The sequence below is a fragment of the Vigna unguiculata genome, chromosome 5, assembly GCF_037176805.1.
Source record: "Vigna unguiculata cultivar grain cowpea cultivar isolate G323 ecotype 2 chromosome 5, ASM3717680v1, whole genome shotgun sequence".
Classification (NCBI taxonomy): Eukaryota; Viridiplantae; Streptophyta; class Magnoliopsida; order Fabales; family Fabaceae; genus Vigna; species Vigna unguiculata.
The window spans coordinates 26212140-26284228 of record NC_140796.1 but is presented as its reverse complement, the minus strand read 5'-3'; the positions used below and the strand labels follow the sequence as shown (position 1 = coordinate 26284228).

The following is a 72089-nucleotide window of genomic DNA, read 5'->3' as shown; positions in this document are numbered from 1 at the left end:
TATATATATATATATATATATATATATATATCAACATTTCGAAAAATAAAAACAGTCCACAACATTTAATACCCATGAAATCTATTCAATTCTAAAAATAATAACAAATCAGCAACATTAAATAAACAAAAAAAAAATTATTCTGATACCAATCGAAATTTTTTGGTTAAATCATGTATTAGTTTTATCTCCTTCAAATATTTGAAGAACTCATCCATATAACTACAGTATAATTATATTAATACTGTGTCAACACTTGACTCATAGAACCATAAAACTATCACAAATGTTACAATTCCATGTCAACCTCTGAAAAATAACACCTCATTCGTATCACATGTTGAACCCATACCACTGGTCATTACCACCCCATGAGTATAGGGCCTCATCTCATATCAATACCATGTCCCATTAATTCTAACTCACTCATTAATTTCACATGCCAAGCTTCCACGATATCCATCATTCCATTCATGAATTATGTCACACAATACATGGCAATCCATTATATATATATATATATATATATATATATATATATATATATATATATATATATATATATATATATATATATATATATATATATATATATATATATATATCTCAACATATCAAGCATACCCAAACAATTACAAATCATCCAAGGACAACCAAGCAACCAAACCACACACTGTCTCGCCCAATCCCTCGCTCAGGCGAGCCCCCTTTGCTAGGTGAGGGCTCGAATAGAAAACAGGAACCAACGCGGGATCTCGCTTAGGCGAGACCCCTCTCGCCTAGGCGAGTGGTTCACTCGCTCAAAATAATGAGTTGGTCGCCTGGGCGACCTTTCGCGAAAAAGGATTTGGATGAGCCTCCGCCGGACTCGCTTAGGCGAGTCCTACTCGCCTGGGCAAGATTATCAGTTCTCACCCTGGTCTCACCTGCAGCAGATGTATCTTTCAACCCCAGCCAATCACGCAAAGCATTTCACGTCCCAAGAACAATGATTAACCCATACAAACAATTCGCAAGCTCAAGAACAGGCATAAAAACACAACTTAAACTCGAACCCTAACTACCCGTACTTGGAAACGTTAGCTAAGGCTTTGATACTCGAACAATGAGGGATAATAGCTCACGGGACAGTTTCGCAAGCTGAAAAACAGTGGGACAAGTTCCAAAAACGAGCTCATTAGAAAGCTCTAACTGAGAACATACGGAAGAATCAAAATAAACATAGAGCTTGAGTTGGGAGGGACTTACGTGGAACATAAGAATGAGGCTGAGCTTGCTAAGCTATTACGACTCCAAACCCTATCAGAGGATGACGGCAACTGCTCTAAGAGATGTGTGGGATCTGTTTTACGAAGAGTAGTTACAAGTTAGGGTTTTGGGGTATCTTAGGTCAGAAATTGAATTGGGCCAACCCCATTTAGGCCCAAAAGATTGGGCAGCCTCTACAATAAGATGGGTAGAAATAATTGGGCCTTACATTCCCTCCAACAACAAAATTTTTTTGTGTAAAAAATGAAAGTTTACCAGGCAAAAAGATCTGGGTGTGATTTCCTTATATCCTCCTCCAACTCCCAAGTCGAGTCACCCATTCTCTGATCCCAGATGACTGTAACCAGGTGGACTTCCTTTCCTCGGTGCTCCTCAACTTTGTTATCCTCTTGAGTGACGGGTGGTACTTCCACTGTTAGGTCTTCCCTGATCTGTATATCCTCGGCTTCCAACACATGCGCTGGGTCAAACACGTACTTCCTCAACTATGAGACATGAAACACTAGATGAAGGTTCGCCAACTGCGGGGGTAAGGCTATCTGGTAAGCCACCGGCCCAATCCTCCTCGTGATCTGATAGAGGCCAAGGAACTTGGGCGAAAGCTTGGTCTCTGTCAGAAACTATGCTCGAAGGTACTCCATGCAACCTCACAATCTCCTTAATGTACAGCTGGGCTAACTTTGCCATAGACATCCTCAAGTTCATCGCCAAAAAGTGGGCACTCTTGGTCAACCGGTCTACTATCACCCAGATGGTGTCATGTCTTCTAAAAGTCCGTGGCAAATGGGTTACAAAATCCATGAACATGTTGTCCCATTTCCACAGTGGTATTTCTAAGGGCTGTAGGTTCCCACCGGGCCTCTGGTGCTCCACCTTCGCCTTTTGACAAGTTAAACATGCTGATACGAACTGAGCCACATCCCTCTTCATCCCTTGCCACCAGAAAGTCTCCTTAAGATATTGGTACATCTTAGTCATGCCAGGATGCAAACTAAGACGACTCTTATGTCCTTCCTCAAGAATTAACTTCTTTACCTCAACATCATTGGGTACACAGATCATGCCCTAGAACCTCAAGATACCATCATTACCCAAAGTGAAATCTCTAGTCTCATCTGACCCAAGTTGTTCTCTGACTCTGTTCAGGCTGGCATCTAATAATTGCCTCTCTCTCACTCAGCTCAAGAAGTCACTAGATATAGTAAGGGTACTACACCTAATGGACTTAGACCCCAACTCCACCTATAGCCTCATGTCCCTAAAATTCTCCAGCAATTCTACCTCTTTTATCATGAGATATGTCGTATGTACAGTCTTCCTACTCAGAGCATCTGCCACCAAATTTGCCTTCCCCGGATGATATAGGAGCTCGAAGTCATAATCTTTCAAGAACTCCATCCACCTCCTCTACCTCATGTTCAGCTCCTTCTGGTCAAACAAGTACTTTAAACCTTTGTGGTCGCTGAACACACGAAACTGAGCACCATAAAGATAATGCCTCCAAATCTTCAAGGCAAAGACTATCGCCGCCAACTCCAAGTCATGAGTGGGGTAGTTCCTCTCATGCACCTTGAGTTGTCTTGGGCATATCCCACAACCTTCTTCTCCTGCATCAAAACGCAACCAAGTCTGAGGTGGGAGGTGTCACAGTAGACCTCGAACGGCTTCCCGACATCTGGGATCACTAGTATCGTAGCGCTAGTCAATCTTCTCTTCAACTCCTGGAAACTTTCCTCGCACTTATCTATCCAAGTGAAGGGTTGGTCCTTCCGAGTAAGCAGTGTCAAGGGTGCCACTATTTTGGAGAATCCCTCCATGAACCTCCTATAGTAGCCCGCTAACCCCACAAAGCTCTTGATCTCTATGGCCGAGTTAGGACTTTCCCACTTTACCATTACCTCAACCTTCGCTGGGTCCACTGCAATCCCCTTGGCGGATATCACATGCCCCAAAAACTGAACCTCATCCATCCAGAATTCGCACTTGGACAACTTGGCTTACAACTGTTTCTCTCTCAGAACACCAAGCACCAACCTCAGGTGTTCTGCATGCCCCTCTTGAGTCTTAGAATAGATAAGGATGTCGTCTATGAAGACTACAACAAACTTATCTAAGAAGGGTCTGAAAATCCGGTTCATGTAGTCCATGAACAATGTTGGAGCATTGGTCACACCAAAAGGCATAACCATGTACTCATAATGTCCATACCGGGATCGGAAGGCCGTCTTCTGCACATCATCAGCCTTTACCAAAATCTGATGGTATCCCGACCGCTGGTCTGTCTTCGAGAATGCTGACGACACATGCAGCTGATCCATCAAGTCATCAATTCTCGGGAGCGGATACTTATTCTTGATCATCATCTTGTTCAGTTGCTTGTAGTCCACACACAGGCGTGAACTCCCATCCTTCTTCTTTACCAGCAACACTGGTGCTCCCCACGGCGAAGTGCTGGGTCATATAAACTGCTTCGCCATCAGCTCCTCTATCTGTTTCTTAAGTTCCACCAACTCTGCCGGAGCCGTGCGGTATGGAGCCATCGATACCGAACCTGTCCCCAATACTAGGTCAATAGAGAACTCCACCTCCCTACTGGGAGGTAACCTAGGTACTTCATCCAGAAACATGTCCTCAAATTCATGCACCACAGGTATAATTGATGGTCCCTCTATCTCTTCCACTTCCATACGGGCGAAGATTATGTTTGTCGTAGTCTACGCCTGTCGCTGCATCGCTGCCTCATGCTACTGCATCATCGTTGTGCTTTGCTGCGTCATGTAGCCACCATCGCCTCTATTGCCCTGGCGATATCGGGCAAGTCACCCTGGGACGATTGCAAAGTCCTACGAGGAGGTGCCATAGTTCACTGGCACACAGAACATCACTTGGTTAGGCTCGAATAAGGCAAGAATTTAACTAAGAACACTCAGAAGGCAAAGAGAAAGCTAAGCAGACATCCAAGTCCACAGACCTAAGGAATGACCGCTCAGATACCATAAATGTAACGTCCCATTTAATTATTAAGCGAAATTAAAAGACACGTCACACAAAATAGTAATGTAGAGTAGTCCTGGGGTCCTTAACACAACCCCTACAAATTGGGCAGACCACGATGCCAACGGAAACTAGATAAAAGTCTAAAGAAATACATGGGTCGTAGGCCTAAAGAAAACATGGGTCATAGGCCTAAAGAAAACCCATGAAGAAAAGAAACATAAAGTCCAGCCCAGATGGCTAAGCAACGGAATCTCCATTCCCTTGCTGACCGCGGGAACCTCGGCCATCTGCTCCCATCAATTAAATTGATGATCATTGCAAGAAACAAGAGCCACATACAAGACAACCATACAACAAACAGGGTAAGCTAGAGCCAACAACATTTTCATCATACAGTCAAATATACTTTCACCATCCAATATCCATACAACAACCAAGCATGTTATGACTTTTTAATCGATACACTATGACTCGACTCGACTCATCTGGATACGTATAACCTGGTCGGATTCAGCGGATGCTTGCACTTGTGGTGGATACCTCTGCTGACCCCCGAGCTGCTCACCCCCGAGCTATGTGTTACAAGTGTTACGATGGATCAATTTTCCCTCACCACAAGGTTAGTCCTTAGTGAATTTCAGGCCTCCTGTTACTCTCACCACAGGAGTCAGTCCGCTCTAGGTGAGACTAATTGACTCCTTAGAGTGTCAGGATGCAACCTTACCTTGAATCCTTACCTAGTTATACAGGTGGGGCACCACCATGGACACCCACTAATAAGGGCCATGGAATTACGTCCCGACCACTGAAGCGTAACCCCAGAGGCCTCACCTAGAGACTCAAAGGAATTACATACCGTCTCGCCCAATCCCTCGCTTCAGAATTACACATCTGGATACGTATATATCTCAACACATCAAGCATACCCAAAAAATTACAAATCATCCAAGGATAACCAAGCAACCAAACCACGCACTGTCTCGCCCAATCCCTCGCTGAGGATGAAGGGTTTCGCTCAGGTGAGACAGTCTCGCTCAGGCGAGACAGTCTCGCTCAGGCGAGCCCCCTTCGCCTAGGTGGGGGCTCGAAAAGGAAACAGGAACCAACGTGGGATCTCGCTTAGGCGAGACCCCTATCGCCTGGGCGAGTGCTTCGCTCGCTCAAAATAATGAGTTGGTCGCCTGGGCGACCTTTCGCGAAAAAGGATTTGGGCGAGCCTCCGCCAGACTCGCTTAGGCGAGTCCGACTCGCCTGGGCGAGATTATCAGTTCTCGCCCTGGTCTCACCTGCAGCAGATGTATCTTTCATCCCCAGTCAATCACACAAAGCATTTCACGTCCCAAGAACAATGATTAACTCATACAAACAATTCGCAAGCTCAAGAACAGGCATAAAAACACAACTTAAACTCGAACCCTAACTTCCCGTACCTGGAAACGTTAGCTAAGGCTTTGATACTCGAACAGTGAGGGACAATAGCTCATGGGACAGTTTCGCGGGCTGAAAAACTGTGGGACAAGTTCGAAAAACGAGCTCATTAGAAAGCTCTAACTGAGAACATACGGAAGAATCAAAATGAACATAGAGCTTGAGTTGGGAGGGACTTACATGGAACGGAAGAATGAGGCTGAGCTTGCTAAGCTATGACGACTCCAAACCCAAGCAGAGGATGACGGCAGCTGTTCTTAGAGATGTGTGGGATCTATTTTACGAAGAGTAGTTACAAGTTAGGGTTTTGGGGTATCTTAGGTCAGAAATTGAATTGGGCCAACCCCATTTAGGCCCAAAAGATTGGACGACCTCTACAATAAGATGGGCATAAATAATTGCGCCTTACACCAGAGGTGTGCATTTATGTTGCCTTTCTAATAACAAGTATCATATACATATTTTCCTACCTTTTTTTTTATTTCTTAGGAAATCTTTTTAAATCTCATGTATATAACCATATTCACCCACGTAACAATATATCTTTTCAATAAATCCATTTAACAAATAATCATCATTTATATCTCATTTATAGTGCAATAATTACTTTATATATCCTTCAAAATAATCTCTTATCTTTCATATTCTAAAACATCATTTAAATAAAATAAATCTTTTAAAATAATAAACCATTATGTTTCTTATAATAACTTTCTAAATAAATACTTTTTAAATAATTAATGGTCACTTAAAAATATTTATCGTCTTTTAACAATATCTCATAATATTTAACGACTTATATCTAATATATTTTTAATTAAAAAAATTTTAAACCATTTTGTCTTTTACTTTAAATATTTATTTAATCTCATTTATTTATTTTTATAATTATTTATTTTCGTCCTAAAAAATGAAATTTCTAGAATGTATTTTATACAAAATACAAAATATTTTAAAACCGTACAAAATTAAATTAATATTTTAAAACATGAATTTGATCGTATAAAATCATATTCTTAGTATATATATAAATATTTATCCAATTGTATAATTAGTTATTAAATTAAATAATTAAGTTCAGGCAAACTATTTTTTAGTTGAAAAATAGAGCAATTGATTCAAAATCAGTGTAATTCGATTCAAAAATAGTGCAATTCAGTTAAAAATTAGTGCAATTCAGTTCAAAATCAGTGTAATTTGTTTCAAAAACCGTTCAAAAACAATGTAGTTAAGTTCAAAAGTAGTGCAGTTCAGTTAAAAAATAGTGTAGTTCAGTTTAAAAATAGTGCAGCTCAGCTCAAAAGTAGTGCAGTTCATAAAACAATTCAGTTTATAACAGTTCAGTTCATATTATAGCGCAGTTCAGTTCAATTCAGTTTATTAGAACAAAAAAATAGTGCAGTTTAGTTCGCCTGAACTGAGGGAGCAATTTGAATTTGTGTTTTTTCAAGCAGTCTAGTCAGAGAGGTTGGATATATACAATTTTTAGGTTTAAATACGCTTTTGGATTGTCCACACTTTTTAGGCTAGTTTATATATGTTAGTTTTGGATATATATTACTTTATATTTTAATAAAATTAAATTGTAGAAGCTAAATATGTACTAAATTATAACAATAAAAACTTTATAAATTGAAACCTTACTACTAACAAGTATTTATAAAAAAACATGTGTTATTTAAGCTCAAAATATTAACAAATTCAACTTAAGTTAGCCTAAGAAAACCCGTCTTAAATTTTTTGTTACATTATAGTAATTATATTTTCTTATAAAAAAAATCGAGCATATTAAAATTCATTATTTTAGTATATCAAATTAAAAGATGAGGATATAAAAAATTTGTTTTAGAATACTAAAACAAATTTTATTAGGAAATCTTTCTTTTTCTATTTCTTAAGAAAACCCCTCCTAAATTTTTTGTTACAACATAGTTTTTTTATAATATATTTAAGTAATTATATTTTCTTATAAAAAAATCTAGGCATCTTAAAATTCGTTATTTTAGTATATCAAATTAAAAGATGAGGATATAAAAAATTTGTTTTAGAATACTAAAACAAATTTTATTGAATATCAAATTTAATATGTTGATTATCTAATTTTACCTTCTAGAATTTGATAACAATATACAACAAACTCCTTCACCCTCTTCTCTATTTGCTCGCTCCAAAGCCTCTTCAAATCTTTTCCCTTCTTCTCTCCGTTTTCTACTACTTTTGACGTGGATTATTGTTCTCATCTCTTTCTCTCTTGTGAAGGTAGAGAACACAAAATGGTGATGAAGAGCAAGAGTAAGAAAACTCAATCCCTGTTCTTTGATATCAGTAGTGTGCAATGATTTCAATTGTTTATTTTTTTATTATTGTTGTGAACTTTTTTAGTTGCAAAGAGTAAGAGTAAGAGGGTTTCGTTGAAGAAGAAGGACAAGGTGATACGGAAGGTGAAAGAGCACAACAGAAAAAAAGCGAAGGAAGCGAAGAAGCTTAGGCTGAGTGGGAAAAATAAGGTTAAGAAGGATCCTGGTATTCCTAACAATTGGCCTTTTAAGGAACAGGAACTCAAAGCCCTTGAAGCTCGAAGGACGAAGGCCATTGAGGAATTGGAGCAAAAGAAAGCCGAACGCAAGGAGAGGGTAATTGTTTAATCATTATTCAACTCCCATTTCATGAATTATTTCTATCGTTGGTTGATTATGTTTATTATGATTTGTTATGTTACATGATCAGCTAAATGAATGAATAAATAAAAAATGTCGGTAGAAGTTTTATGTAAACCTTGTTCCTGTAGAAAGTTCTTCATGGACAAGAAGAAAGATATATGATAGAAGATAATGAGGGTGCTTGACTATTGGTATATTAAAATGTTTTTGTATTATTGTATTAGTGAAGATTGACTCTTGCTACGAAGAAAACAGTCTTTTGTGATTTCTATTTTCCTTGCAGTTAGGAACTTACTATTCATTACTTGTTTCAGGCTCGTAGAAGAAAATTGGGCTTGCTAGAGGAGGAATATGACTCTAAGTTGCTAGAGGATTCTAATAAAAATACTAATGATTTTGGTAATGCTGCAAAGACTAGAGGTGTGCATTTGTGTTGTCTTTCAAATAACTCTAAAATATCATGTACATATTTTCCTACATTTCTTTTTCTATTTCTTAGGAAATCTTTTTAAATCTCATGTCTATAACCATATTCACCCACGTAGGAAATCGTATATCTTTTTAATAAATCCATTTAACAAATAATCATCATATATAACTCATTTATAGTGCAATAATTACTTTATATATCCTTCAAAATAATCTCTTATCTTTCATATTCTAAAACATCATTTAAATAAAATAAATCTTTTAAAATAATTAACCATTACGTTTCTTATAATAACTTTCTAAATAAATACTTTTTAAATAATTAATGGTCACTTAAAAATATTTAACATCTTTTAACAATATCTCATAATATTTAATGACATATATCTACTATATTTTTAATTAAATAATTTTTCAACCATCACTACAAGAAATCAAGTGATTAGAGTCCCAATAAAACCTTCCAAAATCCAAAAACGGACGCTATCCAAAATTTGTGTGCGAGTAAGAGCAGACTCAAAAAAGAGACGGCCTATCCCATTGAAAATTGACTCTTTCATTTTTTTGACACATTTACCAATGTTGCCAGTAGCGTGGGTCTGACTCTCACTTCCAATTTAATATTTAAATGTTTGTGTTGTCAATCACGTGAGTTCTAACCTTAGGTTGGACCCTCTCTTATTAAATTTATAATCATTCTAAATACAAATTAATAATAATAGAATCTCAAGTCATTTTAAACATAAATTAATATCCAACCAAATTATATTTTCATTTATAATTAAGATATATATTTAGGAAGTGCAATTCCAAGTTATAAACTAAAATATACTAGCAAGATACAAACCAAAAATAGAGCAATTGATTCAAAATCAGTGTAATTTGGTTCAAAAATAGTGCAATTCAGTTCAAAATTAGTGCAATTCAGTTCAAAATCAGTGCAATTTGGTTCAAAAACAATGTAGTTAAGTTCAAAAGTAGTGAAATTCAGTTAAAAAATAGTGTAGTTCAGTTCAAAAATAGTGCAGCTCAGCTCACATGTAGTGCAGTTCATAAAACAGTTCAGTTTATAACAGTTCAGTTCATATTATAATGCAGTTAAGTTCAATTCAGGTTATTACAAAAAAAAACAGTGCAGTTCAGTTCGCCTTAAGTGAGGGAGCAATTTGAAATTTGTGTTTTTTCAAGTAGTATAGTCAGAGAGTTTGGATATATACAATTTTTAGGTTTAAATACGCTTTTGGATTGTCCACACTTTTTAGGCTAGTTTAGATATTTTAGGTTTAGATATATATTACCTTATATTTTAATAAAATTAAATTGTAGATGCTAAATATGTACTAAACTATAAAAATAAAAACTTTATAAATTGAAACCTTACTACTAACTAGTATTTATCAAAAAACACGTGTTATTTAATCTCAAAATAATAACAAATTTAGCTTAAGTTAGCCTAAGAAAACCCCTCCTAAATTTTTTGTTACAACATAGTTTTTTTATAATATATTTAAGTAATTATATTTTCTTATAAAAAAATCTAGGCATATTAAAATTCGTTATTTTAGTATATCAAATTAAAAGATGAGGATATAAAAAAATTGTTTTAGAATACTAAAACAAATTTTATTGAATATCAAATTTAATATGTTGATTATCTAATTTTACCTTCTAAAATTTGATAACAATATACAACAAACTCCTTCACCCTCTTCTCTATTTGCTCGCTCCGAAGCCTCTTCAAATCTTTTCCCTTCTTCTCTTCGTTTTCTACTACTTTTGACGTGGATTATCGTTCTCATCTCTTTTTCTCTTGTGAAGGTAGAGAACACAAAATGGTGATGAAGAGCAAGAGTAAGAAAACTAAATCCCTGTTCTTTGATATCAGTAGTGTGCAATGATTTCAATTGTTTATTTTTTTATTATTGTTGTGAACTTTTTTGGTTGCAGAGAGTAAGAGTAAGAGGGTTTCGTTGAAGAAGAAGTACAAGGTGATACGGAAGGTGAAAGAGCACAACAGAAAAAAAAGCGAAGGAAGCGAAGAAGCTTAGGCTGTGTGGGAAAAATAAGGTTAAGAAGGATCCTGGTATTCCTAACAATTGGCCTTTTAAGGAACAGGAATTCAAAGCCCTTGAAGCTCGAAGGACGAAGGCCATTGAGGAATTGGAGCAAAAGAAAGCCGAACGCAAGGAGAGGGTAATTGTTTAATCATTATTCAACTCCCATTTCATGAATTATTTCTATCGTTGGTTGATTATGTTTATTATGATTTGTTATGTTACATGATCAGCTAAATGAATGAATAAATAAAAAATGTCGGTAGAAGTTTTATGTAAACCTTGTTCCTGTAGAAAGTTCTTCATGGACAGGAAGAAAGATATATGATAGAAGATAATGAGGGTGCTTGACTATTGGTATATTAAAATGTTTTTGTATTATTGTATTAGTGAAGATTGACTCTTGCTACGAAGAAAACAGTCTTTTGTGATTTCTGTTTTCCTTGCAGTTAGGAACTTACTATTCATTACTTGTTTCAGGCTCGTAGAAGAAAATTGGGCTTGCTAGAGGAGGAATAAGACTCTAAGTTGCTAGAGGATTCTAATAAAAATACTAATGATTTTGGTAATGTTGCAAACACTAGCGGTGTGCATTTGTGTTGTCTTTCAAATAACTCTAAAATATCATGTACATATTTTCCTACCTTTCTTTTTCTATTTCTTAGGAAATCTTTTTAAATCTCATGTATATAACCATATTCACCCACGTAAGAAATCGTATATCTTTTCAATAAATCCATTTAACAAATAATCATCATATATAACTCATTTATAGTGCAATAATTACTTTATATATCCTTCACAATAATCTCTTATCTTTCATATTCTAAAACATCATTTAAATAAAATAAATCTTTTAAAATAATAAACCATTACTTTTCTTATAATAACTTTCTAAATAAATACTTTTTAAATAATTAATGGTCACTTAAAAATATTTAACATCTTTTAACAATATCTCATAATATTTAATGACATATATCTACTATATTTTTAATTAAATAATTTTTCAACCATCACTACAAGAAATCAAGTGATTAGAGTCCCAATAAAACCTTCCAAAATCCAAAAACGGACGCTATCCAAAATTTGTGTGCGAGTAAGAGCGGACTCAAAAAAGAGACGGTCTATCCCATTGAAAAGTGACTCTTTCATTTTTTTGACACATTTACATATGTTGCCAGTAGCGTGGGTCTGGCCCTCACTTCCAATTTAATATTTAAATGTTTGTGTTGTCAATCGCGTGAGTTCTAACCTGAGGTTGGACCCTCTCTTATTAAATTTATAATCATTCTAAATACAAATTAATAATAATAGAATCTCAAGTCATTTTAAACATAAATTAATATCCAACCAAATTATATTTTCATTTATAATTAAGATATATATTTAGGAAGTGCAATTCCAAGTTATAAACTAAAATATACCAGCAATATAGGAACCAAAATAACAGCAACATCGGACTTCAAAAGTGTATAAAAACCTAACCAAAAGGATAGAACAACATATAAGAACAAGTGCCATTACAAATCTCAAAATGACAGAAAAGTGCATGAAACCTAACCAAAAGTGTTAATAAATATTACATGAAAAAAGAGAAAAAAACAACATATTTTAAAAGTAGATTCTCTTGGACAGAACAACACAGGAAGATAGAATTATATTACCTGCAAAAACAATAGAAATAATTAGAATAAATACAATGCACAAAGTGTTCTTTGTATAATAATAAGTCCTCATAATAGGTATATATTCTTTGTATAATTCATATCAAGGCTAGTGATTTCTTAATATACCTGAAGCGAATTATTTTGAGATCAATTCTCCCATTAGTAAGAGACACAAAGGTAATATGCACTCCTAGTTCCACCCATCCACTCCTTGGTTTCATTCTCTTCCTCAACAACTACATCACATGCTGGTGCTGACTCAGGCCTTATAGAGGTTCTATCACCATAACCCCCCGCCCCCAATAAATCTTTGATCAGATTTACCACCAAGGGAAATAGGAGCTTGGGAAGTTCCAAGCAGAGGTTGAATTTGAGCTTGCTCCTCCAATATAAGGGGTATAAAACCCCTTTTGAAATGGTGTCAAAGTCAGGATATGGCGTTTGTCCTTTCTTTGTAGGTACTGGAGCCTGTGCAAGGTCTGCTCTACTTGTAAGAACCTGAAAACATTAGTACCATATCCTTTAATTGCGAATGTAGAAAAGAAAAAAAAATAGATTAACATCAATGCTTTAAACATTCTAATTCCCACTTGTCAAATTTACGTATGTTGATGGATGTTTATAGTTCTAAATGTGAACTAATCAGAAATGCAAGGAGCCATTTACAAAATTACAATGAAATAACTTCGTTACTTTCTTAAAGTACTAAGACTCAAAATGATAGAATCACTTAACAATAGGAATCAAAACAATGACAGGGTATAGTTATATATCCTCAGAATTGGAAATAATCCAATTCTTTTGATGATAATGAAATGTAAACTACACAAACAAGGGAAGGAAAACTAACTACATAAACCATAAATTTAAAGGGCATACTTCTTTTTAAAAGGGTAGAGAAATCTAGGACCAATCTACAAAATCTAAAACTGCCAAGCCAGAAAAAGGCAGGATATAGTAAATGTTTAGAATGGGTTCAGTGAACGACGACGACATACCTCTCAGAACAATGGTATCAGGCTCCTATGAGTCCTTCTTCATTATGTTAAAATCGTCAAAACCAGAAACAAAAATGACACGTTTGGGTCAGAGAGCGAGAGACATGGAAGGGGAAAGTAATAAAAGCACATGACTTGCTTAACTTTAGAGATGTTGCTTACCACACCTCCGCTTTGAGAGTCAGTGATGACAAAGGAAGCTAAAATTAGGGCTTTACATTGGGAGTCATCGTTATGGCAAAGGAAATTGAAATCAGGGTTGGAAAGAAAGGGGAAATGGGAAATAGAAAAAGGGTTGGAGAAAAAAAGGGAAAAAAAAGAAGCGGAGCAGAGCGAAACCTGCCTTTTTGAATGAACAGAGTTACTAGCTCCCAACCTTCAATGTCCCGGGCACATTAGGGATTTTTATTGGTAGCACATCAGGGGCCAACACCAAATTTTAGAGGTTGATTCATGAAGCTATTTAGCTTCAGTCGAATTCTGGCACTGAACGAAATGGGTTAGGGGTAGTAATTGGACGGTGTGAAATGGCTAAGACAATGAAACCTCCTTGTAACCTCAAGTTTTACAAATATACTATTTTTTTAATGAATATTTTCATTTTCCTTAAATATTAAATATTAAAATATATAATGGAGTCCCTAAAACCGACGCTTTAGATGTAGAAAGTTAAACGCCGCATCATATATTAGTTGTTTCCCACTCATTGTAACATTTTTATTCAATAAAATAAAACTCATATAACATGTGTCGGTTAAGCCAACTAAAAAGCTTTTTAACCGACTCTAATGATGTTCACCTCTAATCCGACGCAGCTCAACGGAAGCTAAATTCTGTGATTCTTGTAGTGCATTTTGTTTTTTACTTTAAATATTTATTTAATATTATTTATTTATTTTTCTAATTATTATATTTTTTTGGATTTCATATTCTCTTAACAAATAAATTTTTCGTCCTAAAAAATAAATTTAAGAATGAATTTTATACAAAATATTTTAAAACATGAATTTGACCATATAAAATCATATTATTAGTATTTATATATAAATATTTATACAATTGTATAATCAGTTATTAAATTAAATAATTAATTATTGTAATATATATATATATATAATTTATACACAATTTTATTTATTAATTTAATCACTATTAGTAATCATATTATTAATAATAATATTATGAATGAAAAAATAAAAATAACCGAAACTTCCTAAAATTTCCAAATAATATTATAATATTATTTGATAGTTATGTTTGACGGATTTCACTCTCAGTCATTTCAGTATATATAATTATCATCCCTAACATTAAATATATGCTATAAAACATAATAGAAACATATTCGTATATATTTATATATTTGTTATGTACATATAATGGATCATGCTTCCACTAATATATGCCGAAATAGAAGATACATAAATCTGAAACTTTTCCGATTCACAACTTAGAATATATATATCAACATTTCGAAAAATAAAAACAGTCGACAACATTTAATACCTATTAAATCTATTCAATCCTAAAAATAATAACAAATCAGCAATACTAAATAAATAAAAAAAAATATTATTCTGATACCAATCGAAATTTTTTGATTAAATCATGTATTAATTTTATCTCCTTCAAATATTTGAAGAACTCATTTATATAACTACAGTATAATACTATTAATATTGTGTCAACACTTGACTCATAGAACCCTAAAACTATCACAAATGTATAACCTAAACAAAGAAGAACTTAAAGGAAGAGAGGGAGCAATTTGAAATTTGTGTTTTTTCAAGCAATGTAGTCAGAGAGGTTGGATATATACAATTTTTAGGTTTAAATACGCTTTTGGATTGCCCACACTTTTTAGGCTAGTTTAGATATCTTAGTTTTGAATATATATTACTTTAAATTTTAATAAAATTAAATTGTAGAAGCTAAATATGTACTAAATTATAACAATAAAAACTTTATAAATTGAAACCTTACTACTAACTAGTATTTATCAAAAAACACATTTTATTTAAGCTCAAAATATTAACAAATTCAGCTTAAGTTAGCCTAAGAAAACCCCTCTTAAATGTTTTTTGTTACATTATAGTTTTTTTATAATATATTTAAGTAATTATATTTTCTTATAAAAAAAATCTGGCATATTAAAATTCATTATTTTAGTATATCAAATTAAAAGATGAGGATATAAAAAATTTGTTTCAGAATACTGAAACAAATTTTATTGAATATCAAATTTAATATGTTGATTATCTAATTTTACCTTCTAAAATTTGATAACAATATACAACAAACTCCTTCACCCTCTTCTCTATTTGCTCTCTCTAGGGCCTCTTCAAATCTTTTCCTTTCTTCTCTCCGTTTTCTACTACTTTTGACGTGGATTATCGTTCTCATCTCTTTTTTTCTTGTGAAGGTAGAGAACACAAAATGGTGATGAAGAGCAGGAGTAAGAAAACCCAGTCCCTGTTCTTTGATATCAGTAGTGTGCAATGATTTTAATTGTTTATTTTTTTTATTATTGTTGTGAATTTTTGGGGTTATAGAGAGTAAGAGTAAGAGGGTTTCGTTGAAGAAGAAGTACAAGGTGATACGGAAGGTGAAAGAGCACAACAGAAAAAAAAGCGAAGGAAGCGAAGAAGCTTAGGCTGAGTGGGAAAAATAAGGTTGAGAATAATCCTGGTATTCCCAACAATTGGCCTTTTAAGGAACAGGAACTCAAAGCCCTTGAGGCTCGAAGAACGAAGGCCATTGAGGAATTGGAGCAAAAGAAAGTCGAACGCAAGGAGAGGGTACTTGTTTTATCATTATTCAACTCCCATTTCATGAATTATTTATATCGTTGGTTGATTATGTTCATTTTGATTTGTTATGTTACATGATCAACTAAATGAATGAATAAATAAAAAATGTCGGTAGAAGTTTTATGTAAACCTTGTTCCTGTAGAAAGTTCTTCATGGACAGGAAGAATAATATATGATAGAAGATAATTAGGGTGCTTGACCGTTGGTATATTAAAATTTTTTTGTATTATTGTATCAGTGAAGATTGACTGTTGCTACGAAGAAAAATAGTCCTTTGTGATTTCTGTTTTCCTTGCAGTTAGGAACTTACTATTCATTACTTTTCAGGCTTGTAAAATGAAATTGGGGTTGCTAGAGGAGGAAGATGACTCTAAGTTGCTAGAGGATTCTAATAAAAATACTAATGATATTGGTAATGCTATTGTCGCAACCTAAATTGCGACGGGATGACCAACTAAAAAGGAAAGGATTTGGAAAAAGAGATTAGAAGTCGCCACCATAATTTATTCTGGAAAACTATGGAAAACCATAAGAATAAAATAAAGTCTACGAAAACCAAATTAGGGTCCGAGAGTCGGTTGCGCATAGGAAAGGTATTAGCACCCTACATCGCCCACCCAAAGGCGGTATCTTTAATTAAATTTGCAAAAGAGATGTGTTTATCTAAATATTTATTTTTCCCATAAATAAGAAAATATTGAACAAAATCATTTTTTGAGTGAAAGGGACCCCCGACAAGGGTTAAAACCTTGGTCCTACATATTCTCGTTAAAAATGAGAAATCAGGGCTATGTAATTCTTTATAAAACTATTTGAAAATGATTTGGAAAACCTTTTTATTTTTGGAAAGTGAACCCGACAAGGACTTGCACCGCTCCTACGTATCTCCATTCACAATGGAGAATCAAGGATCACGTAGTTCTTCATTAAACTTGATTAAAATATTTAATTCCTAAAGTTGTCTTTTGACATTTTTGAAAATAAGTGTCATGCGACGCGTGCGGCCAGGTTGACACCAAAATATTTCTATGATTTTTATATTTTGAAAAGGAGTGTCGTGCGACTCGAGCAGTCGAGTAGACACCAAAATCATTTTAATAATTTTGTATTTGAAAAAGGAGTGTCGTGCGCAAGCGGTCGATTAGACACCAAAATCATTTTAATAATTTTGTATTTTAAAATGGAGTGTCGTGCGACGCGGGCAGTCGATAAACACCAAAATTATTTTTTTATAATTGTTGTATTTTAAAAAGAAGTATCGTGCGACGCGAGCGGTCGATTAGACACTAAAACTATTTTTATAATTCTTGTTTTTGAAAAGAAGTATCGTACGACGCGAACGGTCGATTAGACACTAAAAGAGAAAATAAATAAAATAATTTTAAATTTTATTTATTCTTATTTTTATTTATTTTGAAAATTATTTTAATTTTTATTTCAATTTAAAATATTTTTTATTATTTTTGAAAATGATATGATTGAGATGTGATATTTAATAAAATAAAAAGGTAAAATTGGAAATAGAAAATGAAAGTGCATAAGTAAATATGTGGGTGCAATGAGAAAAACTCCACACATAGGAATGAGGTGCACATAGAAGAAATACATGGTGCATAAAGTAAACACATCCTAGCCTAAAAAAGGAAATTAAAGAGTGGGGTGTGTGCTTAGTGAAAACGCGGGTACATAAGGTGAAATAAAACTAAATGTACCGGGTGTGTGGTTATTACATTTTGGAGTGCATGAAGTAAAGAAAATAAAAACAAATGGTCCAATTATAAAACATATTTGCATAGGTGTGTGAATTAAGTTATGGGGGTGCACGAAGAATTAAAGAATCTGCCCAATACCCTAAACCTAAATCAAATTATTCTTCCGGAAAGCACATCACCTAAAACTCTTCTTGCCCAACTTCATCTTCTGCCTCACGCTGCACCAACCATAGACGCTACTCACTGCCAAGTCGCCGGCGACGCGGCCAACAACGGCGTCGGCCTCCATCATCGTTCTTCCAGTAACGGCAGCTTCGCCTCTCTCAAATGCGCGGAGCACCACAGCATGGCCTCCATGTTTGCGTCTCTCCTCCGTCTGGTCAACATCGTGCTACACCGATGTTATCAAGCCATTGCCGTAGACATCCACCATCAGAACGTGCCGCCAAAGACCATCAACTCCACAACACCACACATCACCGTGATCCCTTTTCACTCTATTCAAACCCCTTCCTTTCCGGTCCAATTTCAGTTTTGATTGTGGTTTCTTAACTTCAAAGTTGGAGATGAAAATAATATTACCAAAATAAACGAAACTGAGCAAACATTGTGTAACCTGCTATGCGCAAATCTTTTTCGTTCCAGTGTGTTTGTTCTTTAATTATCGTTGCCGCTGAATTGTCTGATATACAACTTTGAATCTTTTTTCTGGGTTATGGCTCTCAATTGAATTGAAATGGAGATGAGTAAATTAATGTTGAAATGAGGATGAATTTTTTTCGACGAAAATTGTGAGAAGATCATATTACAGTGAATCTTCTCCTTTTCTCCCCTCAAAATGGCATTTCCTCCCTCTATATTAACGTGTTCTTTAAAAACTGATGGAAGTTACTACTATCAAAACATCAACTGTTCCCTCCCATTAATCAAAACCTTTTTTCCCTTTTTTTTCATTTTTAAATTTCAATTAATTAAATAAAGAAAATGTAAAATAAAATGAATTTATTTTAATTCAATCTTTAATTTGAAATAAAAATCTCTTTTATTTTATTATTTAAAAATTAAATAATAAAATCATAAAATCATAAAATAAAATAAAAATTTAAAGAAAAACTTTTTAATCAATTTTATTATTTTTTAAGACAATTTATTACCACTTATTTTTTTTGGATATTTTGGAAATAATTGTTTAATAACTTGGACAAATTTAGGTAGTGACAGCTGCAAAGACCAGAGGTGTGCATTTTTTGTTGTCTTTCTAATAATGTTAAAATATCATATACATATTTTCCTACCTTTCTTTTTCTATTTCTTAGGAAATCTTTTTAAATCTCATGTATAAAACCATATTCCGATATTCACCCACGTAACAATATATCTTTTCAATAAATCCATTTAACAAATAATCATCATTTATAACTCATTTATAGTGCAATAATTACTTTATATATCCTTCAAAATAATCTCTTATCTTTATATTCTAAAACATCATTTAAATAAAATAAATCTTTTAAAATAATAAACCATTACGTTTCTTATAATAACTTTCTAAATAAATACTTTTTAAATAATTAATGGTCACTTAAAAATATTTAACATCTTTTAACAATATCTCATAATATTTAATGACATATATCTAATATCTTTTTAATTAAATAATTTTTAAACCATCACTACAAGAAATCAAGTAATTAGAGTTCCAATAAAACCCTTCCAAAAGCTAAATAATCATCATTTATAATTCACTTATAGTGCAATAATTACTTTATATATCCTTCAAAATAATCTCTTATCTTTCATATTTTAAAACATCATTTAAATAAAATAAATCTTTTAAAATAATAAACCATTACATTTCTTATAATAACTTTCTAAATAAATACTTTTTAAATAATTTATGGTCACTTAAAAATATTTAACATATTTTAACAGTATCTCATAATATTTAACGACATACTTCTAATATATTTTTAATTAAATAAATTTTAAACCATTTTGTCTTTTACTTTAAATATTTATTTAATCTCATTTATTTATTTTTATAATTATTATAATTTTTTGGATCTCATATTCTCTTAACAAATAAATTTTTCGTACTAAAAAATGAAATTTCTAGAATGCATTTTATACAAAATACAAAATATTTTAAAACTATACAAAATGAAATTAATATTTTAAAACATGAATTTGATCGTATAAAATCATATTATCAGTATCTATATATAAATATTTATACAATTGTATAATTAGTTATTAAATTAAATAATTAGTTATTGTAATATATATATATATATATATATAATTTATACATAATTTTATTTATTAATTTAATCACCATTAGTAATCGTATTATTAATAATAATATTATGAATGAAAAAATAAAAATAATCGAAACTTCCTAAAATTTCCAAATAATATTATAATATTATTTGGTAGTTACATTTGACGGATTTCACTCCCAGTCATTTCAGTATATATAGTTATCATCCCTAACATAAAATATAAGCTATAAAACATAACAAAAACATATTCGTATATATTTATATATTTATTATGTACATATAATGGATCATGCTTCTACTAATATACGCCAAAATAGAAGATACGTAAATCTGAAACTTTTTCGATTCACTGCTTAGAATATATATATATATATATATATATATATATATATATATATATATATATATATATATATAGATATATATCAACATTTCGAAAAATAAAAACAGTCCACATCATTTAATACCCATTATATCTATTCAATTCTAAAAATAATAACAAATCAGCAACATTAAATAAACAAAAAAAAATATTATTCTGATACCAATCGAAATTTTTTGGTTAAATCATGTATTAGTTTTATCTCCTTCAAATATTTGAAGAACTCAATCATATAACTACAGTATAATAATATTAATATTGTGTCAACACTTGACTCATAGAACCCTAAAACTACAATTCCATGTCAACCTCTGAAAAATAACACCTCATTCGTATCACATGTTGAACCCATACCACTGGGTATTACCACCCCATGAGTATAGGGCCTCATCTCATATCAATACCATGTCCCATTAATTCCAACTCACTCATTAATTTCACATGCCAAACTTCCACGATATCCATCATTCCATTCATGAATAATGTCACACATACATGGCAATCCATTATATATATATATATATATATATATATATATATATATATATATATATATATATATATATATATATATATATATATATATATCAACATATCAAGCATACCCGAACAATTACAAATCATCCAAGGACAACCAAGCAACCAAACCATGCACTGTCTCGCCCAATCCCTCGCTCAGGCTGAAGGGTCTCGCTCAGGCGAGCCCCCTTCGCCTAGGCGAAAGCTCGAAAAGGAAACAGGAACGAATGCGGGATCTCGCTTAGGCGAGACCCCTCTCGCCTGGGCGAGTGGTTCGCTCGCTCAAAATAATGAGCTGGTTGCCTGGGCAACCTTTAGCAAAAAAGGATTTGGGCGAGCCTCCACCAGACTCGCTTAGGCGAGTCCAACTCGCCTGGGCGAGATTATCAGTTATCGCCCTGGTCTCACCTACAATAGATGTATCTTTCAACCCAGCCAATCACACAAAGCATTTCATGTCCCAAGAACAATGAATAACCCATACAAACAATTCGCAAGCTCAAGAACAGGCATAACAACACAACTTAAACTCGAACCCTAACTTCCCGTACCTGGAAACGTTAGCTAAGGCTTTGATACTCGAACAGTGAGGGACAATAGCTCACGGGACAGTTTCGCAAGCTGAAAAATAGTGGGACAAGTTCCAAAAATGAGCTCATTAGAAAGCTCTAACTGAGAACATACGGAAGAATCAAAATGGACATAGAGCCTGAGTTGGAAGAGACTTACGCGGAACGAAAGAATGAGGCTGAGCTTGCTAAGCTATGACGACTCCAAACCCTAGCAAAGGATGACGGCAGTTGCTCTAAGAGATGTGTGGGATCTGTTTTACGAAGAGTAGTTACAAGTTAGGGTTTTGGGGTATCTTACATCAGAAATTGAATTGGGCCAACCCCATTTAGGCCCAAAAGATTGGGGAGCCTCCACAATAAGATGGATAGAAATAATTAGGCCTTACCTTCCCTCCAACAACAAATATTTTCGACCTCGAAAATGAAAGCTTACCAGGCAAAAAGATGTGGGTGTGATTTCCTCATATCCTCCTCCAACTCCTAAGTCGAGTCACCCGTTCTCTAATCCCAGATGACTGTAACTAGGCGGACTTCCTTTCCTCGACGCTCCTCAACTTTGCTATCCTCTATAGCAACGGGTGGTACTTCCACTGTGAGGTCTTCCCTGATCTGTATATCCTCGGCTTCCAACACATGCGCTGGGTGAAACACGTACTTCCTCAACTGTGAGACATGAAACACTGGATGAAGGTTCGCCAACTACGGGGGTAAGGCTATCTCGTAAGCCACCGGCCCAATCCTCCTCGTGATTTGATAAGGGCCAAGGAACTTGGGCGAAAGCTTCCTTGAGCGGAGAGCCCTTCCCACGCCCATGGTTCAGGTCACTCTCAAGAATACATTTTCACCAGCTGCGAACTCCAGAGGTCTCCTCCTACGGTTTGCATAGGCCTTTTGCCTATTCTGAGAAGCCTGCATCTTGTTTCTCACCGTTCTCACTTTCTCAGTGGTTTGCTCCAACAATTCTGGTCCAACCAACACTGCTTCCCCATCCTGATACCAACAAAGAGGAGTCCTACACCTCCTGCCATAAAGAGCCTCGTATGGCGCCATGCCGATGCTCGCATGGAAACTGTTGTTGTAGGTGAACTCTATCAAAGGTAATACCTCATCCCAAGCACCCAAATGATCCAATATGCAAGTCCTCAACAAATCGTCTAATGACTGAATCGTCTTCTCAAACTGGCCATCAGTTTGAGGGTGATAAGCTAAGCTCATAGTCAGCTTGGTCCCCAAAGCTTCCTGTAAGGTTTTCCAGAACCGGGATGTAAACCGTGGGTCTTTGTCAAAAACTATGCTCGAAGGTACTCCATGCAACCTCACGATCTCCTTAATGTATAGCTGGGCTAACTTGGCCATAGACATCTTCAAGTTCATCGCCAAAAAGTGGGCACTCTTGGTCAATCGATCCACTATCACCCAAATGGTGTCATGTCCTCTAAAAGTCCGTTGCAAATGGGTTACAAAATCCATGGAGATGTTGTCCCATTTCCACACTGGTATTTCTAAGGGTTGTAGGTTCCCACCGGGCCTCTGGTGCTCCACCTTCACTTTCTGACAAGTTAAACATCCTTATACAAACTGAGCCACATCCCTCTTCATCCCTTGCCACCAGAAAGTCTCCTTAAGATCTTGGTACATCTTAGGCATGCTAGGATGCAAACTAAGACGACTCTTATGTCCTTCCTCAAGAATTAACTTCTTTACCTCAACATCATTGGGTACACAGATCCTGCCCTGGAACCTCAAGATATCATCATTACCCAAAGTGAAATCTCTAGTCTCATCTGACCCAAGATGTTCTCTGACTCTGTTCAGGCTGGCATCTAATAACTGCCTCTCTCTCACTGAGCTCAAGAAGTCACCCGATATAGTAAGGGTACTACACCTAATGGACTCGGACCCCAACTCCACCTGTAGCCTCATTGATGAGTGCGTATTTTTGCCCTCATTCAGTATTTAACTCTGGGTATTTAATTGAATTTGTGTGCTTAAAGAGTGAGTTAATGGATAATTATGATAATTATGTTGTTTGAGCTTGTGCGATAAAAATGTCTTAAAAAGTGAATTTTAGCTGCATAAATTATTTTTGGATTTTTTAACGTTTGTTGATGCAGCTGAAGTTAAGATTAATCTTATTTAAAGGTGAGAAAATAAATAGATTGAAATTACAAAACACCTTTAAATAAAGCTAAAATTAGTTGGAAGAATCACTTCTGCACCCCAGTTTTTACTCATACACTCCCCTCTTTCTAAATGGGTCTCACCAAAACCTATTCTGCACCCCCTAATATGTCTATTTGCACCCCTCCTATCACTTAAACCTAATTCACTCAGATCATGCCATGTGGCAATCCTCCACTAATTAAATTAACCAATAATATAATGCCACGTGTCATGATCTAGCAACTCAAAATTCAGCCAATAGCATGTTGCCACGTCATCACCTTCAACCTCCCAAACCCTAGCCTCCATCTCCATGTCGGCAACCACCTCTCTGCCGTCCTCTTCGCCGGAAAATGCGCGCCACACACACAGATCCATGGCAGCGGAAAACCACAGAGACGCGCAGTTCATCCCTGCACCAGCTTCACGGCCACCGCGAGTTTTTCTTCCCGCACCGTCAGCCATGGATCTCGCCGGAGTAGCACCCATTCGGAAGTAGATCTGCGTCAGCCACCACAGTTTCCTCATCATCTCCACGCAGATCGTGTCCTCTTCTTCACGCATCTGTTGCCTCTCTGTTTCGCATCTGCACATCACAGCAACATCGCGCACCACCGTGGCCACCGCAGACCTGCAATCAAAGTGTGCAACCATGGCCACCGCGAACCTGCACCACCACCTGTAACCAGAACGCACCAGTGGCAGTTCGAACCTTCGAACAGATTGGGAACGCAGCAAAACGCGAGCCAGAATCCACGAACCAGCGCGCATCTGAACCAGCAGCCGTTCATCGCTTCCACCACCGCGCCTTCGTCGTCGGAAAACAGCAGCCGCAACCATCATCAGGTAGTAGCTTTGTTGGAGAAGAGTAAGAGAGTGAAACCCTAATTCTGGAGAGAGAAGGAGCTGCCACGTGTCAGTCTGCTATTGCACGGTCAAATGGTCAAATCTGGTCAAGCATTCAAAAGCTGGTCAAACAGTCAACTCTGGTCAAAGACTGGTCAAAGGAGAGGGGTTTAACTGCAAATATTGATATTTTTGGATGCCTTTGCAAAATTGGACTACAAAATTGAAAATAGGCTATTTAGAAAATTAATACAAATATTATTTGGTGATAATTTATTAGATATCTTTAAATAATTTATTTATTTAATTATATCATAAATTATTAACCAACTATATTTATTAAATAGTCTATATCTCTCCAAATATCTTTGAATATTTATCTTTATCTTTATTTTAAAAGATATTTGAGAGATTTTAGCAACAGAAAAGCCCAGTCCAATTCCTATATAAAGAGACCAAGGGAGAAGTAGAAAACAAGCTCGGCACTTCGGAATTTAGGAACCCTTAGGGGGACCTAATTTCTTTCTCTCTCTTTTCTTCTCTCTATTCTTCTTTTATGCTTATTTTGTATTCCATGGATTGCTAAACTTCTTGGGTTGATTCCATTGTAATTTCATTATGGATTTTGAGGTTAGAATGAATTAATTTTTTTGTTCTTTTTATTATTGTTGAGGTTTTAATTCATCTATGTCTTTTATCTTTGAATCTCGTAAAAAGTAATGATTTTAAATCTATATGCATGTTGATCATATGAGTTCAAGGGTTTTTAAATTTAATTGAGACTTTACTTTGATTTTATTTAGAAACTTTCATGTGATTAAATGAGTTTTTACCAATAATTGAGACTTTACTTTGGTTAAAGGTATTTACTCTAATGAAAATTAATCGAGACTTTACTTTGATTAATTAAGCTTTTTATTTGGTGAGGAGATAAAAGAATAGACATGATTAGGCATAGTAAATTTGATTGAGACTGTACTTTGGTTGAATTTACTGTGGATAATCTAAAAGTTCTCACTTTTAATTGAGACTGTACTTTGGTTAAAAGTGAGAACGCCAACAAATTAATTGAGACTTTACATTGATTAATTTGTAAATCTACAATAATAATTAATCGAGCAATAATCTTTAGATAACCGATGATGAATCTATTTTGAAAAAGCAATGGAATCAATCTATTTTCTTTACTATTGTTTTTATTTCTTTTTATCTTTTAAATTTTATTTCTATCTGTGTTTATCTTAATCCCCATATTTTTATTATTTTATTTGACTAACTCTTTTGTATAGAATTTATAAGAACTAATTTGTTAAAAATCAATTCCGTGTTCGTTGGGAGACGACTTTGGGTTACCTTACCCTTTCTATTTTGTTGACTACTTTCTTAATAATACTGAAGTTGTTATAGATAAGTAGTATTAATTTGATCGCGTCAACGACAGCGTTATCACTCATGTCCCTGAACTTCTCCAGCAATTCTACCTCTTTTATCATGAGATGTGCCGTATGTACAGTCTTCCTACTCAGAGCATCTGCCACCACATTTGCCTTCCCCGGATGATATAGGAGCTCGAAGTCATAATCTTTCAAGAACTCCACCCACCTCCTCTACCTCATGTTCAGCTCCTTCTGTTCAAACAAGTACTTTAAACTTTTATGGTCGCTGAACACACGAAACTGAGCACCATGAAGATAATGCCTCCAAATCTTCAAGGCAAAGACTATCGCCGCCAACTCCAAGTCATGAGTGGGGCAGTTCCTCTCATGCACCTTGAGTTGTCTCGAGGCATATGCCACAACCTTCTTCTCCTGCATCAAAACGCAACCAAGTCCGTGGTGGGAGCCGTCACAGTAGACCTCAAATGGCTTCCCGACATCTGGGATCACTAGTATTGGAGCGCTAGTCAATCTTCTCTTCAACTCCTGGAAACTTTCCTCGCACTTATTTGTCCAAGTGAAGGGTTGGTCCTTCCGAGTAAGCAGTGTCAGGGGTGCCACTATTTTGGAGAATCCCTCTATGAACCTCCTATAGTAGCTCGCTAACTCCACAAAGCTCCTGATCTCTGTGGCCGACTTAGAACTTTTCCACTTTACCGCTGCCTTAACCTTCGCTGCGTTCACTGCAATCCCCTTGGCGGATATCACATGCCCCAAAAACTGAACCTCATCCATCCAGAATTCGCACTTGGACAACTTGGCATACAACTATTTCTCTCTCAGAACACCAAGCACCAACCTCAGGTGTTCTGCATGCTCCTCCTGAGTCTTAGAATAGATAAGGATGTCGTCTATGAAGACTACGACAAACTTATCTAAGAAGGGTCTGAAAATCCGGTTCATGTAGTTCATGAACACTACTGGAGCATTGGTCACACCAAAAAGCATAACCATGTACTCATAGTGTCCATACCGGGATCGGAAGGCCGTCTTCTGCACATCATCAGCCTTTACCAAAATCTGACAGTATCCCGACCGCAGGTCTATCTTCGAGAATAGTGACGACCCATGCAGCTGATCTATCAAGTCATCAATTCTCGGGAGCGGATACTTATTCTTGATCGTCATCTTGTTCAGTTGCCTGTAGTCTACATACAGGCGTGAACTCCCATCCTTCTTCTTTACCAACAACACTGGTGCTCCCCACGGCGAAGTGCTGGGTCGGATAAACTGCTTCACCATCAGTTCCGCTATCTGTTTCTTAAGTTCCACCAACTCTGCCAAAGCCATGCGGTATGGAGCCATCGATACCGGACCTGTCCCTGATACTAGGTCAATAGAGAACTCCACCTCCCTATTGGGAGGTAACCCAGGTACTTCATCCGTAAACACGTCCTCAAACTGATGCACCACAGGTATAATTGATGGTCCCTCTCTTTCCTCCACTTCCATACGGGCGAAGATTATGAAGCATTGCGCGCCAGACTGAATCTCCCTCACCACCCCCTGAGGAGACACCAACTCGAGCTCCTCTGAATCGGGAAACAACAACCTCTTCTCTCGGCAGTCTATAAGGATGCGGTTTGTAGAGAGTCAATCCATCCCTAGGATCACTTCCAACGTCTTGGAGAGGCAGACATATTAGATTCACCCTATATCTGCGTCCTTCCACCTCGACAGGACACCTAGCACACAAGGACGATGTCCTGACCAAACTCGATGCCGGAGTAGATACCACAAGTTCACACTACAACTCATACACCGATAGACCCAAAGGAGTGTGTCGCTCCAGAATCATATAACAAGCAGCATCTCATCCTAGAAATTACACAATAACCCATAACGAGGTTACCTGAACCTGCTGCCTCTGCTCTGGTCATGGCGTAGACTATGCCCGTCGCCTGAGGCCTGTTGCCTTTATCTCTCCGCTGGTGCTGGTGAGGAGTCTGAACTGGAGGGCGTGTCGCTGCCCTAACAAGAGTGGGACAATCCTTCCCAAAGTGGCCATCTTTGCCACAGTTGTTGCATCTACGGTAACCCTCTATGCATGGGAAGCGCTCCTCAGGTGTGGGCCCCCACATATGTAACACTACACTTGACCCTGCTGGGGAGGAAGACCCCTAGACCCCTGAGGCTGATGGGGAGGTCTGTCATATGGTCTCCTCCGCTCGTCGTATCTAGGCTTGGACCCAGATGGTCAACCAATCCTCTGAGGGTGCTGGGGCCGCTAACCCTCTACCTCATTCTTCATCTTCTCCATCACCTTGGCCTTTTCCACTAGAGCGGCAAAATCCTGAATGGATATGGGTGCTACCATCAAGCGAATATCTCCCCTGAGGCCGTTCTCGAATTTCCAACAACTCCACTCCTCATCGAGTGGCAAGGTATAAAAGCGGCTGAGGTGCTTGAACTTCTCAGCATAGTCGGTCACGGTCTTCCCTCCCTGGGTAAATTGGAGGAATTCCACCTCCTTGGCATATCGAATGCTGTCTGGGAAATATTCCGAGAGGAATTTCCCCCTAAAGGCCTCCTACGTCACCGGCTCGCCTCTCTCCTCCATGATGGATTTGGTACTGGTCCACCAGTGCTCAGCCTCCCCGGTGAGCATGTATACTGTGAAAGCTAACTTGTTCTCCGCTGGGCATGTTTTTGCATCAAAGATCCTCTCCAGATCCTTCAGCCACTGGTCTGCTGCGTCAGGGCTCGTCTTCCAGTTGAACTTCACGGGATGGTGTTTCAGGAAGTCTTCCAGACTCTACTCCCTGACTGGTGGTCATGGCTCTGGGCCAAACACAGGGGCAGTCACCCTGTTCTCTTCCAGCTGGCGGAAGGCCTCCATATGCTGCCTATGTACATCCTCGGCAGCCACACGTGCAGCCTCCATCTGCTACATCACTGCCCGCTGTTGCTCAAGCGACACCGCCTGTCGCTGCATCGCTGCCTCATGCCGCTGCATCATCGCTGTGCTTTGCTGCATCATGGCAGCCACCATCGCCTCTATTGCCTTGGCGATATCGGGCAAGTCCCCCTCGGACGATTGCGAAGTCCTACGAGGAGGTGCCATAGTTCACTAGCACACAGAAAATCACTTGGTTAGGCTCGAATAAGGTAAAAATTTAACTAAGAACACTAAGAAGGCACAGAGAAAGCTAAGCGGACATCCAAGTCCACAGACCTAAGGAATGACCGCTCTGATACCATAAATGTAACGTCCCATTTAATTATTAAGCGAAATTAAAATACACGTCACACAAAATAGTAATGTAGAGTAGTCCTGGGATCCTTAACACAACCCCTACAAACTGGGCACACCATGATGCCAACGGAAACCAGATAAAAGTCTAACAAAATGAGAGTAGAATAGTAAGGCATAGAGCAATACATGGGCTGTAGCCCTAAAGAAAACCCATGAAGAAAAGAAACATAAAGTCCATCCCAGATGGCTAAGCAGCGAAATCGCCATTTCCTTGCTGACCGCGGGAACCTCGCCCATCTGCTCCAATCAATTAAATTGATGATCATCGCAAGAAAGAAAAGCCACATACAAGACAACCATACAACAAACAGGGTAAGCTAGAGCCAACAACATTTTCATCATACAGTCAAATATACTTTCACCATCCAATATCCATACAACAATCAAGCATGCTATTACTTTTCAATCGATATACTACGACTCGACTCGACTCATCGGGATACGTATAACCTGGTCGGATTCAGTGGATGCTTGCACTTGTGGTGGATACCTCTTCTCACCCCCGAGCTGCTCACCTCCGAGCTATGTGTTACAAGTGTTACGATGGATCAATTTTCCATCACCACAAGGTTAGCCCTTAGTGAATTTCAGGCCTCGTGCTACTCTCACCACAGGAGTCAGTCCGCTCTAGGTGAGACTAACTGACTCCTTAGAGTGTCAGGATGCAACCTTACCTTGAACCATTACCTAGTTATACAGATGGGGCACCACCATGGACACCCACTAATAGGGGCCATGGAATTACGTCCCGATCATTGAAGCGCAACCCTGGATGCCTCACCTAAAAACTCCAAGGAATTACACACTGACACAGACCCCACAATCATAAATCAACAATAAGAGAATACCATTCTGCTTACAATTCCATGTCAACCTCTTAAAAATAACACCTCATTCGTATCACATGTTGAACCCATACCACTGGTCATTACCACCCCATGAGTATAGGGCCTTGATGAGTTATTATTATCTTCCATTCCACTAGTCTTTGTGTACTCATTAGACAGTTGATTAGTGCTTAATTGTTCATCTTTAGAGTGTTTTTCATCTGTTGGGCTTTATTGGGCCACTGTTCTGAATTTGGACTAATTTCACATTATTTGGCCTAATTTTTGTTTTTTTGTTTTTAATTATTTTTAGGTATTTGGGTGAAGCAATTTTGGAGCTTGGACGTCAATATTCAGTTGAAGAGAGTCGCCACATCATTTCCACATCATTTCCATGTCATTTCCACGTCAAAAAAGTCAATAGGTCAACTTTTGAGGCCTATAGTGGCATTTTTGTAATTCTTAGTGGCAGGGGTGATATGAACACGAAATTAGGTCTGCATGGGGAAGACCAGCCGCTCCATCATCTACAACCTCTCTTCAAAACCTCCATTTTCGTTCTCTAAGCTTCCATGGACGTGCCCCTTGCGGTTTTTCACGTTTTTGGCTCATTTTTACCATTTCTATGCATATTTGACAGCACCCATTGAGGGTTTTACGTTTTGAATTCATTTTCTTGCTTGGGCAGTTCATTTAGTGGGTTTTATACACTTGGAACAACACCCATTAATGGGGTTTTCGCATTTATATATGATAGCACCGTTTTGCATTCCATTGAAGCTTTGAAATCTCTCTTTTTGCTCTTAATTTGCTTTTTTCAGATTTCATAAGTTAGGGGTTTTTGATTCTATTTTTCTGATTCCAGAATTATGGTGTCTAATTGCTCATTTCCATGTCCAGCTAATTTCGTGTATTGACTTCTTTATAAAAAATGCAATGAAGCTTTGAGGTTGTGCTTACTTGTGAAATTTGCCATATCTCTTTGTTCTAATTCGGGAATGCATTGTGATGAATATGTTTGTGCTTAATTTACAGAGTAATTGCATGTGTTTTGGTTAAGTTATGTTCATGCTTAATTTATGTAACTTGGCTATCACGAATTTAAGGATGTGTGCTTTGCTTAATTGCATCATGAAGCTAGATTGTAATTTTCACTTAGTAGATTATTATCTAGTAGATTGAGAGAAGGCAGAGGTGTTAATTTAGTGGCCTATGATCAGTGAATTTGTGTTTGAATCAAGGATGTCAATATGGTTTTAATCACTCTTTGCATTCAATTTAATCTGTTGATTAGAATTCTAAATTTGTCTGCCAACCCCCCCCTTTGTGCTGTATTGTTGTGTTCATCTGGAAATTGAAGCTTTGAATGAAAATATTGGTCGTTGGGAGACGACTTGGTTCACTTTCACATACTGCATTTAATATGTTTTAATTTGGTGGGGTACGACCTCTATCAAATCTGGCGCCGTTGCCGGGGACCAATCGTTTCGTTCAAAGTAAAATTTTCAGTGTGTTTGTGTTCTGTGTTTTGGTGTGTGTAGTTCAAGTGTGGTTGAGTTGGTATATGTTCATTGTGATGTTAATGTTGTGTTATGTTCAGTGCCTGTTTCCATTCCTGTGTGTTTCTGTGTAGTGTAGTGAATAGTGTCGCGGCGCGCATGAATAGTGTCATTTGTAGTAGTGAATAGTGTATGAATAGTGTCTGAATCTGGCATTTAACTTCTGGATTTTTGTTCTGGTAGCTACGGTGCTTGTTTTGTCTTGAAATTTTTTCCCCCCACTTCTAAGACAGTGAACTTGATAGGAAAAATAGCTGGAGCAGTTGGTATGGTCTGAGTTAAGAGATTCAAAAAAATTTTGGACTGATTTTTAGTGAAACTTCAAAGGACCATAACTTTTGCTCTGGTTATCAGAATCACTATTATTCTATATGCATTTGGGGTGGAATTTGATTTCCCACCTTGTTGAAATCGGCTTTGCCGTTTTCCAAACTCAGATTCTCCAGAAAATGCCATTTTCTACATTTCAGCAATCTTTCTTTTGATTTTTCTTCATTTTTTCCACTTTTGAAAAATTGTTAAAAATACTTGTTCTTTGAGTTTTGATCTGATTTTTTTTGTGCTTCTGTTTAACCTCTCAAAGGAATATCTTACCAATTTTCAAGTCATTTGGAGGTCGTTTGAGTATACTTGTAGTTATACCCTATATTATGCCAATATCACTAGAATTCATGTTTTTTGGTGCATGACTAGGGGAAACCCAAGTGAATTACCACCATTTGACCCTGAGATTGATAGGAAATTCCACAGAGGAAGTAGGCGTCTTAGGAATCCATCTTTGCATGCTGAATATTCAGTGACTTTTCCTGACTCTTATGATTCTCATCACATTCCTGACACTCCTCATTCTTTGCATTCTGAGCATACTGTTTATTCTGAGCATTTTGATTTTCATACTGATAATATGGCTCAACCTCCTCCACCTCATGAGAGAACCAAGAGTGAGCTCACTGCACCAGAGTTCACTTATGATAGTTTATGCATTCAAAACCCTGAGGAGGAGGTTCCATATGTGCTGAAAACTGGTTTAATACACTTGTTGCCAAAGTTTCATGTTCTTGCAGGTGAGGACCCGTGCAAACACTTGAAGCAGTTTCACGTCGTCTGTTCCACCATGAAGCCTGCAGATGTCCAAGAGGACCATGTATACTTAAAGGCTTTCCCTCATTCTTTGGAGGGTAATGTGAAAGACTGGCTGTACTACTTAGCACCCAGGTCCATCACAAGCTGGGATGACCTGAAGAGATTATTCCTTGCCAAGTTCTTCCCTGCTTCAAGGACAACAACCATAAGGAAGGAGATTTCTAGCATCAAGCAGCAATCTGGGGAGACCCTTTATGAGTACTAGAAGAGGTTCAAGAATCTCTATTCAAGCTGCCCACACCATCAGATCTCTGAAACATCTCCTTCTGTAGTATTTTTATGAAGGTCTGCACCACATGGATTGAAATATGATTGATGCTACAAGTGGTGGTGCCCTTGGTAACATAAGCCTAGCTACAGCCAGGCAACTAATAGAGAACATGGCTTCAAATTCTTAACAACAATTTGGCACAAGGAGTGATGCCATAGTTGTTAGAGGTGTTCATGATGTAGGAGCAGCCGAGTACACGAAGAAGTTGGAAAGTAAGATTGATGCTCTTACCACACTGGTCAACCAACTTGCTTCCAATCAAAGAGCTCCAGCTGCAAGAGTTTGTGGCCATTGTACATCTGTTGATCATTTTACAGACTCTTGCCCAGCATTGCAACAACAGGCTGCTGCTTCTTCTTCTACACCAGTGGATACCCCTCAGGCCTATGCAGCAAATATTTTCAACAGCAATAGGCCCCAACATCAACAACAAAACCATGATTTGTCAACAAACAGATATAATCCAGGATAAAGGAATCACCCAAATTTGAGATGGGGAAACCAGGGTAACCAGCAGCCCTAACAATTTCAAAATGTGCAACCACCTCCACAACAAAGAGTTGCACCTGCACCTCAACCTGCTCATGTTCCACCTGTACCCACACCAGCTCCTACTGCAGCACTTGCACCTTCTTCTACTTCATTGGAGGAGTTAGTCAGGATGATGACCCGTCAAAATATGCAATTCCAGCAGAAGACTAGGGCCTCAATCCAGAGTTTGACAAATCAAATGGGGCAGATGGCCACTCAGCTAAACTAGGCACAGGCTCAGAATTCTGACAAGCTTCCATCACAAACAGTGGAAAATCCGAGGAATGTGAGTGCCATTACGTTGAGATCTGGGAAGAACATTAAAGTTCCCACTTCCGAGCCTACACCTTCAAAGGAAGTTGACCCTGCCACATTTCAGAGAAAGCGTGATGCTCATGCAACTGGTCCTTCCACATCTGGTGTGACTTTTATGCCTTCCACCTCTACTGCTGCACCTTCCACACCTCTTCCTTTCCCTTCAAGAGCCATTCCAAGCAAAAAGATGGAAGAGGTTGACATAGGTAACAATAAATTTGAAAATGCAATGCTTGATCTTGGTGCTTTAATAAATGTAATGCCTCTGTCTATTTTTAAATCTCTTTCTCTTGAACCCCCGTAACCTACGGGTGTGGTGATTCAGTTGGCAAATAGAAGTGTTGCCCACCCCGCAGGTTTGGTTGATGATGTTTTGGTTTGTGTTGGTGAATTGATTTTCCCTGCTGATTTTTACATTCTTGATATGGAAGAGGGATTTTCACATGGTTCTGCACCAATCATTTTAGGCAGACCATTTTTTAAAACTGCATGAATCAAAATTGATGTCCATGCAGGTACTTTGTCCATGGAGTTTGATGATATTGTTGTGCGATTTAACATCCTGGATGCCATGAAACATCCTTCTGAGGATCATTCTGTTTCCCACGTGGATATTATTGATGATATTGTTGATGGATTGATTTCTGATTTCCACTCTCTGCATGCATTAAAACATTCATCTGTGTCTGAGTTATTTGAATTTGCATGCATTGATGTTCTTGATTCTAATTGTGATTCTGATTTTGATGATGCTGAGTATGATGTGGACAATGTTGAATCTACTGAGTTTGAATCTCTGGATGTTGTACCTATTGACTTTGATGTTATACAATCAGGTTGCACTAACCATGTTGCAGGAAGTACATATGCATCTGATTGTTATGCTCAGGTATAGGCTGTGGAACCCATTCCTCCCCCCCTCAGGTTCCTGATATTCAGCAAGCATCCAGTACTCCAAAGTTGAAACCACTGCCAGACAACCTCAAGTATGTCTACTTAAAGGAGGAGGACAAACTGCCTGTCATCATTTCCATCTCCCTTACTGTTGAACAAGAGTAGAGGTTGTTGCACGTTCTTAAAAAGCATAAAAAGGCAATTGGATGGACATTGGCTGACATCCCTGGTATTAGCCCATCAACATGCATGCACAGGATATTGTTGGAAGATGGAGCAAAGCTAGTGAGACAGCCACAGAGGCGGCTCAACCCTGTCATCTCGGATGTTGTAAAGAAGGAGGTGACCAAGCTTCTACAAGTTGGGATCATCTACCCCATTCTGACAGTCAGTGGGTCAGCCCCATCCATGTTGTTCCAAAGAAGACAGGCCTCACTATAGTCAAGAATGAAAAAGAGGAGATGATTCCAATAAGAGTGCAAAACAGTTGGGGAGTTTGCATTGACTACAGAAGGCTAAATCAAGAAACCAGAAAAGACCACTTCCCCCTGCCTTTTATTGATCAGATGCTTGAGCGCTTGGCAGGTAAGTCCCACTATTGCTTTCTGGTTATTTTCAAATTCACATTGCACCTAAGGACCAAGAGAAAACCACATTCACCTGCCCTTTTGGCACTTTTGCCTATAGGAGGATGCCGTTTGGCCTATGCAATGCCCCTGGCACATTCCACCGGTGTATGCATAGAGGTGTTTATGGACGACTTTACTGTATATGGGTCCTCATTTGATGCATGTTTGGATAGTTTGGACAGAGTTTTTAACAGCTGCATCCAATCTAACCTTGTTCTCAATTTTAAGAAATGTCATTTCATGGTAGAACAAGGCATAGTATTGGGGCACATAATTTCAAAAAAGGGCATTGAAGTTGACCCTGCCAAGATCTCAATTATTTCACAATTGCCTTACCCCTCTTCTGTGCGAGAGGTTCGTTCTTTTCTTGGCCATGCAGGGTTTTACAGGCGCTTCATTCAAGATTTCAGCAAAAAAAGTCCTCCCACTGTCGAACCTACTGCAAAAGGATGTTGACTTCATCTTTGATGAAGGATGCAAATAGGCTTTTGATTGCCTCAAGAAGGCCCTAACCACAACTCTAATCATTCAGGCGCTCGACTGGACAACCCCAGTTGAGCTTATGTGTGATGCATCCAATTATGCATTGGGGGCTGTTCTAGCTCAAAGGATTGATAAGCAACCGAGGGTAATCTACTACGCCTCCAGGACATTAGATGCTGCCCAAGCAAACTACACCAAACAGAAAAGGAGCTCCTTGCGATAGTTTTTGCACTTGAAAAGTTTCGATCTTATCTGCTTGGTTCTCATGTTGTGTTTACTGACCATGCAGCTCTTAAGTACCTGATGAAGAAGGCAGAATCAAAACCTCGGCTGATAAGATGGATGCTCTAGCTCCAAGAATTCGATTTCGAGATCCGTGATAGGAGCGGAACATAAAACCTAGTTGCGGACCACCTAAGCAGGATTGAGAGGTCTACTAATGATGCTTCACCAATCCGGGATGACTTTTCCGATGAAAGTTTGTTGACACTCTCTACTTCTTCCTCACCTTGGTTTGCTAACATTGTTAATTATCTTGTTGCTTCTGTTTTTCCTCCCCTAGCATTAAGAGCTCAATGTGATAAACTCAAGAGCGATGCTAGGTATTACGCTTGGGATGACCCCTATCTGTGGAAAATGTGTAGTGATCAGGTTACTAGGAGATGCATTCCAGACCATGAGATTGACTCGGTCCTCAAATTTTGTCATTCATCTGCACCTGGTGGTCACCTTGGCACACAGAGGACAGCTCGCAAGGTGCTAGATTGCAGATTTTATTGGCCCACCATCTTCAAAGATGTGTGGAGGATATGTAGCACATGTGAGGAATGCGAACGAGCAGGAGGAGCCATTTCTTGGAGACAACAGATGCCTCAACAACCCATGCTATTTTGTAAGGTGTTTGATGTATGGGGTATAGATTTCATGGGCTCTTTCCCTATCTCTTTTGGTTTCACTTACATCTTGCTTGCTGTTGATTATGTTTCAAAATGGGTGGAAGCCAAAGCTACTAGAACTAATGATGCTCGAGTTGTTGTGGACTTTGTTAGGTCTCACATATTTTGCAGGTTTGGAGTCCCTCGAGCTATTGTTAGTGACCAGGGCACCCATTTTTACAACAGATCCATGGGGTTTTTGCTTCAAAAGTATGGGGTCGTGCACAAACTTTCTACACCATATCACCCCCAAACTAATGGGCAAGACGAGATCTCAAACAAAGAAATCAAGAGGATCTTGGAGAAGATTGTGCAGCCCAACAGGAAGGATTGGAGCAATAGACTTAAGGACGCTTTATGGGCTCACAGGACTACTTATAAGGCACCTATAGGGATGTCTCCTTATCGGGTTATCTTTGGTAAGCCATGCCACCTTCCAGTGGAGATAGAGCATCGAGCATACTGGGCTGTCAAGTCATGCAACTTCTCTCTTGATCAAGCTGGGAAGGAAAGGAAGCTACAATTGAACGAGTTAGATGAGATCCATCTAGAGGCATATCAGAACTTTATGTTCTACAAGGAGAAGACCAAGAAATTCCATGATAGCTCCATAGGTAGAAAGGAGTTTGTTGTTGGTCAGCAAGTTTTACTGTATAACTCCAGACTTGGACTCATGGGGGGTAAGTTGCGATCAAAGTGGATTGGTCCTTTTGTTGTTACTAATGTTTATCCTTATGGTGCAGTTGAAATCAAAAGCCAGTCCACCGATAAGAGCTTCAAAGTGAATGGGCATCGTCTGAAGCCATTCCTCAGCAATCCTGCCTTGGTGGATACTGTTGTGGAGGAAACTTCTCTGCTTGACCCCAATGCTGTTTCACCATGATTCAAGGAGTTTTCTTTCCCCTTCTTCTTTAGTTTTATTGCACTTGTCCAGGTCTGTCTGCTTGTTGTTGTTTCCGTTTGTTTGTTTCATTTTTGTTAATTTGTGTTAGTTAGTGTTATGTTTTTGCTTTCTGTTTGGAACACTCACTTCACTCTTGGAGGATGAGTTGTTGGTTACTCTGTGGACTGATATCCTCGCTTTCTCTTTGCATGTCAAGTTGCTTTTGGAATTATTTTACCCTATGTGAGAATTTGAGCCACTCTCTGTTCTTTGATTGTGCGATATATGCCTCTTGAATGCTTGCACAATGGCCTTGACTTGACTCTTTCTGAATGCTTTTCTGATTCACATGCATGTTGGGATATGATTTAGGCAATTTTGTTTTGTGAGCCTATAGCCAGATGAGCCTACCTTGAACTATTTCAGTTGATACCCCTTTTTGAGCTTGCATACCCTTTCATTGTTCTACAACTCATTACAAGCCCTTAGCCTGAAAAACCATGATTATTTCTACCTTAGGAAATTTTGGAGCTTTGGAATTGTTTTGAGAATGGGTGCTCAATTAAGTGTGGTCGCGCACAACAAGTGTGGTTGTGCGCGCACTTATTGTTGGTTCTTGGAATTGCTCATTTGTACACCAAAGTGGGATTTCAAAATTGTTTTCTCTGCATGTTCTTTGTATAGAAAAAGAAAAAAAAAGAGAGCAAACAAAAAGAAAAGGAAAGAGAATAAAGAAAAGAAATAAAAAGGAGTTTGGATTTTAGCATTGTGTGAGAACCAAAGTTGGAAGTGTTGGTGTTTGGGATTACTTTCATGATTGATTGAGACTTATTCCCCATTGCTCCTCTATTTCCTTGGTTGCTTAGCTACTTATCCATATGTTCCACACCTTGTCCTCAACCCCATTACAACCTTGAAAAGTCCTTCTGATGTTGTTGGTTCTAGAGGCTTGCCAAGTCTGTTTGATGTTTTTTTTTTAGGGGTGCTTTGAGAGTAAACAGTAGCCTAGAGATTTGAGTGATACAGTGCATATTTCGTGAGGTTATGTTGCTTTCAATTCTCTCCTTGAGCTGAACTGAGTACTTCACATGTTTTGAATTGCCTTGATGATGTTCATGGATACCTTGTAGCTTTGAATCCTTCTTTGTTAGATGTGTTTCCATTTGTCTGTGTCGTGTTTGTTTGTCATGTGTCTGTTTGTCTTGTGTCTTTTTGTCTCTCTTGTTATGTTTGCGATGTCCTTGCTTTGCTTTACTCTTTAATTTTGCCCAGGAGTGCAAAAGGGTAAGTGTGCTCGATTTTGATGAGTCATTATTATCTTCCATTCCACTAGCCTTTGTGTACCCATTAGACAATTGATTAATGCTTAATTGTTCATCTTTAGAGTGTTTTTCATCTATTGGGCTTTATTGGGCACTGTTCCGAATTTGGACTAATTTCACATTATTTGGCCTAATTTTTGTTTTTAATTATTTTTAGGTATTTGGGTGAAGCAATTTTGGAGCTTGGACGTCAATATTCAGTTGAAGAGAGTCACCACATCATTTCCACATCATTTCCATGTCATTTCCACGTCAACAAAGTCAATGGGTCAACATTCCAGGCCCAGAGTGGCATTTTTGTAATTCTGCAGCTCATAATGGCAGTTTCGTAATTCTAAGTGGCAGGGGTGATATGACCACGAAATTAGGTCTGCATGGGGAAGACCAGCCATTACATCATCTTCAACCTCTCTTCAAAACCTCCATTTTCGTTCTCCAAGCTTCCATGGACGTGCCCCTTGCGGTTTTTCACGTTTTTGGCTCATTTTTACCGTTTTTATGCATATTTGACCGCACCCATTGAGGGTTTTACGTTTTGAATTCGTTTTCTTGCTTGGGCGGTTCGTTTTGTGGGTTTTATACACTTGGAACAGCACCCATTAATGGGGTTTTTGCATTTATATATGATAGCACCGTTTTGCATTCCATTCAAGCTTTGAAATCTCTCCTTTTGCTCTTAATTTGCGTTTTTCAGATTTCATAAGTTAGGGGTTTTTGATTCTGTTTTTGTGATTCCAGAATTGTGGTGTCTAATTGCCTATTTTCATGTCTAGCTAATTTCGTGTATTGACTCCTTGATAAAAAATGCAATAAAGCTTTGAGGTTGTCCTTACTTGTGAAATCTGCCATATCTCTTTGTTCTAATTCGGGAATGCATTATGATGAATCTGTTTGTGCTTAATTTATAGAGTAATTGCATGTGTTTTGGTTAGGTTATGTTCATGCTTAATTTATGTAACTTGGCTGTCACGAATTTAAGGATGTGTGCTTTGCTTAATTGCATAATGAAGCTAGATTGTAATTTTCGCTTAGTAGATTATTATCTATAGATTGAGAGAAGGCATAGGTGTTAATTTGGTGGCCTATGATTAGTGAATTTGTGTTTCAATCAAGGATGTCCATATAGTTTTAATCACTCTTTGCATTCAATTTAATCTGTTGATTAGAATTCTGAATTTGTCTGCCACCCCCCCATTGTGTTGTATTGTTGTGTTTGTCTGGAAATTGTGATAGAGCACTATCCCAAGATTCCATACAAGAAGAACTTAAAGATGAACATTTACAATTCAAAGGACCTATGACAAGGGCAAGGAGTAAGAGATTGAAAAATCACATTTATTCAAGACTCTTGATACTACAAGCAACTACAAGTGGAAATTCAAAGGATATGAAGATCATGGCTTGGAGCACTCTTGAAGGATAATTATTAGGAAATTAATTTATATTTTTAAACTTTGGGTTTTCTTTTAGAAAATAAGTTATGTTTTTGGGCTTTGGGCTTTCTTTTATAAATTAGTTTATGTTTTAGTTTGGGCCTTCTTGTATGGTTCTTAGGTTTTCTTAAACTCATGTATCTATATATAGAGGTATCAAAAACTATTGTAGACACTTTTAGTCATATATTGAATTTGATTTTCATTAAAGAGAGGGTTCTCTTTGTTCTTGGCTTAGGCCTCTGGTTCTTATCAAAGATTAACATCTTTATGGTGAATCTTCACTTGACTTATCAATCTGCTAGATTGTGGCGTCCTCCATTTCTGTCTTATTCCGCGTTCTTCTCTGATTTATTCGTGTTGTGCCTCTTGAGGATTCAAATTCAGAAACGATCATACTCTTTCCTAGATAGGATCGTATCATCTGGTACCTAGAGCAAGGTTCTGGTTTGAATTTCTTCTTCTATGTTATTTTTCTGTCATATGAAACAAAACAAAAATTAATTACAATTTTTAATGTCTGTTTGTTCTATGTTTTGTTTTAAATTTTGTTTGTTTCCTTTGTAAGGAGTAAAACCCCTAAGGTTGTTTCTAATTTGGTTGAATTTTTTGTTTTTTTTATTTGGCGTATTTATTTATTTTTTTTCTTTTTTTTTCTCTGTTTAAATTGTGTATTTCTACATTTGATTTGTGGAAATTATTTGTTATTGTGTTTGGGATTTGGAAGTGCCCTTACTTTGATTTACATGAGTATGAGGGTTTGAGGGATCAATTGTTTAATTTGTTTTTGTGTTGAACTGCAAAAAAAAAAATATTGTGGATCAAGTCAAAAGGAAACAAATATATATTGGAAAAAAAAAGTAGAAAAAGAAGGATCCAAAAAAAAGGGGGGGGGGGAGTTCAACACAACTTTTATTGCAATTTTATTTGTGGTTTATTGATATTTACTTCCAATCAGTCTTTCTCTTAGAGTCTCCGTGTTGTCTCATTTAAATCTCTTTGGTAGTCCTATTATTTTCTAATTTTAATTTTCTTGTTTTGTGTCTTTACAATTCCTTGAAGTTTTGTCTAGTGTTTTGAATCTTCTTTGTCCTCTTAAGTCAATATTTAGATCTCGCAATTTTCTTCACATTGTTTGTTCACTCTTTCCTTAAGCTACTAGAGTTCTTCGCCAAGCACTAAAGGGAATTTGAGTGGTAAAAGGCAAGAGAGTACATTCAAGAAAAAGCCTATATGTGTGATACACGAGTGGAAAATTGAGTGAAACACTTAGCGGAGTGGTGAGGTCCTAAATATATTTTATTATACTAACATTTTCTTGCAGGAATTAGCAAATATTGAGTAATGAAAAATGTTTCCACAGAGGCATCCTTCTAGAACTGGTTTAACATATGGTTTAAATTATCCTACTCCTAACCAAGATCATTTGGTTCAAGGACTTGAACGTATCAAGAGACTGACATGTAGAGATACACCTAGTGTTTATGAGGTATTGGTAGCAAACGTTAATGCCTTGGAGTCCAGAATTATAAAGCTAATCGGCAAGATTGCTAGTATTAAACGGAAGCACAATCCTGATAGAAAATCATTGCCAAAGACAAGTACATTAAGATGTTCCAAATGTGAAGGCTATGGGCATGAAACTCATCAATGTACTAATGGGGATGCAAGTCCCATGACTCATGAAGACCTCAAGAACTACATTTCATACTTGAGAAAGGAGGAAGAAAGGACAATGCAAAAATTAGATGTATTGAAAAGAAGGCAAGAGCGAAAGGTAAAAAGAGTCCATGAGAAGGAAACACTTATAGAAAATGAAGCAAAGGAAAAGAGAGAAAGAGACGAGAAAGAAAAGAGAGAAAAAGTAGGGAAAGAAAAGAGCGAGAGAGAGAGGAGAAAGAAGAAGGAGAGAGAAAAGAGAACAAAGAGAGAGAAAAAGTAAAGAAAGAAGAGAGTAGGAAAAGAGAGAAGGAAGAAAAGAGAGAAAAAGAAGAGAGCGAGAGAGAGGAGAAAGAAGAAGGAGAGAGAAAAGAGAAAGAAGAGCGAGAAAAAGTAAAGAAAGAAGAGAGTAGAAAATAAGAGAAGGAAGAAAAGAGAGAAAAAGAAATAAGAGAGCATTATGAATTGTCAATGAAAAAATGTACTAACTTTCCTCTTATTGTTTTATTGCCTATGGACGATTTATTCATCAAAGAGCAATGGCATCAACAATGGAAAGACGAAAGGATACTTAGGGAAGAGCTATTCATCAAGCAACAAGGAGATCAACAATGGGAAGACGAAATGATGATAAAAAAAGACACAAGCTTAGAAATATACGCTCATGAGTTAGCTTGTTTACCCATTTCTAACAAACCTACGAGTGATCAAAGTCATACCTATAATTGGGTTGTTTGTTTGAGCAATATCACTTTTCTTTTCTTTGAGCATTTTATCTTTAATTTAAAATTGTTTGATGATTGGTGCAGGTGGGTATTTGACCCTAGAGGTAGAACTCCAAATCTTTTATAATAAGAGATTGACCTCTTTTAGAATCCAAATTTCATTTTAGTAGAATTTCTATTATTTTATTTTCGATTTGTGTCTTTGATTTATGTTTGTGTTTGTGCATAGGACCTTCTAGAATTCAGGTCGAATTCTCTCCAAACAGGAGAGAATGATAAAGAATCTTCAAGTGAGACAAATGTGAGGACAAATTCTCTTTAAGAAGCAGGGAATGATAGAGCACTATCCCAAGATTCCATACAAGAAGAACTTAAAGATGAACATCTACAATTCAAAGGACCTATGACAAGGGCAAGGAGTAAGAGATTGAAAAATCACATTTATTCAAGACTCTTGATACTACAAGCAACTACAAGTGGAAATTCAAAGGATATGAAGATCATGGCTTGGAGCACTCGTGAAGGATAATTATTAGGAAATTAATTTATATTTTTAAACTTTGGGTTTTCCTTTAGAAAATAAGTTATGTTTTTGGGCTTTGGTCTTTCTTTTATAAATTAGTTTATGTTTTGGTTTGGGCCTTCTTCTCGGGTTCTTAGGTTTTCTTAAACTCATGTACCTATATATAGAGGTATCAAAAACTATTGTAGACACTTTTAGTCATATATTGAATTTGATTTTCATTAAAGAAAGGGTTCTCTTTGTTCTTGGCTTAGGCCTAAGATTAACATCTTTGTGGCGAATCTTCACTTGACTTATCAATCTGCTAGATTGTGGCGTCCTCCATCTCTGTCTTATTCCGCGTTCTTCTCTGATTTATTTGTGTCCTGCCTCTTGAGGATTGAAATTCAGAAACGATCATACTCTTTCCTGGATAGGATCGTATCAAATTAAAGCTTTGAATGAAAATATTAGTCATTGGGAGACGACTTGGTTCACTTTCACATACTGCATTTAATATGTTTTAATTTGGTGGGCTACGGCCTCTATCAGGCGTCATCTTATATCAATACCATGTCCCATTAATTCCAAATCACTCATTAATTTCACATGCCAAGCTTCCATGATATCCATCATTCCATTCATGAATTATGTCACACATACATGGCAATCCATTATATATATATATATATATATATATATATATATATATATATATATCAACATATCAAGCATACCCCAACAATTACAAATCATCCAAGGACAACCAGCAACCAAACCACGCACTGTCTCGCCCAATCCCTCGCTCTGGCTGAAGGGTCTCGCTCAGGTGAGACAGTCTCGCTCAGGCGAGCTCCCTTCGCCTAGGCGGGGGCTCGAAAAGGAAACAAGAACCAACACGGGATCTCGCTTAGGCGAGACCCCTCTCGCCTGGGCGAGTGGTTTGCTCGCTCAAAATAATGAGCTGGTCGCCTGGGCGACCTTTCACGAAAAATGATTTGGGCGGTCCACCGCCAGACTCGCTTAGGCGAGTCCGACTCGCCTGGGCGAGACTATCAGTTCTCGCCCTGGTCTCACCTGCAACACAAGCTAAAGAATAGGCATAAAAACACAACTTAAACTTGAACCCTAACTTCATGTACCTGGAAACGTTAGCTAAGGCTTTGACACTCGAACAGTGAGGGACGATAGCTCATGGGACAGTTTCGCGAGCTGAAAAACAGTGGGACAAGTTCCAAAAATGATCTCATTAGAAAGCTCTAACTTAGAACATACGGAAGTGCAATTCCAAGTTATAAACTAAAATATTCCAGCAATATAGGAACCAAAATAATAGCAACATTGCACTTCAAAAGTGTATAAAAACCTAACCAAAAGGATAGAACAACATATAAGAACAAGTGCCATTACAAATCTCAAAATGACAGAAAAGTGCATGAAACCTAACCAAAAGTGTTAATAAATATTACATGAAAAAAGAGAAAAAAATAACATATTTTAAAAGTAGATTCTCTTGGACAGAACAACACAGGAAGATAGAATTATATTACCTGCAAAAACAACAGAAATAATTAGAATAAATACAATGCACAAAGTGTTCTTTGTATAATAATAAGTCCTCATAATAGGTATATATTCTTTGTATAATTCATATCAAGGCTAGTGATTTCTTAACATACCTGAAGCGAATTCTTTTGAGATCAATTCTCCCATTAGTAAGAGACACAAAGGTAATATGCACTCCTTGTTCCACCCATCCACTCCTTGGTTTCATTCTCTTCCTCAACAACTACATCACATGCTGGTGCTGACTCAGGCCTTATAGAGGTTCTATCACCATAACCCCCCGCTCCCAATAAATCTTTGGTTGGATTTACCACCAAAGGAAATAGGAGCTTGGGTAGTTCCAAGCAAAGGTTGAAGTTGAGCTGGCTCCTCCAATATAAGGGGTATAAAAACCCTTTTGAAATGGTGTCAAAGTCAGGATATGGCCTTTACCCTTTCTTGTAGGTACAGGAGCCTGTGCAAGGTCTGCTCTACTTGTAAGAACCTGAAAACATCAGTACCATATCCTTTAATTGCGAATGTAGAAAAGAAAAAAAATAGATTAACATCAATGCTTTAAACATTCTAATTCCCACTTGTCAAATTTACGTATGTTGATGGATGTTTATAGTGCTAAATGTGAACTAATCAGAAATGCAAGAAGCCATTTACAAAATTACAATGAAAGAACTTCATTACTTTCTTAAAGTACTAAGACTCTGAATGATAGAATCACTTAACAATAGGAACCAGAACAATGATAGGGTATAATTATATGTCCTCAGAATTTGAAATAATCCAATTCTTTTGATGATAATGAAATGTAAACTACACAAACAAGAGAAGGAAAACTAACTACATAAACCAAAAATTTAAAGGGCATACTTCTTTTCAAAAGGGTAGAGAAATCTAGGACCAATCTACAAAATCTAAAACTGCCAAGCCAGAAAAAGGCAGGATATAGTAAATGTTTAGAATGGGTTCAATGAACGACGACGACATACCTCTCAGAACAATGGTATCAGGGTCTCGCTGACTTCAAAACGCGAAATGCTCCTATGAGTCCTTCTTCATTCTGTTAAAATCGTTGAAACTAGAAATAAAAACGACAAGTTTAGGTGAGAGAGCGAGAGACATGGAAGGGGAAAGTAATAAAAGCACATGACTTGCTTAACTTTAGAGATGTTGCTTATTGTTCCTGCAGAGAACAAATAAGATAGGTTAGGCACAAGCGTCACCTTACCACGTAGTCCGCTATCTCCTTAGTTGGCCTCTTCCCGGTTGATACATGTCAGCTTGAACCCAGGAGGGGTTACTTGCAGAAGAGTCTCTGAAGCTCAAGTAAGTCAAAGCTCTTAGAGTCAAATCAGTGATTAATGAATGCGTACCTTTAAATGATGGGGTCCACGCGTATTTATAGAGCATTAATGACGTTTCACCATTTCATGGGCTGGGCCTTGACTTAGGCTCTAGGTGGGGTTTGCGAGTGGGCCAGGGCCCAAACCCAGGCCCTTAAGATTTATTGAATGCGGGGGTTTCATCATACTGAGTGTATTGAAGTGGTCGGCTTAGGCTGTAACCTTACCAGATATGCTCGAGTAGCCGGTCTAGACCGACTACTTGCCTTGATGGCTTAAATTGGTGATATGAGGTGCAGGTTGTCCTCTTAGACATTTGGTTTAGGTTAAAACCGTTACAAGTTAGGTTAACTCGGCCAAGGCTGGATACTTGGTGGTCTCGATATGCACATTGTTTACTTATTTGGTCGAGTTTGGCTAGGTATGGTACACCAGTCCCCCAGCCTTGTCCGATATGGGTTGTCGGTCAAGGATGATATGTGCTGATAAGCTAGCGGAACCGGCTAGGTGTGATACACCAGTCCCCCAGCCTTTAAGTGTGGTGAACAATGTTAAGGCTAAAAAAGTGATAACCGTCAGAGGGTAGGTAAAGGGGCGTCAATGGTCAAATGGAAGAGTTTTAGCACCGCCGTTTTGAAGTGTCATATCTTTTGCAATGATGGTGTCGATTGGTCTGTGGTATGGTTTTGGCGGGAAGAGGTTCGTCGTTTGGGATTATGGACTATAAATATGGGTGTGCAAACAGATGAGGGGTTACTTGTTTCATTTGTGAATTCTGAATCTAGAGACCTTGTGCACGTAAAAGTGTCCGACTAGTCCTCAATTTCGACCGACATCTTCTCGTAAAAAACAAAATCAGGTATGTCCAATAGTGGTAGCGTGTCTTCATCTAGTAGTAGTGAAAGTACTGAGTCAGATAAAAGTAAGGATAGGCGACTCGGCGGAGAGGGTACGAGTTCTGGAGTTGTTACGAGTGGGATGCCGATAGAGGTTGTGAGGGAGGTTCGAGAGGATCCCCCCGAAGAGTTGAAGGAGAGCAACTGGCCGGCGAAAGGCGGCTATGGGTGGGTTGCTGCTGATGTTCGTGATCAATCATCTTTATTCAGGTGGTCTCGTTTGTTGAACTCTTGGCTGAACTGCACACCCGTCATGTCCAAGGGTGTCAGTGGAGACATTGTTTCGCTGGAGAGGGTGAGTGTCGTCGACCGGGTATGCCACGGGCAGGAGGGGGCTACCGAAAAATTCTTCTACATGTATATGTGCCACTTTTCTCAGCTTCATGTGCGACTGCCCTTAGACGATTTCACTATGGGTGTGCTGCGGGCGTTGAATATGGCACCTACTCAGCTACATCCTAATAGCTGGGCCTACTTGCAGGCCTTCCGCATTTTGTGCGAGTCCTTATATTTGGAGCCTACTCCCTATGCTTTCTTATATTTTTATGACACCATACCCCAGAGGCCGGCTACTTGGCTCTCTTTAATCAGTCGCCCCAGCATCAGCAGACTGGATGCTTTCTCCCAGTCTTTCAAGCATTTCAAAGACGGGTACTTTGAAGTCATCGTTAAGGAAGGGGGTAAATCTCATTTTTTGAATGTGGATGGGAGTACCAAGTTTCCCTTTAGCTGGACCAACAATCCTTCTCGATATAAAGACATGGGAGTGGAGGAGTTGTCGGCTGGTGACAAGGAGGTGGTGGGGATGTTGTTGAAGTTTGTGGATAAGTTGCCCACTAAGGGCCTAGTTAGGATTTATAATTCGGTGCATCCGATAATAGATATTGAAGGTATTTGTTTATTACTTAAGCTGTGTTAATAATGCTAAGTTGTTTTGATCCGAGTCGTGATATGTTATTGTAGGGCATATGGCGCAATCTGGCAAGAAGAATCTGGCGCTCTTTCAATCATTGAGGAAGGAAATGGCTGCTAAGGCCAAGGTGGCTGGGAAAGCTGATGTTCCCAACCTGTAGGAATCGGTTGTGGAGGTGCATGTACATGGCGGGACGAAAAGGAAAGCTGAGCTTCCGCCTCGACCCGGGAAGGGCAAAGATGTGAAGAAGATAAGGGCATCTCTTCTTGGAACGGCTAGCGGGGCGGGGTCGGCTAGTGGGGAGAAGGTGCCTGAAGCTGGGTTGATCGAGTTGCCGGAGATATCCGTTAGGAAGGATATCTCGATCGACCTTCTGGAAAATATTGTTAACTCTATTGATAATATGGAGGTGGATCATATTGTGAGAACAATGGTAGAGTTTGGAAGCAAGGCCTTGGTCCTGAGCCGGCGTGTAGGGTCTCTTTACAGAAGGGAAGTAAAGGAGGTGGGGGAGTTGCAGGGTAAGGTGGATAAGCTTGAGGAGGAGAAGGCGACTTTAGAAAAGGAGAAAGAAGGCTGGGAAGCGGAAAGGAAAAGGTTGGCGACATGGAAGGTGCGTTGCTTTGACTCTGAGGAAAAACTAAACAAGCGTATAGGGGAGTTGGAGGAAGACTGTGAGGATTTGAAGGATAAGTATGATGGGGCTGTTGGGGAACTTGATGATCTGAAGAACAGCGTCATCCAAGAGCATATTAATGGTTTCGAGAAGGGGTTGCGGCAGGCGGCCTTCTTCCATCCGGATGTGGATGTCTCGGATTCAAGATTTGACGTAGATAAGGACATAGTTGATGGGAAGTTGGTGAGGGAGGATGAGGGGGATGCTGAGGAGGTGGAGGAGAAAGCGGTCGAGGAGGAGAAGGATGCGGAAGCTGCCGTGGAGGGTGATGATAACAAGGCGACGTAGGACCTTTAGTTTTTATAATTTGAAATTGGAATTCTATGTCTGTAATAATCCGTACACTATTTTACTTTGCCTTTAATATGATGAATGCTTTGTGTATGTTATGTTTTTTATTGGATGCTGATAACTTGCGTGAGAGTGGTGCGTTAGCGGATGGTATAATTATGAGTGGGTGTTTTGATGTATGTGATGTTTGGCGAATTCGATTTTTTATTGAGGGTATTCGACCCTGATCGTTTTATTTATGGTAAGTGTGGGAAACGAATTAACCAAGAGTAAGGGTGTTCGACCCAGGCCGCTTACTTGGGGTAAGGGTGGGGAACTTGAACGAATTAACAAAGAGTAAAGGGTGTTCGACCCAGGCCGCTTACTTGGGGTAAGGGTGGGGAACTTGAACGAATTAACCAAGAGATAAGGGTGTTCGACCCAGGCCGCTTACTTGGGGTAAGGGTGGGGAACTTAAACGAATTAACCAAGAGATAAGGGTGTTCGACCCAGGCCGCTTACTTGGGGTAAGGGTGGGGAACTTAAACGAACTAAGAATGAGATAAGGGTGTTCGACCCAGGCCGCTTACTTGGGGTAAGGGTGGGGAACTTAAACGAATTAACCAAGAGATAAGGGTGTTCGACCCAGGCCGCTTACTTGGGGTAAGGGTGGGGAACTTAAACGAATTAAACATGAGATAAAGGTGTTCGACCCAGGCCGCTTACTTGGGGTAAGGGTGGGGAACTTAAACGAATTAAGCAAGAGTAAAGACATAGAGTCATAAAGTAGGGAACCCTTCTTTTTATTTATTGAATAGGGGTGCCTCGTTAAAACCTCCTTGGCTAAAACCCTCCTTAGGGAAAAAAGACCAAGTGAGGAAAAAGAGTACACCCAGGATTACAAGTATTGGTTCAATTACAATACACATTTAGTTGTAGTAGAATTTGAGGTGGGATACATTCCATGTGTTGGGAATCTCTTCCCCAGATAATTGTTCTAGGCGATAAGCCCCTCCTCCTACATCCTCTCGTATGCGGTACAGGTTGTCCCAATTGGCGGAGAACTTGCCATCCTTCTTTCTAGCATTGCTGGCCATTCTCCATACTAGGTCCCCGACGACAAATGATCGTGGGTGTAGATTTGCGTTATATTTCCTTGCAGCTCATTGTTTGGCAGCTTGATTGCGTATTTGGGCTTTTTCTCTGAGTTCGGGTAGGAGGTCGAGATGTAAGGCCATGATTTGGTTGTTGTGGGTTGGGTCGTATAGTTCTCGGTGCAGGGATGGTTCGCCAATTTCTACCGGTATCATGGCGTCTGCACCGTAGAATAGGCTGAATGGGGATTCGTTTGTTGATGATTGGGGGGTGCATCTGTAAGCCCATAGTACTTCTATTAACTTTTCAGGCCATCAGCCTTTTGCGGTATCCAACCTCTTGCGCAGCTCCACGAGGATAGCTTTATTTGCTGCCTCTGCTTGGCCATTGGTTTATGGATGCTCTACAGAGCTTGTTATGTGCTTGATGCCTAGGCCGGTGTAGAATTTGGCTAACTCTTTGTTGATAAATTGTCGGTCATTGTCTGTTATAATGGTATGTGGTACACCATATCTGCATATAATGTCCTTCCACATGAACTGCTGGACTTGCTGGGTCGTGATGGTGGTTTGCGGCTTGGCCTCGATCTATTTGGTAAAATAATCAACGGCTACTATGAGGAATTTTACTTGCCCCTTGCCGGGTGAGAAGGGGCCGAGGATGTCCATTCCCCACTTAGCGAATGGCCATGGGGATAGAATGTGGTGTAGTTGTTCTTGTTTCTGATGAATAAGGTTGTCGTGCTTCTGGCATGGCTTGCACTTCTTGACATGATCCTGGCAGTCCGCTTCTATAGTGGGCCAGAAGTATCCGGCTCTGAGAACTCTTGTAGCCATGGTGCGTGCGCCTAAATGATAACCATAAATTCCTTCGTGTAGTTCTTTGATGATATATTGGGCTTGCTCTGCCCTGACACATTAAAGTAGTGGTTGGCCGTATCCACGTTTGTAGAGGTCATCGCCTACCATGGTGTACCTGGCGGCTTTAGCCAGCCAAGTTTTGTCTGCGTCGAAGGGGGGGGGGGTTGCCTGTTTTAAGGTATTGAATATAGGGGGTGGTCCAGTCTTGGGTTTGGGAGGGGGTGACGTTGTTTGCTAGGGTGTGGGTTAATGTTTGGCAAGTGTGTGTGATGGAAGGTGTGGAGAGTGTTTGCTGTAGTAGGGATCGATTACAGTTTCCGACTTTGGTGCTGGCTAATTTGGAAAGGATGTCGGCCCTAACGTTGTCGATTCTCGGGATGTGTTCGACGCGGACTTGTTCAAAGGCATATTGAATAATCGCACAGACCAGATGGTAATACTGTTGGAGGATGGGGTCTTTGATTTGGAATTCATCATTTAGATGACCTACAGTGAGTTTGGAGTCGGTTTTGCATGTTAACTTCTTGACGCCGACTTCACGAGCAAGGGAAAGGCCGGCGAGGATAGCTTTGTACTCGGCTTGGTTATTTGATGTTTTGAAAGCAAAATGAAGGGATTTCTCGATGAGGATGTCATTGGGGCCTTCTAAGATGATGCCAGCGCCGGCACCCCTTGGGTTTGAGGAGCCATCTACATGAAGCGTCCACTGGTCCTCAACGGGTGTTTGTTGTAGGTCATTGACGAAGTCTAAGAGACACTGGGCTTTGATGGGGTCGTGGGGTTCATAGAGGATGTTGAATTCTGACAGTTCCACGGCCCATGATGACATGCATCCGGCTAGATCCGGCTTTTGTAATATTTTTTGGATCGGGTAATCGGTCTTGACGGTTATGGTGTGGTTTTGGAAATATGGGCGTAGGCGGCGTGCTGCGTGGACCAAGGATAGGGCTAATTTCTTTACCATCTGATACCTGGTTTCAGGATCTTGTAGTGTTCTGCTCACAAAATACACAGGATGTTGTGTGCCTTCTACTTCTTGAACAAGGGTTGCGCTGACGGTATAGTCGGTGGCCGTGATATATACCAGCAAGGGTTGGCTGGTGTCTGGTTTGTGGAGGATGGGGGGTGAGGTTAGGGTTGTTTTGAGTTTTTGGAAGATCTGTTCACAATCATCAGTCCACGTGAACCGGGTGGATTTCTTTAGGAGCTGGATTATGGGTTGAGTTTGTTCCGCTAGTTTGGGTAGGAAGCGAGAAATGGCCGTGAGGCGGCCGATTAGGCGTTGGAATTCTTTGGCAGTAGTGGGGTTGCGCATTTCGATGATAGCCTTGCATTTTTCAGGGTTAGCCTCTATGCCGCGTTGGGTTAGCATGAAACCAAGGAATTTACCCCGGTCGACGCCGAATACGCATTTATCGGGATTTAGGCAGAGGTTATATTGGCGTAGTGCGGAGAACACTGCCTCCAAGTCTTTAGCGTGTTGATGATGGCTTGGGGACTTGACAACCATGTCATCGACGTAGACTTCGACACAGTGTCCTGCTAGATGGCTGAAGACTTTGTCCATTAGTCGCTGGTAAGTTGCCCCGGCGTTTTTTAGGCCAAAGGGCATGACCCTATAGAAGTAGTTGGCATCGTCTGTGATGAAGGCGGTCTTGTGCATATCTGTTGTGGCCATGGGGATTTGGTTATATCGTGAATATGCATCTAAAAAGCTAAGCACCTTGTTTCTTGCCGCGCCGTCTACGAGTCGATCGACGTTGGGTAAGGGGTAGGCGTCGCGAGGGCACGCCTTATTCAAGTCTGTGTAGTCTACGCACATCCGCCATTTGCCATTGGCTTTCTTTACCAAGACAACGTTAGAAAGCCAAGTGGTGTATTGAGCTTCTTCTATAAACCCTGCGCTCAATAACTTGTCGGCCTCCACCTTGGCCACTTGTCGGCGTTCTTCCCCAAGCTTGCGCTTTTTCTGGGATACGTAGCGAGCTTCTTTATATATGGAGAGCTTGTGGGATGCCACCTGGGGGTCTACTCTAGGGAGGTCGGCGGCTGACTAGGCGAAAAGATCTGTGTTATTGATGAGGATGGGTGTGATTGTGGCACGCTCATCCGAGTTTAAACCGGTGCCTAAGTTAATGGAGTGGACATTGGGGAGCTCTAGAGGAGTGGTGTCCTCGACTGGTTCGAGGCGGACATCCTGGCCTATTCTGGGGTCAAGGTCCTCGCCGGATAAGGCTATGCGGGAATCAGGGGGTCGTTCGATATGGTTGGTTTGTTGGATTGGGAGTTGTGGTCTGAAGCTTGCCATATAGCACTCGCGTGCCAAGCGTTGGTCACAGTGTATGGTCAGGATGTCGCCGGATGGGGCAGGGAACTTCATGGCCAAGTGAGGGGTAGAGACGACTGCGCCAAGTGTATTGAGGGAAGGACGGCCCAGGAGTATGTTGTAAGATGTTGGCGCATCGACTATAAGGAAGCGGATTGGGATTGTTTTGGTTTGGGTTTCTTCCCGAAACACGGTATGGAGGTCTGTGTAGCCCCGGGTGGATACTTGTTCGCCGGAAAATCCGTATATGGGCTCATCATACGGGATCATGGCGGTGTCAAAAAGTTGTAATTTTTGGTAGGTGGTCTAGTAGAGGATGTTAAATGAGCTGCCTTGATCCACAAGGACTTTCTTAACGGCATAATTTTCAATTTCAACGGTGATGACCATGGGGTCATCCTGTTGGTGGTCGAGGCCGTGGAAGTCGTCATCCGTGAATACAATGGGGGCCATACGGCGTCTGTGGTGGGAATGAGTGATATGGTTGATGGATTGTATATGGTGAAGGTGTCTCTTTCTGGCAGACGAGGTGGAGCCTCCACTTGCGAAGCCACCAGAGATGGTGTTAATGGTGCCTCGTAAGGGGGGGTCGGCAGGGGTGATGTCGGTGCGGGCGGGCTTTGGCTGTTGGTTGTTGGGTTGGTTGGGTGGCTATTGTGACGGGCGTCGTTTGGTTGGCGTCTGTGGTCAGATCGCGGGGGGTGGCGGGATCGGGAGGAGGAGGAATGGTCATCCCTACGGATGAAGCGGCGAAAGCGGCCAGCACGGACCAGTTCTTCTATTTTATCCTGGAGCGCTTTGCATTCTTCCGTAGTGTGACCATGGTTGCGATGGTACCGGTAATATTTGGTCATGTCGGCGTTGGGAGGTGTGGTTGTCTTGCGTGGTGGGGGGAGGAGGTCAGCTTGGAGGGCCTCGTCTAGGATGCGGGAGCGGGCTACTGTGAGGGGGCGTATCTGGTGAAGCGAGGTTGGCGGGGTTCGCGTGGGCGGGTATCAGGGCGTGGGTGAGGTTGTGGGGTGGGGTTGGAGGTGGGGTTGGAGGTGTTGGCTGCGTAGTCGTTGCAGAATTTGGTGTGAAGGGTTTGCATTTCCTCCATGCGGACGTAGTCGACTGCACGTAGCTTGAGTTCGTGCATGGAGGTGGGTGGGTAGAGGTAGACGTTGTTGGCGAAGGGGCCGGGCTGTAGGGTAAGAGTCATACATTGGAGTATCATCTCCTGGTTGAGGTGTGGTGTACGAAGGGCAGCTTTACTGAAGCGATCAATGAACGTTTTGAGTGGTTCATTGGGTTCCTGTCTGATACCCAGTAGGGATATGGTGATGGTTTGATGTGGGCGACTTCCAGCGAAATAGGTGGAAAACATGTGGGAGAGGATGTCGAAACTATCAATTGAGTAGGGCGGGAGGGTGGTGAACCATTCTAGGGCAGGGCCTTTGAGGGTGGTGGGGAAAGCTTTGCAAAAGACTGCGTCTTGGGATGTGTACAGGGCGACATGGGTGATGTAGACTTTCAGGTGTTCGTCAGGGTCGGTTTCACCGGTATAGCGATCCAGGTTAAATGGTTCCCACTGGGCTGGGAGAGGAGTGTTGGCGATAAAATCCGTGAATGGGTGGCGGCGTCTGGGCTGGTGAGGGGGGGGCATGTGGGGTGGGGGTGGGTGGTTGATCATAGCAGGAAAGGTGGAGGTGATATTGTGAGGAGGAATGTGGGTTGTGGGAAGATATTGTGGGTTGTAGGGTGGGATATGTGTGGTATGAAGGGCGGTGGGTATGACGTAGGGGGCGTGGGTGGTGGGGATGGTGGGGGCGGGAGTTGGGGTGCGGTGAGCCCCAGTTGACCGGATGGAAAGTGATGGGGATGTGTAGAGGTAATGGGTGTCTGTTGGGTGGTGGTGAAGGTGTGGGGGGTGGGATTGTATTCACTTTCTTCCTCTGTAGGCTGGAAAGCCGGAGACTTCACAGCTTCAGAGGTTTCTTTGGCTTTTCCCTTCAGGTTGGGATCCGCCTCGATCCTTCGCCTGAGGCAAGAGTTCTCTTGTCTCAACGCCTCCATTTCTTCAGCACTGCGCTTCTTCAGGTCTGCGAGTTCTTGTTGCATCTTTGCCTGGCCGTCTAGGATGACGGCCAAGTCAGGGGTGATGCTGGGAGGTCCAGAGGGACCAGCGTCCGCTTGCTTGTTCGCTCCAGCTCTGCTGCGGGTAGAAACCATCTTCAGAGAAAAAACAGGTACTAAAGGTGTTCGTCTCGTGCCCCACGGTGGGCGCCAATTGTTCCTGCAGAGAACAAATAAGATAGGTTAGGCACAAGCGTCACCTTACCACGTAGTCCGCTATCTCCTTAGTTGGCCTCTTCCCGGTTGATACATGTCAGCTTGAACCCAGGAGGGGTTACCTGCAGAAGAGTCTCTGAAGCTCAAGTAAGTCAAAGCTCTCAGAATCAAATCAGTGATTAATGAATGCGTACCTTTAAATGATGGGGTCCACACGTATTTATAGAGCATTAATGACGTTTGACCATTTCATGGGTTGGGCCTTGACTTGGGCTCTAGGTGGGGCTTGCGAGTGGGTCAGGGCCCAAACCCAGGCCCTTAAGATTTATTGAATGCGGGGGTTTCATCATACTGAGTGTATTGAAGTGGTCGGCTTAGGCTGTAACCTTACCAGATATGCTCGAGTAGCCGGTCTAGACCGACTACTTGCCTTGATGGCTTAAGTTGGTGATATGAGGTGCATGTTGTCCTCTTAGACATTTGGTTTAGGTTAAAACCGGTACAAGTTAGGCTAACTCGGCCTAGGCTGGATACTTGGCGGTCTCGATATGCACATTGTTTACTTATTTGGTCGAGTTTGGCTAGGTACGATACACTTACCACACCTCCGCTTTGGGAGTCACCGGTGACAAAGGGAGCTAAAATTAGGGCTTTACATTGGGAGTCATCATTGTGGCAGAGGAAATTGAAATCAGGGTTGGACAGAAATGGGAAATGGGAAACAGAAAAAGGGTTGGAGAAAAAAAGGGAAAAAAAAGAAGCGGAGCAGAGCGAAACCTGCCTTTTGGAATGAGCAGAGTTACTAACTCCCAACCTTCAATGTCCCGGGCACATTAGGGATTTTTATCGGTAGTACATCAAGGGCCAACACCAAATTTTAGAGGTTGATTCATGAAGCTATTTAGCTTCAGTCGAATTCTGGCACTAAACGAAATGTGTTAGGGTTAGCAATTGGACGGTGTGAAATGGCTAAGACAATGAAACCTCCTTGTAACCTCAAGTTTTACAAATATACTGTTTTTTTCAATCAATATTTTCGTTTTCCTTAAATATTAAATATTAAAATATATAATGGAGTCCCTAAAACCGATGCTTTAGATGTAGAAAGTTAAACGCCGCATCATATATTAGCTGTTTCACACTCACGTAACATTTTTATTCAATAAAATAAAACTCATATAACATGTGTCGGTTAAGCCAACTAAAAAGCTTTTTAACCGACTCTAACGATGTTCACCTCTAATCCGACGCAGCTCAATGGAAGCTAAATTGTGTGATTCTTGTAGTGCATTTTGTTTTTTACTTTAAATATTTATTTAATCTCGTTCATTTATTTTTCTAATTATTATAATTTTTTGGATTTCATATTCTCTTAACAAATAAATTTTTCGTCCTAAAAAATAAATTTTTAGAATGAATTTTATAAAAAATATTTTAAAATTGTACAAAATTAAATTAATATTTTAAAACATGAATTTGATCGTATAAAATCATATTATTAGTATTTATATATAAATATTTATACAATTGTATAATTAGTTATTAAATTAAATAATTAATTATTGTAATATATATATATATATATATATATATAAAATTTATACACAATTTTATTTATTAATTTAATCACTATTAGTAATCATAATATTAATAATAATATTATGAATGAAAAAATAAAAATGACCGAAACTTCCTAAAATTTCCAAATAATATTATAATATTATTTGATAGTTATGTCTGACGGATTTCACTCTCAGTGATTTTAGTATATATAGTGATTTTAGTATATATAGTTATCATCCCTAACATGAAATATAAGCTACAAAACATAACAAAAACATATTCGTATCTATTTATATATTTATTATGTACATATAATGAATCATGCTTCTACTAATATACTCCGAAATAGAAGATACATAAATCTGAAACTTTTCCGATTCACAGCTTAGAATATATATATATATATATATATATATATATATATATATATATATATCAACATTTCAAAAAATAAAAACAGTCTACAACATTTAATACCCACTAAATCTATTCAATTCTAAAAATAATAACAAATCAGCAATATTAAATAAAGAAAAAAAAATATTATTCTGATACCAATGGAAATTTTTTGGTTAAATCATGTATTAATTTTATCTCCTTCAAATATTTGAAGAACTCATTCATATAACTACAGTATAATACTATTAATATTGTGTCAACACTGGACTCATAGAACCCTAAAACTATCACAAATGTTAGGGCTGAGCAAAGTTATTCTAATTGCACTGAACTATAAGTTATTTGTACTATATTATACTAAAAGAATTAAACTATTGTCAATGAAAACTGTACTGTATTATTTTGTAGTTTAGTTTAAAAAAACTGAACTTCTTGTATTTCAATGCAATTAATTGTGTGAACTGTGTGTTTTATTCTTCTTTTTTATGGTACCAATCCCATCTCTTTTTCGATCATCACTGTACTACGACACAAATATGAGAGTTAGCATTTTTTTTTTCAAAGAGGCCAAAATAAAAAGTTAAAACCACGCATCATTTATAGTTAACTTATTAACCCTACATCCTATTTCGTGTTTTTTTTCATAAGATTTTTAAGAAAAATGAAATTTATATATAAACTAAATTATGTATATGTAAATTAAAAATTAAAATATAATATTACATGGAAAAAAATTGTTTGTGTCAGTATAAGTTGTTGAACAAAAAAAATCGAAACTAATTATCTTGAGTTAAAAATGTGATAACATTCTTATAACTTATTGATACTTAATTTCACTACTATTTCTTTTCAAAACTTGATAAAATTTTCAAAAATTAATTTACAAAATAGTTAATTTTAATTATTTTAAAAAAACTTTATAGAAATCAATAGTCTCGTAGATGTTGAGAAGTTCAAGTCTATACTTAAAAAAAAACACTTCTCACCTTACACTTTGGTTGGTAGATTTTATTTTTCCTCTTTAAGAGATGGATACATGAACTCTGACTAAAAAAATCCATTTTTGGAAGTGACTGATATTTTTTTTTCCACAACTTTTTAGTTTAATGTCTCTGAGCTATGCTTTAATGGTTTCGTGATAATCCACAAACCACATAATCACAAACAAGATATTTGGAGATGTATTAATTTTTTGATTTTGTGGTTTATAGGAAAATCTATATTTTTAAGTAAAGATAAATTTTTCCTGTTTACTATTTACTTAGTTTTATGTCTTTTTTTTTGTTTACGAGAACCTATATTATGAATGAAGTAGGTAAATACTACCTAGTTTCTTAATTGAGATGCAATGTTTAGTTGAATAAGTTATTTAAGTAACTCAAAAACCGTTCCCAATCATTTCGATTCAAAAATATTGTAGTTCGATTCAAAATTAGTGTAGTTCAGTTCAAAAATAGTACAGTTCAAAAATATGATATGGTATATAGTAGTCAGTTCAATTCATATTGCAAGTACAATTCAATTCAGTGTAATTAGATATAACAAAATAAGATTTAGTTAAATTTAGTTCAGGTAAACTATTTTTTAGTTCAAAAATAGAGCAATTGATTCAAAATTAGTGCAATTCGGTTCAAAAATAGTGCAATTCAATTCAAAATTAGTGCAATTCAGTTCAAAATCAGTGCAATTTGGTTGAAAAACGGTTCAAAAACAATGTAGTTAAGTTCAAAAGTAGTGCAGTTCAGTTAAAAAATAGTGTAGTTCAGTTCAAAAATAGTGCAGCTCAGCTCAAATGTAGTCCAGTTCATAAAACAGTTCAGTTTATAACAGTTCAGTTCATATTATAGTGCAGTTCAGTTCAATTCAGTTTATTAGAAAAAAAACAGTGCATTTCAGTTCGCCTGAACTGAGGGAGCAATTTGAAATTTGTGTTTTTTCAAGCAGTGTAGTCAGAGAGGTTGGATATATACAATTTTTAGGTTTAAATACGCTTTTGGATTTCCCACACTTTTTAGGCTAGTTTAGATATCTTAGTTTTGGATATATATTACTTTATATTTTAATAAAATTAAATTGTAGAAGCTAAATATGTACTAAATTATAACAATAAAAACTTTATAAATTGAAACCTTACTACTAACTAGTATTTATCAAAAAACACGTGTTATTTAAGCTCAAAATATTAACAAATTCAGCTTAAGTTAGCCTAAGAAAACCCCTCCTAAATTTTTTGTTACATTATAGTTTTTTTATAATATATTTAAGTAATTATATTTTCTTATAAAAAAATCTAGCATATTAAAATTCATTATTTTAGTATATCAAATTAAAAGATGAGGATATAAAAAAATTGTTTTAGAATACTAAAACAAATTTTATTGAATATCAAATTTAATATGTTGATTATCTAATTTTACCTTCTAAAATTTGATAAAAATATAAGCAAACTCCTTCACCCTCTTCTCTATTTGCTCGCTCCAGGGCCTCTTCAAATATTTTCCCTTCTTCTCTCCGTTTTCTACTACTTTTGACGTGGATTATCGTTCTCATCTCTTTTTCTCTTGTGAAGGTAAAGAACACAAAATGGTGATGAAGAGCAAGAGTAAGAACACACAATCCCTGTTCTTTGATATCAGTAGTATGCAATGATTTTAATTGTTTATTTTTTATTATTGTTGTGAACTTTTTGGTTGCAGAGAGTAAGAGTAAGAGGGTTTCGTTGAAGAAGAAGTACAAGGTGATACGGAAGGTGAAAGAGCACAACAACAAAAAACCGAAGGAAGCTTAGGCTGAGTGGGAAAAATAAGTTTGAGAAGGATCCTGGTATTCCCAACAATTGGCCTGCTAAGGAACAGGAACTCAAAGCCCATGAAGCTTGAAGAACGAAGGCCATTGAGGAATTGGAGCAAAACAAAGTCGAACGCAAGGAGAGGGTAATTGTTTTATCATTATTCAACTCCCATTTCATGAATTATTTCTATTGTTGGTTGATTATGTTTATTATGATTTGTTATGTTACATGATCAGCTAAATGAATGAATAAATAAAAAATGTCGGTAGAAGTTTTATGTAAACCTTGTTCCTGTAGAAAGTTATTCATGGACAAGAAGAAAGATAAATGATAGAAGATAATGAGGGTGCTTGACTGTTGGTATATTAAAATGTTTTTGTATTATTGTATCAGTGAAGATTGATTGTTGCTACGAAGAAAAACAGTCCTTTGTGATTTCTATTTTCCTTGCAGTTAGGAACTTACTATTCATTACTTGTTTCAGGCTCGTAAAAGGAATTTGGGCTTCCTAGAGGAGGAAGATGACTCTAAGTTGCTAGAGGATTCTAATAAAAATACTAATGATTTTGGTAATGCTGTTGTCGCAACCTAAATTGCAACGGGATGACGAACTAAAAAATAAAGGATTTGGAAAAAGAGATTAGAAGTCGCCACCATAGTTTATTCTGGAAAACTATGGAAAACCATAAGAATAAACGAAAACCAAATTTAGGGTCCGAGAGTCGGTTACGCTTAGGGAAGGTATTAGCACCCTACAGCACTCACCCAAAGGCGATACCTTTAATTAAATTTGCAAAAGAGATGTGTTTATTTAAATATTTATTTTTCCCATAAATAAGAAAATATTGAACAAAATCATTTTTTGAGTGAAAGGGACCCCGACAAGGGTTAAAACCTTGGTCCTACATATTCTCATTAAAAATGAGAAATCAGGGCTACGTAATTCTTTATAAAACTATTTGAAAATGATTTGGAAAACCTTTTGATTTTTGGAAAGTGAACCTGACGAGGACTTGCCCTGCTCCTACGTCTCTCCATTCAAAATGGAGAATCAAGGATCACGTAGTTCTTGATAAAACTTGATTAAAATATTTAATTCTTAAAGTTGTCTTTTGACATTTTTGAAAATAAGTGTCAGGCGACGCGTGCGACCAGGTTGACACCAAAATATTTCTATGATTTTTATATTTTGAAAAGGAATGTCGTACGACGCGAGCGGTCGAGTAGACACCAAAATCATTTTAATAATTTTGTATTTGAAAAAGGAGTGTTGTGCGCAAGCAGTTGATTAGACACCAAAATCATTTTAATAATTTTTCATTTTAAAAAGGAGTGTCGTGCGACGCGGACGGTCGATTAAACACCAAATTTATTTTTTTTATAATTGTTGTATTTTAAAAAGAAGTATCGTGCGACGCGAGAGGTCGATTAGACACTAAAACTATTTTTATAATTCTTGTTTTTGAAAAGAAGTATCGTGCGATGCGAACGGTCGATTAGACACTAAAAGAAAAAATAAATAAAATAATTTTAAATTTTATTTAATCTTATTTTTATTAATTTTGAAAATTATTTTAATTTTTATTTCAATTTAAAATATTTTTTATTATTTTTGAAAATTATATGATTGAGATGTGATATTTAATAAAGTAAAAAGGTAAAATTGGAAATAGAAAATGAAAGTGCATAAGTAAAATGTGGGTGCAATGAGAAAAACTCCACACATAGGAATGAGGTGCACATAGAAGAAATACATGGTGCATAAAGTAAACACATCCTAGCCTAAAAAAGGAAATTTAAGAGTGGGGTGTGTGCTTAGTGAAAACGCGGGTACATAAGGTGAAATAAAACTAAATGTACCGGATGTGGGGTTATTACATTTTGGAGTGCATGAAGTAAAGAAAATAAAAACAAATGGTTCAATTATAAAACATATTTGCATAGGTGTGTGAATTAAGTTATGGGGGTGCACGAAGAATTAAAGAATCTGCCTAATACCCTAAACCTAAATCAAATTATTCTTCCAGAAAGCACATCACCTAAAACTCTTCTTCCCCAACTTCATCTTCTACCTCACGTTGCACCAACCATAGACGCTACTCACTGCCAAGTCGCCGGCGACGCGGCCAACAACGGCGTCGGCCTCCATCATCGTTCTTCTAGTGACAGCGGCTTCGCCTCTCTCAAATGCATGGAGCACCACAACATGGCCTCCATGTTCGCGTCTCTCCTCCGCCTGGTCAACATCGTGCTACTCCGATGTTATCAAGCCATTGCCGTAGACATCCATCATCAGAACGTGCCGCCAAAGACCATCAACTCCACAACACCACACATCACCGTGACCCCTTTTCTCTCTATTCAAACCACTTCCTTTCCGGTCCAATTTCAGTTTTGATTGTGGTTATTAACTTCAAAGTTGGAGATGAAAATAATATTACCAAAATAAACGAAAGTGAGCAAAAATTGTGTAACCTGCTATGTGCAAATCTTTTTCGTTCCCTTGTGTTTGTTCTTTAATTATCGTTGCCGCTGAATTGTCTGATATACACCTTTGAATCTTTTTTCTGGGTTATGGCTCTCAATTGAATTGAAATGGAGATGAGTAAATTAATGTTGATATGAGGATGAACTTTTTTGGACGAAAATTGTGAGAAGATCCTATTACAGTGAATCTTCTCCTTTTCTCCCCTCAAAATGGCATTTCCTCCCTCTATAGTAACGTGTTCTTTAAAATCCACGTAATAATCCCGTCGTCGCTCACCATGCCGCTCTAGCCACCGGAGCCGTCACCGTCGATGCCGGAAGCCACCCCTTCTCTCCTTCTCTCTCGCGAGATCGACGCCCGCGCAAGGAGCCGTCGTCACACGTCTGCTCCTTAAGAACCGCCACACCTATGGCCACAGCACCGCGTTCTTGCCGTCAGAGACATCACCGGCGATACCAACTTCCACTAGGGACATCGACGTCGAGAACCAAGAATGTTAGACCTTTGCTCCCTCTCTTCTCAAGCGTGGCTCGAGCGGCCTCCGCTGCAGCACCCAGGACCACCGTTGACAACATTGATCGCCTCCCTAGTTTTCTCTCAGACCACCGCGACCAAGACTGCCATCGTACCGTCGTTGCCGTGAACCGGGGACACCGCTGGAGATACAAGTTTGGCTCTCTCTTTCTTCACATCAACATGGTTGAACCCTAGCACTAGTTCGCACATGATCCGCATCGGCGAAACTCCTTCTCGTTGTTACCAGATCCACCTGCAACATCATCTGCTCCCTGTACTGCGTACACGATCATCGCCAAACACAAGCAGATAGGGTGAGCTAAGAAAATAAACATATATATATGGCACACATATACCAATCACACAAACACACCAAAGGAATTCCATCCTTTGATATCACATTACATGGCCACCACCATGTTATTCGTGTCTACATCTTCTAGTGATTACTTCAAGGTGACTTGCTGTCATACCTGTCGGCCACAACCGATAGAGCACGTGCGGGAAATCATTGCTACGGATCATACACTGTAGCGCTAGGTGGAGTTCCGAAATGCGAACATAGTTCGTAACGTCCCAAGACTACCAAACTCGTCAGCCAACTACTGAGGAGGGCAATCTATCTGGACCCATTGATAGAGGCCGTACCCCACCAAATTAAAACATATTAAATGCAGTACATGGAAGTGAACCAAGTCGTCTCCCAACGACCAATATTTTCATTCAAAGCGAATTTTCCAGATGAACATAACAATAAAACACAAGGGGGGGGGTTGGCAGACAGATTCGGAATGCTAATCAATAGATTAATTTAAATGCTACAGTGACTAAAACCGTATTGACATCCCTGATTCAAATGCAATTTCACTTATCATAGGCCACCAAATTAACACCAACCCTGCCTTGTCTCAATCCACTAGATAATAATTCACTAAGCGAAAATTACAATCTAGCTTCATTATGCAATTAAGCAATGCGCACATCCTTAAATTCGTGACAGCCAAGCTACATACATTAAGCATGAACGTATCTTAAACAAAACACATGCAATTACTCTGTAAATTAAGCATTGACAGATTCACCACATGCATTCCACGAATTCAGAACAAAAACATGGCAGATTTCACAAAACAAGCACAACCTCAAAACTTCATTGCATTTTTCATCAAGGAGTCAATACACGAATTTAGCTAGACATGGAAATGAGTAATTAAACACTTCAAAACTGAAATCACAAAAATCAGAACCAAGAACCCTAACTTATCAAATCTGAAAACGCAATTTAAGAGCAAAAATAGAGATTTCAAAGCTTAAATGGAATGCAAAACGGTGTTATCATATAGAAATGCGAAAACCCCATGAATGGGTATTGTTCTAAGTCAATAAAACCCACAAAACGAACTGCCCAAGCAAGAAAACGAATTCCAAACGTAAAGGTCAGGTTTGGGGTTCGATTCCCACTGGCAACAACCCACCTGCGGTGAGGGAATCCCGGGGTGAGGGGTTGGGGTGTATTAGGCTGCAGACCTGACATGCTCTCAGTTGGAGGGGTGTTATAGCAACACTCGCCAACCCGAGCCACAACTCAAGGGTTCCTCGTGTTCATCCGCCATCCCAAGCCACAACTCAAGAGATGCTATTCCGAGCCACAACTCAAGGAATACCATGTGCTTAAGCCCTATCCCGAGCCACAACTCAAGGGATACGCTCTGAGCCACAACTCAAGGAACACTAGCAAGCTGACCTTTAAGATATCCTAGAAGCCTTGTAGATCACGCACATCATAGCAAGCATAACACCAATCTGCTACAGCAAAATCGCCTGGCGGGGGACACGTACCGTCAATCGCTACACCAATACTTTCACATTACTGATTTTAGTTCAGGTTTAAGCACACTTCACACAGGTTGCTCTCATTTGCTTTCATTCTAGAGTACCCCTAATGAAAAGCATTGCCATCTATAATGTTGTAGGCCTTATAGCATCTCACATGTGCATTCATCCCCCAGTTGTATAGACCATCCCAAGCATGCTCAAACAAAATATAAGCAGCGACACTCTAACAATTTTAAGCACATGATCTTATGCACAAATTTAATATTGACACCCATGCCTTCACCAAACCAATTCTCCACATGTGACTAACCCAAAGGAACATTCAAATTGATAGAGACTTACCACATAACCCAATTATGCTTCATTAGAAGTTACTTGAACTAATCAAGGGCTTATTCATGTATTTTACAAACTCCAAAATCAGCAATATTAAGTAATGTATATCTCTAGCTACTGATGTCCAAATCCAATCTCCACCGTTCAAAGTGAAGAACCACATGTTATGAACCATCTGTCAAAATTTCACCTAAATCGGATGGTTAACGAACCGGGAAATGCAGTTTTACGAAAACTGCGCGAACCAGAAAAATTGGTGGCACCTAGAGTCCAAAATCAGACGACCGGCGCTCGGCGGGACTAAGCTACCGCCCGGCGGTTACTGTTGCATGAAAAGTATGAAAAACAACACACCACGCACCTCTGGTGTGGCGCCTAGCGGCCAATTCGGTGTTCCAGGAACCCAACAACCCTTCCTTTGCGCTTACGAACCTCAACCATCCGATTTCCTTCAGTTTCGACTCAATACTCACCACTCAAAGGTTTAGGATCACAATTCATCCAATAACTTTGTAGTTTATTAAGCAATTTGTTATACAATTTCCAAAAACCCCAATTCTTCCACCCTAATATTCATTCATAGCCAATCTCATTTGATTCCTTCACACTACGATGACTTTTCACAATTAATCCCTTCCTTTTGGTCCAAATGTTGTTAAAATTCCTTTTCCACCGAACCAAAGCAACCCAAAACATGCAGAACCTGAAAATTGAATCAAAATGAAAAGCATCGCCTGACGGGTGTTCTGCACCGCCAGGCAGTTCATGATCAACCCAGAAAACTGGGTGGCGGGGCTTGCGTCACCTGGCGGCACTAAGCTCACCGCCAGGCGGCTCCTATTAGGAACCCAGAAAAAATACGCAAAATGCATGTGTCGCCTGGCGGTAGTTCATCACCCGCCAGGCCGTTTCTGGAAAAATTCCCAGAAACGGGAAATTCAACAAAAATAGACATTGATCATGCAATAACATACGATACAACATACATTTAATTATTAACCAATTAAAACGACGTTAATAAGCTCTCCTAACCTGGTTTCCTTTGCTTAAAACTTGAGCAGCCATTGATTCTCTCTTACTTCCAATAGCCTTCCTTAGTTCTTCTCAACTTAGCTTCAATGCCTCACTCAAACACTCACCTTACTCTGATTTTCGTATTCCTCTACCCATCCAACAAAACCTGCCACAAAACCTCTCTCTTTTTCCCTTAATTGGCCAATAATTGGTGTCTTAATGTGGGATTAATGATGCAAAACGAAAATTACAATTAAACTAAGGTTAATGCCATTCAATTTGTTGTCTTATGATGGTTTTCCAGCCCTCCCTTGGCTGCTAGAGTTTCCTTGCCCTTTCACCTTCATGCCAAAGAACATTTTGGCAAAAAAATAAAGTTTAATTTAGGTTCACCAAGATTTGAAACCCTCACCATGCCAAAGCCAAATCAATGTTCAACCATTTAACCAATTCATGTTTCATGATGATTAATATAATTTTATGATTATATTATCACTCAACATGCTCTAGCATATTATTAAAAATAATAATAATTAAATAACACACAAATGACATATATAGGACTTGAACCCAAGTCCTCTCACACATTTAAGTACTCTCAACCACTTGAACTAGTACTTTTCCACGTCATAGCAATCCGCATTAAATCCCTCAAAGGCTCCTATTACCCACATTTATTCAATAATTATTTAATTAATTATTTAAATTTCTTGGGTCTTACATTCCCCCCACCTTAAAGGATTTTCGTCCTCGAAAATTGGACTTACTCGGGAACAAGTGTGGATAGGATTGCCTCGTGAGGTCTTCCATCACTCAAGTCATCCATTGGGTTGCTTCGTCCCAAAGGACTTTCACAGTCCGGATCTCCTTCCTTCTAAGTGGCTTGACTTGAGAATCTGATGTGATCCCAACAAGGCTTATAGCTTGGGTCAATGCCTAGGCCCAAATCATGCTCAAGGCCCAATACATGACCCACATGCACCTTCAAGCCCAAGCCCATCAAGAGGCCTAATAACAAGGAGCATGCTAAAAAAGATCCAATTGGGCTTCATTCAAGATGGCCCAAACCCGCATGGGCTTCTCATACTCTTCACATGGGCCAAAGAAGATGTGAAGATTTTAAGAGGTTTCTCAAAGAGCAATAGAATAGCAATAATATTGGCCCATTGTTTAGGCTTTGCTTTCTAGAATAATAAGTCAAACAATGAGTAGTTCAATTGATAAAATTGGGCTTGACTAAGCCCAATAGGAGATTTGGCCATAAGCTATCAAGAGAGCCAAGGTGGACTAAGTGGAAGTCAACACTTCTTCCTACACCTCATGGATCCAAAGCATCCAAGGGTTAGGAATGCTTCCTCCTTTTCCAAGGCATCATCCAATGGTCAAGATCAAGCCTCCTTCTCCAAGCTTGATCTAAGGGCCAAGATCAAGGCCCACTCCATCCAATGGCTCTCCTTTCTCATGTGTAAATGGCTTCATATAAAAGCCAAATTTTCACTCATTTGTAGACACTCTTGAAATTTTATGCAATAGATGCAACTTGAGTTGAGAGCACTCCTCCCTCTATTGCCTTTGAGAGTCATCATTTTCTAGAGATTTCCTCTCTCTACCTCTAGCCACCTTCCTTAGGCTAGCATAGATTAGGAAATCCTATCACCTCTTTCACCTTCCATTGCTTGCAAGTGCCTTCCAACTTGCCTCCATTCCTTCATCCATTTCCGCTGCCCATGGAGCTCTTCATGCACCTTTGGAGCTCCACCAGAATCCAAGATTCTCATTGATCCAACTCCCACTATTAGATCCTCACGTACCTGAACGTCGTCCTCCTCTTACACAAGTATAAGACTTGCAATGTACTTCCTTAACTGTAAATCCCATATATAAGTTTGCCAAGTGCGGTGGTAAAACAATCTCATAGGGTACTGGACCTATCTTTCGTGTTATCTACTAAGGTCTAAATGAATTTCCGAGTCTACTTCCTTAGTTTGATCATTCTTTCGTTGCCAGTAATTGGAGTAATCTTGAGAATCACATTCTCTCCAGCCTAAAACTGCCTTCTCCTCATATTTGCATACAGCTTTTGTCTGCTATGTGGCGCGTTCATCTAATCTTGGATTAAACGAGATTTCTCCGTGGTCTGTTACTACAACTCAGTCTAATAATCGCCAACTCACAATCCTGGTATTCACACATCTATATTTTGCCTCTTTTACCACCCAACGCTTCATATAGTTTGATTTTGATTTTGATTAATACTTCTCTTAAGTGGTTTAACTCACTAGCTTCTTCTTAGCGATCCTCTAAAACTTGCAATCCTTCTGGTGTTTACATTGAGTCCTTAACATTATGTCTTCGAGATCTTGTTTCACCCACTTCTCTTTCTTCTCCTGTTCATTTTGTCTTGTTCAACTCTACGCTCCTCCTTATCCAGACATATACTAGGATGGTTTAACATATCACTACCTCCCTTGCAAGATCTATTAAACTTGTTATTCTGATGATTTCACTGAGTCTACCTCGCTACCTCTCCTATAACTCCTCTACCTGCTTCTTTAATTTTACACCCTTAGTACAAACTATCTCATTAGAGACAATTTCTCTTGGTTTTGCTTCACACATTAACGTCGTAGTGAACCCCATCGCTCTTAGATAAAAATTCTAGCACTTGTTCTGGAAACGCGTTTAAGAGATCTTTCGCAACTACAATCCCTTGCCTTTATAATTCATCCATCCTTTTTAGCCGACTCGGATTGCCATGATGTTATGCCCTATTCTTTCCTCTTGATCAACAAATAGTACTCCATGATCGATTGATCTCCTTTGTGTCATCTACACCACTTTGTTGGTATTCCCTCGCTCAGGGAATGAAAGAAGGGAATAACTAATTTTCCTGGCGTTTTTGCCCCAATCTTCCAAAGGAGTCGATTCCAATTAATATCGAGTTTGAATCCTTTGATCCCCAATAGACCACCATACGAGAATACTTCTCCCTTGGCCGTAACTATAGTCGAAAAAAACCAACCTCTCACTACTAACTCCCTTTGCAGACTATCAGAACCCAAATCTCTTATGGCACAACCCAAAGTATACGATCTCCATTAACACAAAATTCACCTCTCAGGTACTACTTTTATACTTTGTATCCTTGAATGTGCTTGTTTGCTTCAATCAGTCCATCACCGTTTATCATCCTGCTTCCCTTAAGAACGACTTATGTTGTAGCTCTTCTTTTGATGTTTGATAATCTGTTCATCTCATGTCCCAACTCAAACTTGTCTCTCTTGCGAGCCACTCCCATTATGACGTCCCTTCTACTCTTGACCTGAATCGCGGTCCTTGTTGGCAAATTTCAACTACCTCCTATGAGTTACCCAGGTATAAAACCTTGAAGAAACTGTATTCTCACCACCAGATTGGTCTTCCCGTTTTGATTTAATCATTCGAGCTCTGCCTCAACTTACCTTTAACTTGAGATTATCCCTCATGGTCTCTACCCTTTTGTTTGAACCTTCGTTTCGTACTTTCCACCACTTACTACCTCCAACTTTAGATCTATGCTAGAGAGTAGTACCAATTTAACTTCCCAACTTCGCGACATCAATAGACATTTGAACACCTCTCCTTATTCTCACCCTTGAATTCAATTTCTCTCGCAAAACTTGAGGTATTAGTCCCAAGAACTCATTCTTGAAGATCCCCTTGCCTAACGCGTTGCTTTTGGGTCCTGACGTCGCTCTTAGGCTCATCAAACCAACTTAGCTTCCTTGCCTACCGAGATATCCTTATGCATAATCGCATCTTCGATAAAGAGATTTTCTCAAAGGCCCTACCCAACTCTTGCAAAACAAACAGATCAAGTTTGATCTTGATTCTATAGTCAACCACTACGGATAACACACACATATAAGAAAAAAAACATAAACATAACCAAAAAGGTATAGAAAAGAAACTCAACCTATAAACTCTCTCTCTTTTACCAAAACCTTTAGAATTAAGAAAGGAAACTATCTCAGATATAGTCATGAGTGTGCACCCTCATCACCCTACCAAGACATTTTCTGTTCTTAATACTTCTAGTTCACAAGTTCCTTTCCGGTGCACCAATGCTTCTTGGAAAGAACCTCTCCCCTTGCGCACCAACGCATTGGGAAAGACAAGTAATACCCCTTACCTGACCGCCAAAACCCAGTAAGAGCATTACTTTCCTTAGGTCTTATAAGCAACTACCCTTTCCTGCTCACCAAAACCCAGCAAGAGTACCACTCCTACCTGCTCACCAAAACCTAGTAAGAGCGCTACTTCTACTAAGACCCGTAAGCATAAACTCTTGCCTACTCATCAAAACCCAGCAAGAGTATCACCCTTACCTGTTCACCAAAACCCGGTAAGAGCGTTGCCTACCCTAAGACTCATAATAACAACCCTTGCCTGCTCACCAAAACCCGGCAAGAGTGCACCCCGTACCTGCTCACCAAAACCCGGTAGGAGTGTTATTTTCCTTGAGCCTCACAAACACAACTCTTGTCTGTTCAACAAAACCCGACAAGAGCCCCACCCTTACCTGTTCACCAAAACCCGGTAAGAGCGTCACTTTTTCCTAAGCCTCACAAACAACATTCCATGCCTACTCAATCAAACCCGGTAAGGACATTGTTACTAAGCTTAGACATATAGAGTTACGCATTAGAACTTAACCACAACACACCAATTACAACCGAAACGCGTCAACCTCACTCCCCAAGGCCCAAAAATCTCTTGAAAACCATTGCTCTGATACCAAATGTAACATCCCGACCGGATATTACGGGTTTAAAAATATAATATAAAATAAGAATATAAAATCACATTTATTATAAATCCATTTCCCAAAAACGCGGGAATTTCAAAGAATTTATTTCATAATAAAGATAACACCAAGTTCAAATCTTCTCAAAATTCAATAAAATACCAAAACAGTCTCATAATAGATTACATTTTTATTCCAAAACCATAAATGATAAAACTCTATAAAACTGTTCCCATGAGTTTTCCCCGCTCCGCTGCTAAGCCTCACCAGATCCACCTGCATCATCATCTGCTCCCGTGTACCATGCACACGATCATCGCCAAACACAAGCAGATAGGGTGAGCTAAGAAAATAAACATATATATATGGCACACATATACCAATCACACAAACACACCAAAGGAATTCCATCCTTTGATATCACATCACATGGCCACTACCATGTTATTCGTGTCTACATCTACTAGTGATTACTTCGAGGTGACTTGCTGCTATACCTATCGGCCACAACCGATAGAGCACATGCAGGAAATCATTGCTACAGATCATACACCG

The 72089-nt window shown here is 38.7% G+C and overlaps 1 protein-coding gene, 1 long non-coding RNA gene and 1 other non-coding gene across 4 annotated transcripts; all 3 read right to left on the bottom strand.

Annotated features, from left to right (window-relative positions):
• Positions 1-12208: 12208 nt before the first annotated feature.
• On the bottom strand, positions 12209-13946 carry LOC146886292 (uncharacterized). 2 transcript variants are annotated; one of them, XR_014994726.1, is made up of 4 exons: positions 13668-13946; positions 13506-13542; positions 12634-13005; positions 12209-12320 (listed from the first exon to the last, which is right to left on the bottom strand). It is a non-coding gene; the product is annotated as an uncharacterized LOC146886292 (long non-coding RNA). The 2 variants fall into 2 exon arrangements; XR_014994727.1 differs by lacking the exon at positions 12209-12320 and adding an exon at positions 12362-12504.
• Positions 13947-28455: 14509 nt separating this feature from the next.
• On the bottom strand, positions 28456-29112 carry LOC114171314 (uncharacterized). Its single transcript, XM_028056433.1, has 3 exons — positions 29035-29112; positions 28803-28947; positions 28456-28718 (listed from the first exon to the last, which is right to left on the bottom strand). Exons 1-3 carry the CDS (start codon positions 29110-29112, stop codon positions 28456-28458), a joined length of 486 nt encoding a protein of 161 aa, XP_027912234.1.
• Positions 29113-33155: 4043 nt separating this feature from the next.
• On the bottom strand, positions 33156-33262 carry LOC114171324 (small nucleolar RNA R71). The gene has a single exon (XR_003601437.1). It is a non-coding gene; the product is annotated as a small nucleolar RNA R71 (small nucleolar RNA).
• Positions 33263-72089: the final 38827 nt, after the last annotated feature.

Coding starts and splice junctions, on each gene's coding strand:
- LOC114171314 (XM_028056433.1), bottom strand. CDS start 29,112: ATGGAGGCTGCACGTGTGGCTGCCGAGGATGTACATAGGCAGCATATG. Junction 28,948..29,034: donor GCCAGCTGGAAGAGAACAGG/GTGACTGCCCCT, acceptor CATCCCGTGAAG/TTCAACTGGAAGACGAGCCC. Junction 28,719..28,802: donor GGCTGAGCACTGGTGGACCA/GTACCAAATCCA, acceptor AATATTTCCCAG/ACAGCATTCGATATGCCAAG.